Below are 72,089 nucleotides of genomic sequence, written 5' to 3'. Positions count from 1 at the left end.
TTATAGTGCTATTATCCCACTTTAACTGCCATGATTCCACCCTATAAAACATTGGGATCTGTAGTCTGTTGACCACTATAGCTCTCTGCCTGGGAATTTTAAATGTCCTTCCTGAAACTGCAAATCCCAGGACCAATCCACAGCACTTTAAACACAGAACTATAGCACTACAACTGCATTGTGTGAATGAGCCTTAAGTAACAAGCAGCAATTCCTCCTTCTCAGGGTGACCATGTGTCCTCACTGCAAAGGAGGGCAAGGAACTCCAGAATGTAGGACATTCAAGAAAAATGGAGGAACACCCCCCCACACACACACACAAAAACCCCTCAAAACACTCCCAGAAATGTCAAAGCATGCTTCTTAGTCCTGCTCCAAATAGAGGACATTTGGGAACTCCTCCTGGACTGAAGGCTTAAATGGAGGACAGATCCTGGAAAAAGAGGACGTCTGCTCAGCTTGATGCTTCTTAGTCCTGCTCAAAAGGGAGGACATTTTGGGATTCCTCCTGGACAGAAGGCTGAAATGGAGGACAAGTCCTGGAAAAGGAGCTCTTAGTCTTAGTCACTTTGGGACTCCTCTGAAACGAAGGCCAGGTCCTGGAGGGGGAAAAGAGGACCCCTGGCCACGCTGCTCCTTCTGCACACCAGTCAAGGCAAAGAGGAGCCCTCTCCAGTTCTCACTGGGGCAGCCCTAACTCTGCAATGGCTCCCAACCTTTGGCCTCCCAGATGTTTTGGACTACACCTCCCAGAATCCCCCGAAACTCCTGGCCCTTCTGGCTGGGGGTTTCTGGGAGTCGGAGTCCAAAACAGTTGGAGGCCCAAAGTTTGGGAGTCATTGGAGTAAAAGGAAGTGGGGATCAGAGGGCTTCACCACCATCACACACCCCACATCCCCCCCAAAATGGAGGCTGGCACTCTAGGGCCCGCTTGCCTTGGTCAGGCATTTCCTCAGTTTCTCCTCAGAGAACTCCATGGCGTCCCCAAGGGCGACGGCGCTTCTTCTTTCGGGGGCAGAGGCAGCAAGGCGGCCAGAGGAAGGGAAGGGAAGGGAAAGAAGGCAGCCAGGCCGGCCTTGCAACCTTTAGCCCCTTTCCCCTCCTCCTGCAGCCCGCCCTCGCCTAGGTAGGGCCAGCCCCCCAGGCCTCCTCTTCCACCTTCTCCTCCCTTCCTTTCTCAGAGAGCAGGAAGCTAGGCCGGGTTGCCTCAGCCATTAACCCTAAGGGAGCCTCCATCTTGCGGGCCTTGGAGGCAGAGGGCAGATCTGAATTAGAATTTGACTTATGCTCAGGAGTGGAACATTATAGTACTGAAACGTATTGGGAGCAAAGGTTGCTAATGGAGAGCTCCTGCATGGCAGAAGAGGGTTTGGACTGGGAGACCCAAGTTGTGGCCTCTTGTTCCAACTCTATGGTTCCAAGGCGATGTGTTCAAGTCATGTCAAATCCTCTGCTCTGTAACTAATTCCCTGAAATGGCTCATAAACTCAAGATACTAACCCAAATAAAGGGAAGTACTGCAGATACAGATTGGAGTTAATGAAAGAAAAATACAATAACATATAGATAACAGTTCGATTGAAGGGTACCCTGCAAAGGATGGAGACATATGTTAGGTGTAATTTATTACAACATCCAATTGTAGGGGTGTAACAGTTTATTATATAAGTAACCAATGAAATGTGATTTGTAGTTTTCTTTGCTCAAAGAACTATAAAGAGCTGTTTCTTTGGGGGAATCTGGGTCCCAGTAATTTAGTCATAACTCTATTCTATGATTCCTCTGGGTACAGCTGCAGCAAAATAAACTCTGTTTTCCAATGGGGCTCCCTAGTTCTGGTTTTAAATTAAATTCTACAAGAAATCTACTACACTGCCATGGGGTTTTCTGAGGCTGAGAGAATGTGGCTCGCCCAAAGTGGGTTTTCCATGCAGGGTGACCAGATGTAGGACGTAAAAAAGAAAAGAAAATGGAGGACATGACCCAATAAAAGCTAAACAAACAAAAAAATCAACCACTCATATCAAATGGCAATGCAGGCTTCTTAGTCATGCTCAGAATGGAGGGCATTTTGGCATTTCTCCTGGACAGAAGGTTGGAATGGAGGGCAGGTCCTGGAAAAAGGAGGACTTCTAAAACACACTGCACAAATGATCCAGTTTGGTACTACTTTAACTGCCCTTCATCTGAGGAAGTAGACTGAAGTTTTGGAATGCTCTCATGCTGCCAGCTTCTTTCTTTCAGTTAATCTCAAAGGTGCTACAAGATCTCTCTACTTATTAGTATAATTATTGCATCTAAATGCAGCTGAGGAAGTAGACTGAAGTCTAGGAAAGCTCATGTTGCCAACTTCTTTCTTTCAGTTAGTCTCAGAGGTGCTACTACATCTCTCTCCGTACTGATTTCACAGACTAGCACACCTATATCTTTGAATTCTGTTATTAGCAGTAATATGTTGTTGTATTGTTGTCATAATTACGTTGTTATATTGCTGTTACCTTATTATGTTGTTATTGAATTCAAAGATATACAATCTGCCCTTCCCTTATGCAGGGGATCCATTCCATATCCCCTCACATAAAGGAAAAAACGCGGCTGCTCAAGCCCCATTCAAATGAATGGGGCTCGTGCCCGTGCAGGGCGCACGCCACAGGAGCGTGCGCCATTGTTTCCTTCCAGTGCACGCCTCCCTCACTTCCGTCACGGCTTCCAGCGTATGCTGGAATGCGCGTAAAATGCGCCCGTATATAATGTGGCCGTACTGTAGCCTTGTTAATCTGGAAAATCAGTATGGAAAGGGATCTTGCAGCACCTTTGAGACTCACTGAAAGAAAGAAGTTGGAAGCATGACCATGACCTTTTGTTGATCTTGGTCTACTAGGCCTACTTCCTCAAATGCATGCATCTCAGTATACCTGAGGAAGTAGACTTGGGTCAAAACACACAGCAGCAATAATCCAATTTGAAATCGCTTTAACTGCCCTGGCTCAATACTAGGGAGTTCTGGGAGCTGTAGTTTTATGAGATATTTAGCCTTCTCTGTCAATAGGATTTAACTGCCCTGGCTCAATATTAGGGAATTCTGGGAGCTAGTTTTATGCAACATTTAGCCTTTCCCAGCAGAGAGGGTCCTGTCCTCCTGTAATCTGGGTTTAGCTCCTCCTATTTGCTCCTGTAGGCAGGGACAATAAACAAAGGACCGGCCCCTATATAGGGAGGAGCTAGCCCCCCTGAGCCTCAGTCTTGTTCCTGCCTAAGCTCCTAGCAGGATGTTCTCTTCGAGCCAGCGAAGTTTTTCCTTCCTCAAACACCTCTCCCTCAAGGTCACCTTCCTCACGGCCATTCCCTCCGCCAGATGGGTGTCAGAGCTGGGGCCCTGTCAGTACATAAAGACTTGTGTATTTTTAGGCCTGTCTCAGTGTGCCTTCGTCGTACCTTCGTGCCTAGGGTCAACTCAGCCTTTCAGGTGTCACAGGACATTCTCCTGCCTTCATTCTGCCCCGATCCTAAGAAGGACTTGGAAAAGACCTGGCACACATTAGATGTGTGCAGAGCCCTCAAAATCTACATCAAGAGGACTTCAACCTTAAGGTCATCTGAGATGTTCTTTTCCTTTCGCATGGACTCTTTGGGGTGCAAGGTACCAATCTCGACTCTGACTAGGTGAATCAGGTCTTGTATTCAAAAGAGCTACTGAACTCTTGATCTCACTCCACCCGAGGGGTTGATGGTTCACTCAACCAGGAGTGCATCTACCTCTACGGCCTTGACCACTAGCGCCTCCCTGTCAGATATTTGCAGGGTGGCCACACGGAAGTAGCCTTCGACCTTCATAAGACATTACAAACTGGACGTGTCTCAGTCCATAGAGGTGTCATTTGAAAAGAGGTTCCTCCAACAGATTGTGTTGGGGGCCACAGTCTCCTAGCAGCACCTCCCTCCCAGTTCGAGAGGGCTTTTGTAAATCCCAGATTACAGGAGGACAGGACCCTCTCTGCTGGGAAAAGGAACGTTGGGTACTTACCGTGACACGTTCATTTCCTGCAGAGAAGGGTCCTGGCATCCTACCCACCCGGGTGCTGCCTGCGGCCTCCGACCCTGGCTGCCTGTTGGTGGACCTGCCTTGTTCTTCTTCTTGTTGCTGGATTGGTTTTTCTGAGTTCTTGTTTGTTCTTGGACTAGTTTTTTCTAAGGTGTTCTAGTTAACCCTTAGCTGATGTTACTAAAGTTCAGTTCCTTGATTACCTTACTAGTCGCTTGGCTTGTTATTGACTGAGGCTCAGGGGGGCTAGCTCCTCCCTATATAGGGGCCGGTCCTTTGTTTATTGTCCCTGCCTACAGGAGTAAATAGGAGGAGCTAAACCCAGATTACAGGATGCCAGGACCCTTCTCTGCAGGAAATGAACGTGTCACGGTAAGTACCCAACGTTCCTTTCTCTGTCAAAAGGATACTGGTGCCACAATAAACTACAATTCCCAGGATTCCCTAGTACTGAGCCAGGGCTGTTAAAGCAGTCTCAAACTGGATTATTTCTGCAGTCTTTTGGACCCATTTCCACAGCCAACTAGGGATTCCAACCCTGGTCTCCAGAGTCCTAGGCCCATGCTCAAACCACTGCACCAGGCCGGCTCTCGCTTTTAAAACAAGAGCCCAAATACCACAGGGGTGGCATGGTACCCTTCACTGAGCCAAGTGTGGCTGCCGAGCTGTGCGGTTTGTTTAGTGTGTGCATGGTTCCCTTCCCCGCTTGGCCATGAAGCCCACTGTGTGACCTTGGGCGAGTCACAGGCTCCCTGCCTCAGGGGAAGGGAACAGCAAACCTCCTCTGAACCAGGAACGTAGCCAGGATTTTAGGAAGGGGGGGGGTCCAGACTAAGTGCCACCATTATAATGGGGCTTGGGAGCAGCAACGCAGCAGCACACACCATTCATTTTTCTAATGGAAGGGAGGGGTCCCTTGGCTATGTCCCTGTCTGAACCAAACTTGCCAAGAAAACCCCAAGAAAAGCTCAGGATTGCCATAAGTTGGAAAGCATTTGAAGGCACACAACAAAATGTGCCTTAATCTCACCAGGCATCTTATGACGACTCATGAAATTCATAGGGTTTTCTTAAGCAAGGGATACTCAGAGGTAGTTTTGCCAGTTCCTTCCTTTGGACATATAGCACACACAGCACCTGGTGTTCATTTGCAGTCTCCCATCCAGTCGCTGTTGCTGTTAATTGCCCTTGAGTTGGCCCTGACTCATGACAACTCTGTGGATGAGACATCTTCACGGCCCCTTGTCCTCCACTGCTCTGTTTCATAATAATAATAATTTGTTTTATTTATATACCGCTATTCCAAAGATCATAGCGGTGAACAGCAAGTAAGCTAATTAGCAAGTAAGCTAATTCATACATAAATTCATACTCGTGACCTCCCTAGTTGAGTCTATCCATCTGGAAAGCGATGTTCCTCTTTCTACTACCCTCTACCTTTCCTAGCATTAATGTCTTTTCTAATGAGTCATGCCTTCTTGTTTTGTGGCCTAAGTACAACAGTCTCAATTTAATCATCTTGGTTTCCAGGAAAAGTTCTGGCTTGATCTATTCTAGAACCCATTGGTTTGTCTTTTTGGCCGTCCACAGTGTCCTCAGCACTCTTCTCCATCACAACAGCTCAGAAGAGTTTATTTTCTTTTTATCCACTTTCTTCATTGTCCAGCTCTCATATCCATACATAGTGATGGGGAATATCATGCTTTGGATGATTCTAACTTTAGTCTGCAGTTGTGTATGTGTTTCCAAGTGCTTACTAGGGTCGACACTGAGAGAGAAAAGTGCTGGTGGTTGGGCAGTGCTGTCTATAAAGAAGTGTCTATAAAGGGATCTTTTGTATTTTTGAGGCAGACAAACAAAGATCAAGAGTTTCACATGCCCTCAGGTTTGATACCACGGGTGTGGGATCGAACAGTCTTGGTATAATGTGGTTTTGCCTAAAGCAGCTCTGGATAAGAGTCCTGGCATTTGACTTAATAATTTTTATGCATGGTAGACTTGCAGACTGTTTCAGTGGCCAATGAATGAACCTGGGATTCAAAACTACAACTCCCATCACCTTTGACCAACAAGTTATGCTTGCAGGGTCCCGTGAGTGCTTTTTAGTGAATGGGGAGCAGTCAATGGTATTAATAAATAACAAGTATTCAGCTATTCCTTCACTCCAGATGTCGTGTCTCAGGTGATTATAAAATATTTTTTCCAAATATGCTGTCAGGCCTTGTAGATCACGAGTCTGCTAAAACGTAGGGAGTCAAGGTACTCCTGTTTAGAAAGGATTGATAGGTGACTTGCTTCCTGTAAATTAGTTATATTATATTAGCTTTACCGTATATACTCGTCTATAAGTCGACCTCATGTATAAGTTGAGGGCATGTTTTGGGGCCAAAATTGTGGACTTTGCTATGACCCGTGGATAAATCGAGGGTAAAATTTAGGGGCATATAGCAATCTAAAGGATGAAGCAAAGCAAAACAATGTCAAAGAACTTATAAAATTCCAGCAGACATAACTCTTTGAGCTTACTCTTAAGGTTGGATGGATAAGAGAGTAGAAGGGGTCACATTATGCTCTTGCTTTTCATTGGGAGATGGTTCCTTCTTTTAAATAAGAGTTAAGATGCAGTACTTACATTGACCTGTGGATAAGTCGAGTCAGTTTTATGGGGTCAATTTTTTGACCAAAATTTCTAGACTTATACATGAGTATATACAGTAATAACCAATAGCATAGTAATAGCATATACATTTCTATACTGCTTATCAGTGAACTCAGCACTCTGTAAGCAGTTTATAACCTATAAACCAGTTGCCCCCAACAAACTGGGTACTCATTTTATCAACCTATGAAAGGATGGACGGCTGAGTCCACCTTGGAGCCCTGGGATCGAACTCAACCTTGTGGCTGCTATAAAGGTCATTTAAAAAACAAAACAAACAAACGGCTTCATTTATATACCGCTTCATACAGTGTCTAAGCGGTTTACAATTGTAAGCTAACCACTGCACCACCAGGGCTCCCTGTCAAGCACAACCTATCTTTAGAGTCTTCCTGGATGCTTACAATTTATTTATTCATGTGCACCTGAATATTTTTTTCCTGATGCCCCAGATGATATAATTGGAACTTTTGCTGTGTATATGTACAAATGGCACAGAGTTTTAAAATACTCAAGTAGTGTCTGCTTGAGGCTGCAACCACAGGGATTTATTTGAGAGAAACCCTGTACTCAGTTTAATGTGGTTTGCTTTTACATGGGAACTAGATAACACAATGGTGTGCCAACATGTGGAATATCGCTTACAGTTCTAGTAAAATGATACTGTCCATCTGGAAAAGGACAACCAAAATGATCAGCAGACTGGAGCAATTTCTCTATAAGAAAATATTGCAATTTTTTTAGCTTAGAAAAAACATACAAAAGTGAAACATTACAGAGGTGCACACAGTTATGGATGGTGTAGTGGCTGAAAAACTGAAATATTTTCATCTTTCTCAAAATGCAAGAACTGAAGTCAAATGGTGGGAGATAGAAGTAATACTTCACATAGCATATACACTACAATATTTGCTATCATGGGCTGTAGTAATGATCACCACTGTTGATAGCTTTAAAGGAGGGTTACACAAATTCAGAGAGGATAATGCTATCAATGACTGCTATTCACTTTTGTAACAATTTTGTCAATGTTCTCTTTTATAAACTATAAAATCTCAAAACCAAAATGTTACAAAGTGAACTCTTAGATTCCCATCTACTTTTGCAATTTTGAAATAATTTATACTTCTGCATCTATCAGAGAAACTATTTAGTGATGTCATTCTGTTTGGAGTGATTGTTACATAGAAAATGATGTCACAATGTAGTTCATTGCACAGTCCAGTCAACATAGATAGCCACATACAGCCAAAGTACTGATCTGCTTAATATCAGCTAAAAGGTGATTTTCCACATCAATCTTTTGGTGAAAAACTGGTCATATCATACTTCTTAAGTGAGACCCTTGTGAGAAACTGAATCATGATTGTTGTTACTTGGCTCCTCTACCTTCTTGCTATAGAACTGATGCACCGAATACCAAAAGCTAAGGTGAGTATTTTGTGAAATGTGAGTTTGTCATAAAATTTCACCCTAGTTTATAATTTGATGCAAAGTCAAAGATTTGACTCCCACAAATCTGGGATGGGTAAAGACCACTGTTTTGTGTGAAGTTTTGTACCAAGTCTAAGAATATATCAGACACACTTATCAATAAGGCAAATTATTACACCTTTAAAACAGACACTTCTGCCAAATTCTTTCTTCCCACAGGCCCACATCCAGTGAGAATTACTCCACAACTGAGAATTTGGGGATGCATACAATGAAATAAAAGTTAGGGCCATGAAAATGTATAGGATAGCATAAATAATTTCTCCAACTGGTGTATTGATATTTTAGACTACAATTCCCATAACATAATTATTATCTGACATGTTGTCTGGAGTTGATGAGGTCTGAGAGGCCACGTCAAAAAAGCTGTTGTAATACATGATTAACAACATTAAGTAAATCAGAGGCATACAATTATGCTAAATATGATTACTTAGAAGCAAGTTACACTTGTAAGGAGATAAAAGTGAGTATGAATCTGTATGCCTTAATTCATAATAATTGCACCATTTCTGAATGTAATTAATACATCATCCCATCATTTTTCAAATTTATTTTATTAGTGGAAGATACAAATGAACATGACACTTTATCAGTATGTTATACTCCATTTATATTCAGTGTATGAAATCTTCAAGAGGTTGCGGCAAATGAATAGAGTTCAAAAAGTCTTTGAATTAACATGCCTTTCTAGAAAAAACAAGGAAGGGACAGTGTGATGACCACAGTGTACCTTACAGTGTAATGAGGAAAATCAGCAAGAAACAACAGTTCCTTGAAAGGCCTAACAACTCAGTTACTATGAAAGAGTAAAAGTGGCTGCACCTGAAACAAACTGACTCTCTAAATTCCTTCAAGCCTGCAAACCCATAAAACAAATAAGGAAAATTTTGCTTGCTGTAAAATGGCTTTTCAACAATGTGACATTGGGGGGGGGCACCAGTCTGGAGTCTTAAACTTCATTCCACAATGCTTAGTGCTGCCTTGTTATAGAAAATGACATAGATTGGAACATTGTACGAAGGAACTTTGCCACTCCTGTTTCCTCAGACTTCTCCAGAGGACCAGGAAGGCTTCCCAAACAGTATGGAATGGGGCCTGGTAGGAAAAGGACATATTTGCTGAAACAAGTTAAGGGACCTTATATGAGCAGAGCAGCTTTTGAAGGGTTGCAAGAAAAGGGGTTGACTGGCACCTTGCATCTGATGAAGTGGACAGTGTCTGCAACCCAATTAATCTCAAATGTGCCATTTTGATAAAGCAGATGGTAAGGGAATTGTTATGGGAGCCATTGTGGCATGACAGCCAATGTGGCATAGTGGAGACCAAGGTTTGATTTCCAGCTCAGCCCTGAAAACTGCTGCATGACCTTGGGTAAGTCACATGCTCTTCGCCTCAGGGTAAAGCAATGGCAAACCTCCTTTGAACAAATCTTAAGAGTCACCATAACTTGGAAATGACTTGAAGGCACACAGCAACAACAACAAAGTTTTAAGGAACTACTGTATTCAGCTGTTAGGAACTTTTCAGAAGTTCTGTTCTGCATTTCTGAAATTATGTCATTCAATGGAATCATATAACAATGTCCTGCAAGGCCAATATTTACTGAAACTCCCATCTTTCTGCATTTTCAGAAATTTAGGACAAACGTAAGGCAGCCCTTCCCTTATTGTTAAGATATAGTAGCAACACCACTTTCCTTTGAAGTTCAACACTGTATTTTCCTCTAGCATACCCAAGCACTAATAGCTTCAGATAAAGTTCACAATTCTGTTTGTAGCCGTCACCATTATCATACTTGAACAATACATACAAAGGCCAGCATCCCTTACTGGAAGAGTACTTTAGCACGTTTGTCAATAACTGTGTGAATCTATAGAAGTTGTTTGGTGGCAGGAACTAGTAGAAGTGCCACACAATGCCAAGGTTGGATTGTTAATAACTGTTAAAATTTGTACATTTTGGAGTTTATCCAAACTTCTAGAACATTGTTGTTATTTGCCAGCAAACTGTGACTTATTGAGACTTTATCAACGAAACACCTCCAAGAGGACATGGAACAGCCGTACTCAGGTCTTCCAAGCTCAGGCCTGTTACATTCTTGGTTGAATAAATGCATCTGTAATGTGATCTTCTTTTCTTTCTGCTTTCCATTTTATGAAGCATTATCATCTTTTCCAGTGAGAGATGTCATTTCATGGTGTGTCCAAAATATAAGTCTGTTTAGTCATTTTGGCTTCTAGTGACAGTTCAGCATTGTTGTTGTTAATGTCATCAAGTCAACTTTGACTAAGGGTGACCCTATGAATGAGAAATATGAAAGTTACCTTATCAACAGCACTCCTCAGATCTTGCGGATTCAGGGACATGGCTTTCTTAATGGAATCTCTCCATCAGGAATAGGGTCTTCCTCTTTTCCTCCTGCCTGCTGTCTTACCAAGCATGATTGTCTTTTCTAGTGAATCATGTCTTATGATATGGCAAAATATGACAGCCTCAATTTAGCTACCTTTGTTTCCAGAGTTCAGGCTTGTTTTACTCTAGGAAACATTTGTCTTTTTAGCTGTCCATGGCATCTGCAGAACTCTTCTCCAGCACCACATTTCAAATGAGTTGATTTGCTTCTTGTCAGCTTTCTTCACTGTCTAGCTTTCACAACTGTACATAAAAATTGGAAATAAAATGGGATGGACCATCCTAACTTTAGTATTCAATTATATACCTTTACCCTTCAGGATCTTTTTAATTTCCTTCAATGCTGCCCTGCCAAGTCCTAGTCATCTTGTTATGTCTTGACCATAGTCTCCAGTCTGATTACTGACTGAGCCAAGGCATGAAAAATATTGAATTATTTCAATGTCTTGTTTGCTTTTTTCAGTAATCATTAAAAGTCTTTATTTTCTGCTAGTAATATGGTATCATCTGCATATCTTAAAATGTTGATATTTCATGCCTTCTCCCTCCGAGTTTAATCCTGCTTTACGTATATGTTCATGGTACGAGTATGAAAGTCTTTTGTCATAAAGTCTTAAGCACCACTTTGCCTATAGGGGAGATTGATGTAGTGATGCAATGGTTACTCAAGTCCTCTGAGTCCCATTACCCCAAGTATTGCAAAAGTTTTGTCTTTTACTTTTTAGCTTTCCCTGATATTTCTCACATTCCAATCTCTATTACAATGGGCCCACCAGATTAGTGGGCTACCAATCTGTAGCTTTGACCGCCTATGGTTTGTCACACCCCATATTCTTCAGTGCAGTGCTGACATAGATGCATACACAATGTGGCCCATTGAATAATATGGTGTGCAGCTATCCATGTTCCCCCCCCCCCACTTCATGGAGTGGGGAGGGCAGGAACCAATTCCCCTGGAAGGTAAGAGTCTACAGTATATGTGCTGTGCAGCTTCTGACCTTCCTTTCACATCTACGTGTATGAGCAGCTGAACATTTTCAGCTCGAGTAGTTTCATTATTAGACCCAGTGCTATTCATACTTGTTTAGTAAAGTGCCACTGCCATTGCCTGAAAGATCCTCTGCCAGTCTAACCACCCTCCAATATTACTGCTGCCCGGTAGTTTTCTCTCATCACACTAAGGTATCTGGTACATTTAGTCAGCACTCTAATAGTAATGCCATAGTTGCTTATTGCTTACTCATGCTCTTATGAATCAAGAAGTTAAAAAAGGATTCTAATTATTGTCAAAATTAGTAAAGAGACCAGGTCAAGGTAAAATGGGGTTAGCAACATTTGCTGTAACTCCAGCAGTGACATGCATCTGACTAAAAAAGACAGTGAGGAGAAAGTGCTTTTTAGAACAAAATAAAAATGAGTCTACCACCCTCCGAGACAGTCCACTCTGTCAGTTCTTACCATCAGGATGTTCTTAATGTTTAGTTGGAATGTCTTTAATCAAATGAGAAAAGAGAGGGAACCGGGGGGGGGGGTAATCAGCCTATAGCCACGTGTTTGTCACAAATCAGACACCGCCCAATGCCCTCCCACCCCCACTCCTGCATAGCAAATCATACTGGTCAGGATCTATTAACCTCCCAAATTGGATCTCACTGTCCAGTGACAAATACACTTGATTATTTTCAGAAAGAAATAATGTGGGCACGGACAGATCCCCTAAAATTTAAATGCAGTTCCATGAACTGTACCACAGAATGAACTGTGACACCCATCTGGATTTCCTCAAAGAGAAAATTATCTCCCTTATTCATAAGATGATCCCAAGGTGATGGTGAAAGCTGGATAGTAACTGGAAGTTTAGCATATATACGTGTGTGTGTGTGTGTATATATATATATATGCTCTTACAGTTGCAACATTATCCACAAAGTTATATTCAATGTTATATGTCTTCAAGTTCATTCCTTGCAATTGCGTTTACTTAGGTTTATTCGGAGGTGGTTTACCATTGCCTTCTTCTATGGCAGTCCACCAAGTGAGTTTCCATGGCTGAATGAGCACTTGAACCTTGATCTCTCAGTCCCAAACATTCAAAGCACTAGATCTTGTATGTTCAAGTATCTGGAAGAACTCCAGAAAAAGTTTTGAGTTAACAAGATCTGCATTTTATTGCCCTGCCAAAGTTTATGCTGCTCCCCATGATCGACAAGACCAAAATTAAATTATGTAATAATAAAAATAGCAGCCTACATAAAGAAAGCTATTTCTGCTTCTGCAAGATTAATTCTGCTTAGTTTATGTATAGATGTTTAATCTAATTTATTAAGGCTGTACCCTCTCCTGCCTGCGCTGGCTGTTGAAACAGCTTCCATTAGTCTCTCTTGCTGTACGCACACATATACACACTCAACCTATCCACAGGTCATGGCAAAATCCGTAATTTTGGCTCCAAAACCTGCCCTCGACTTATGAGGTTGACCTATAGTAGAGTATATATGGTATAACTGTTTTGACTCTTAAAATTGTTTTTTTTTTAATTTATATTTTTATATTTTAATATTGTTGTATTGTTTTTAAATTATATTGTTTTATACTTGTTGTTTGCGGCCTTGAGTCCATATACTAGGAGAAAGGCAGAATAAATTAAAAGCATAACAATAATCCTGTATGTTTGATTTACAGAGTGAACCAGCACGAAATGAAGGTGATAAGCATTAATTCACATTGTATGTTAGATGGACGCAGAAGCCCGGGGCAGAATTCGAAGAGCAACCAATATGTTCCTGTTCTGAAGTGCAGCTTAAACCACCAAGTAGATTTTAGAAGTGCCCAGGAGCTCATTAATGCAGTCCAGAAGGCAACAAAACATAGCTTAAAATGATGCAGGGCTCTCATAAATGATAAGAAACATGGGTCTTTAAAATTACCTTTAAGGCTTAGCTATGATTTGTGTCAGTTAATTTACCACCTTGCTTAAGCACAGATAGGCAATAAATTCTTGCATCTGGACAGATGTGAAATGAGTTGCCTTTCTTTTATGTACAAGACATGGAAAATATATACATACCTCCTCCAGCGCAGGACAAGCTCATGAAGATCCCAAGTGATCTGCTAGGGACAGCTAGCAAGCTTAGCCTACAGAGACTTAGAAAAGTTGTGAAGATTCCAGTTCTGCTAGAAAAGAGTCTGCAAAAACCTTTTTACAAGGTATTTTTGGGTAGCATTGAGAGGCCTAGCTACATGATACATGTACTTCTCCCACTGCAGGATCTCACCCTGTATTTGCAACATCTACCTGCAAAATGATTCATTTTCACTTGCTTACATCAATGTGTTTCTTCCAAACACTATGCATAGTTCGCAGTCATACACTGGGTTGCAGCTGTCTCTCACAGTGTAATATCATTTGCTACTATCTGTTAGAAGCACTCAGTTTTGCATATGATTGGGAAAAGGCACGTTTTCAAATACAGTAGTGGATATTCTAACTATGAATGACCAAGCTATTAAATATGCAGACCCTCTTTTCACTGCATGCAAAGAAGGAGTGACTAGCTACTGCAGTGACGGTGATCCTTTTAGAGACTGAGTGCCCGAACAGCAACCCCAAACCCACTTATTTACTGCAAAGTGCCATGTCCCTCTGGCTTTCTAGTGACAAACTCTAGTGAACTCTGTGTTGAGGCGACGGCACATGTACCCACAGAGAGGGCTCTGAGTGCCACCTCTGGCACGCGTGCCATAGGTTCGCCATCACTGCGCTACTGAATAAAAGCTATGGACTAGAAAATGGCAGGGAGCATGGCAAAGTATCTCAAGGCCCCGATTGGACCCAACCTCGCCCCCCACCTCATGAACATTTGAAAGCATGCCTCTGTTTTCTGATACTAAAACACAATGAAGTAATTAATGAATTTATTGCAGTTTGTTTTGTTGCTCCAATAGTATCTGAAGATTCATATGCTACATCTGCACTGCAGAATTAATGTAGTTGGACACCACTTTACCTATGGAATGCTATTCCAATGCTATGGAATCCTGGGATTTGTAGTTTGTTGTGACACCAGAGTTAATGTGAAGTAAAAACCTTTCACGGATGGTGTCCATAGTTTTCTGTGGGTTTTCTGGTCTATATGGCTGTGTTCGGGATGTATTTCTTCCTGATGTTTCACCTGCATCTGTGGCTGGCATCTTCAAACATACACACACCCCTGTGAAGATGCCAGCCAAAGATGCAGGTGAAATGTCAGCAATAAATTATTCCAGGACACAGCCACATAGTTCAGAAAACCCACAGAAAACTACAGAGAGGGTTACATCTCTCACAAAATTACAAACCCCAGAATTCTATAATATTGTGCCATGGCAGTTAAAGTAGTATCAAACTGCATTATTTCTAGAGTGTAGATGCAGCCATAATCATGAACACCTGCCCTAAAAACCTTCAAGCCGTGATTGCACTTCTCAGCTGTTTCTACATTCTAATAAAGCTACGATGAACTGTACTGAAATTTTTGCAACGGAATACTTTCAGTTTAAATTGCACATTAACAAATTTTGTTGCTGATGAGTACTCAAAAAAGATCCCTCAAATGTGCTGCTCTTATTCCTTCACAGATTTAGCTTGCATGCTGATTTATAACATGCAAGAACCAAAACCAAAAGCCAAGATACAAAGAACATCTCAGGGTTATATAGAGGCAATTTAGCAAGCCTGGCAAAAAATTTGCTGTTCAGACTAAATAGCTGATCTCATACTATTATCATGAACTTCTTTTGAAACTCCTCAGAGTTTCAAAAACAGCCCATGGATGTTATAGAAATTTATACACTATTGGTATACAGAACTTTAGTCCACTAAGTAAAGCTTTTTGCATTAGACCTAATTTAGGAATTTTCAATATTAATATCATCTATTTATAATAAAGTATACTAAAGCATGACTGCTTCTGCATAGCTAAATAACAGAATAAAAGCTCAAGTATTTTTCCTTAGGGAACAATATTCTGCAAGGATTCTCGTATGAAGAGGTACTATGGCATCTTAGCATTTCCTTCAAATTAAAGCAAACCAACGAAAAATTCAATAAGATATTTAATGTCTGAAATTTATTATATACTGTACATAACTTGCTTCAGCTTTCAATGTGCATATGCAAGAGCATACAAAAGCACCAGAAAAAAGGTTATGCTTAACAGTTTTTACCTGATTTGTCACATTGTGTTAAACACAATGAGGTTAATGAAAACATAACATGGACTCTAGTAACATCCTTTGTTATAGGCTAACACTTGTTATACTCTGACTCAACAAAATAAATAAAAATCCAACATAGTCATCAAAATTATTCACTATTCTCTTAATTTTCTTTCCAATGTGTTTTGGTCTTCTGCTGTATATGTAGAAATACAATTTAGTTACAGGGGTAATTAAGATTACAGAAAATAAAAGCTAAACAAAACTAATTATGCTAGCTCAGAAATGGAATCTTATATAAAAATATAGTTGTACAGACTTTGAAAGAGCTCTGTTATTAATATCAGAGTTCTTCACTGATAATAGACACATGCTGCCTTGGTCTCTGACAGACACTCATGTAAAAAAAGTGTAAATACAGCCTTAATAAAATATATAGAAGACAAACTGTAAAATGAAGCTTTTAATTAAATATTAAAGTGCCCTTCATCTTTGTTTAGTAATATCAATAAATATTAACTACAGCAATTATGCAAAGCAAGACCTGAAAGGGCTTTATAAAACACTACATATTTCACATTATCAAGATTCCAGACAGCACATTTGACAGCAGAATTACCCCTGTGTCTTTATTTCTACATTCATGAAAATATTTAAAATGTTGTAAAAGGCACATCATCTAATCACTGAACAGATCTGCAAGCCAACCTAGTTTTTGTAATACAACCTATGAAGTTAATGATGACTGGTACCCCAGCAAGAAATATATGTCAACTTCTCCTTTTGCTTTAATACTTCATGTACATCAGGAGAAACTTTAAATATTCTGTTTTAATAAAATCATTCAGTGGCCAAATTTTAATATATAAGATGGAGAAATGAAGATAAAGGAAAAATGTTTTTCTAAAGAAAGTAAATGTTAAAGAGCATATAATCTGAAAAGAGAATACAATTATGAGACTTTACCTTTGGAATGCAAGATTAGTCTGGTGTTCATGGTATCATATGAAATGTAAATTTTAATAAGTGATAGGTTAGTGATAGGTTATTAGTCGAGTAAAATGACAAACCTTAAGAATACAGAATATTTTCTAATCATTGACAAGATAAACAACACTGAAGTTTTTTAGAATACAGTCTTGAGTCAAATTTGCAAGAAACAGTTAAAACCTGCAAGTGGATTATAGAGAGGCTTTAGAATTCTGCCCTATACAGAATTTTATTATAAATTCTTTACAAATTCCAAGATTTGTTTAAAAACAATATCTGGAATGATACTCTACTCTTTCTCCTTAGAATTAGAAAATGAACAGCAACTTAGGCCATCATTTTGAATGAGTAAAATGATAAATGGTTGTATTTACAGGACACTTGTTTGAATATATGATTATTTCAAAACAGAGTGGACTGTGCATTTATAAAAAAAAGTCCACAGTTCTGGAAAAACAGCACTAGGGAAAACAGTAAACCCTTAAAGCATCCTGTTAAACAGCATGCTAATAGCAGCAACTGTCCAACTATTGCATTTCAGCATATACAGTTCTTTAATCTGATAAGGCTGAATGCTTTAAAAATTAACTGCTGGCTGTCCTTGTGCTGACATGGAATTAAAATACAGAATTCCAACTTCCCAAGTATTTTTCACAAGCAACACTACCTTTATAAGCAATTATTTAAACCTTAGCCACTCCATTCCAAAATACTAGGTTACTTAGCTATTGTGCCCAAGTCCCCCTTCATTTTTAATTTTCAGAACGATATAAAGTTCCTCATGAAAGAGTTACTTGATGAAATTTTGAAGAACTGAAATAGTATATTCTGCAGTGACTGTGTGTCACAGGTACTTTAAGAATAAAAACCATAAAACATGGGGTTGAAATTCCAGAGTAGAACTGAATGAACTTGTACTTTTTGCTACATAAAGACATTTACTTTGGACACATTTAATTTGCCACTGCAAATTAGTTCAAAATCAGTGTGTGAGAAAAGGTTCAGAAACAGATAAAAACAAACTCTTAAATCAGCTATAAAGAATTTATTTCTCTTCTGGCAATCTATTCATCAGCTTCATCAAGAAGTTATATAGATTATAAATGTCCCCATATGAATCGAGGAATGTCAATCCAATCAGTATTTGTGCTGGAAAAGCCTAGTACTAGTTGTAATATATAGTGTCAAGCTTTGGAGTTGTTTTATAATAAGAACTTAATCTGAACTAGAAACTAAAAATGAGGAATATACATCAAAATATATCCTTAAAATGTAGTGAAGCCAAAATCACAGAAATTATATATAAAACATAGAAAGTTTGCATTTCTCTGGGCAGGTTTTTTTTAAATCCCTATTTGTGGCAATGAAATTTCAGCCTAAGTGAAAAACTAATCATTTGGTCCCATTTCTTAATGAAATAATTTCTAAATGATTTACGGTAAACACCCCAGTTCAATTCTCTACATGGCAACAGAGGAAAGCATCAAAGACTGAGCTCTCAAAGGGAGATATCAACCCAATGCACATGGGAATAGACAGATTTTCCAAATACCCCAAGAGAACAGGTTCAGCTGGCCAGAAAAAAAAAAACTTGTCCTATATCTAGGGTCAACACATTGGCTTAGCATGGGGGCAAGAGAAGATTTATATTGGCAAATATGTTGCTGCCTCTTTCACAACAGCTACTTTCAGGAAAATAGAAACCACCTACTAATTTGTGCAATCAAAACGCTTGATTTTTCAGTGTACTTTTACTTTTTCAGATATTCTTCTCCAAACAGAAATCACAGTACAGGTTAATATTGCTTTCAAAATAACAGCAGCTACATGTTTTACATCTATGCTTTAATGAACAGGAAAAAATGACTTAAAAATCTTGACCTGGCAGAAAATGGCCTTTTAAAACAACAACAGAATATGGACCATCTTGAAATTTAAAATAAAATTAAGAATGCAGACTGGCATATTTTTGTGTGGGCCCTCTTGCTGCAAGTCAGTGCATAGTCCATCAGTAGTCTGCTGGCATTCTTGAACTACTTTAGACAGTAGTAACATTAATTTCCACTACTTCATCTAATATCCTCCATTAGTGCATTATTTATTTTGTAAAAAGTAGATGCTGGCAGGTATTAAAAAAGGTATTTGGAGGCTGGGTAAAGCCAAAGTCAGATCCTGACTTCCTCCTCACAAATGAAAAGGATTCTGCCATTCACTGAAAGAACTGAGATTCCATGGAGGCTTTTTTGATGGAGGAAGGGAGTAGAGGTGCCAATTTTTCCTAATGTCTCCTTCTCCCTGCAGTCCTCAGCACCACTTCTCTCCATCTCCCATTCCATTACTGGGTGAACAGGGGTGATGGGGAAGGGGAAGAGGACTAGAAACAACCACCAATCCAAGTCATTGGTCCTCCAGCCACTGCAGAACCCAGCTGAGTAATAGTATGAAGCCAACTCCAACTGTCTAGATGTCCATGTTCTACACAGTTTGCTTGTTTTTCATACACAAAATAAAACTGTAGCTGAAATTTGGAACAAGTAGAAGAATATGGGGGGAAAGAAGAATAACAAAAAGTCAGCTATGGCAAATTGATTAACGTGTTCTTAGCTTCTTTGCCTGCTTTTTCCGTTTCAGTTCTTCTTCTTCACGTCTCAGCTCTTCTAGATCTTCTTGCATTCCAAGTCTCAAGCTAAAGAATAAATATATTTATATATTTATTCACACTAAAATTAAAAGAATATTGTAACTCAAACAGAAGTGCATGCACTAGAAAATCAAACAGACTGAAATCCAAGTTAAAATAACTCTTCCCCCAGTAACCAGTGTCAGGCTGCTTGAAGGAGGCTTTGGCCATTTTATGAAGGGATGCATGTTAGCAACACCCAGCTATTTCAAGGAATGGAACAATACTAGAATAGGCTATATTTATGCTGTTTCTAATCTGTGATAAAGGTAAGGTTCACATAACACAAATGAAGGCTTGTAGCAAATCACCAAACATCAACTAAAAAAAAACCCAGCACAGTATAGAGAGCTGCTCAGACACATGTATGGAGTGTGTTCTAGACCAGAAGAAATTTTACATGACCTATCACAAAGAGATTTTTAAACCCTTGTTTCACAAAGCAAATTGCTATGTAGAATCTGGAGATAAAGAAAACTAATATACTTTATTTTAACTGACCAAATACAGGCTAAAGCTCATTGGCCGATGTTGTGGTGAAGGTGGCAGTGAAGAAACTATACTTCTCTGCCACTATTGTAACTGCATAGTTTTATCCTGCAGAGTTGTATGAAGCGGCCAGAGGCCCACAAGCAGAAAACAAAGATCACTCAACTGCTCACTGTGATGAATTTGCAAGATATTTTGGAGACAAAATCACTTTGATTCGCTCTGACTTGGGTGCTATAGATGAGACAGATCCAGTGGCTATAATCTTGGCACCTGTGTGTCCTCCCTGGATCCCACAATTCTAAATAATTATTGGCCAGTCTCTAACATTCCATTTTTGGGGAAGATTTTGGGCATTCCAGTTCCTGGGATTTCTGGATGAGACAGATTATATAGATCCCTTTCAGTCTGACTTCACACCTGGTTATAGGATGGAGACAACTTTGGTCATCTTGGTGGTTGACCTATGCATCCATCAAAGGGTTAATACATCTCTGATGGTTCTGCTAGACCTCTAAGCAGCTTTCAGTACCATCAACCATCCTTTGGGCTGACTCTCTGGGATGGAATCTGGGGGGAATGATATGTGGTGGTTCCACTGTTTATTGGAGGACTGAACTCAGAAGGTAGTGCTGGAGGACTCCTGTTTGATGCCCTGTCCATTAGCATGTGGAGTTCCTCAGGATTCTGTTTTATCCTCTGAGTTGTTGAATATCTACACGAAACCGCTGGGAAAAGTCACCAGGAGGTCTGAAGCGTGGTGTCACCAATATGCTGATGACATCCAAGTCTACCTCTCTTTCCACCTGATTCCAAGGAAGCTGTCTTAGTAATGAACCCATGTCTGTTGTCAGTAATGGACTGGAAGACAGCAAACAAACTGAAGGTTAACCTAGAGAAAACAGAGGTGCTCCTAGTCAGGCAGATCAGGGAACAGGGATTGTACCTGTGGTGGATGGGGTTATACTCTCCATGAAATCTCAGGTTCGCAGCTTGAGTCTCTTGGACTCAACTCTGAGTCTGGATGCCCAGGTTTCAGTGGTTAACATTTGCATGGTTAAAACTGGTGCACCAGCTGCATCCGTTCCTTGAGATGTCTGATCTGCCTACAGTGACACATGCCTTAATTACATCCTGTTTGCACTATTATAACACACTCTATGCAAGGCTGCCTTTGGAGAGTGTTCAGAAACTTTGGCAGAACCAAAATGCTGTGGCCAGAATGCTGACTGGGGTCAATTACAGGGAGCATATCCCTTGTTAGAACAGCTTCACTGTTTACTGGTTCATTTCCAGGCAAAATTCAAAGTGCTGGTGATAACCTATAAAGCCTTATATGGCTTAGATCTATGTAAGGACTATGTAAAAGATGTCATCTCTCCATATGAAGCTGCCAGTGTTCTAGGATCTACAGGGAAAGGCTTCCTCTCATTCCTGCCACTACCTCATCAGAGAATCTTCTCAGTGGCTGCTCCCACACCCTGGAACTTCCTTCTGTGGAAGGCCAAGTCCCCTCCTTGCTTTACTTTCATCAGCAGGCAAAGACCTTTTTGTTTCAGCAGGCTTTTAATTGGCAAGCAGGGGAGCTTCTGACTGGGATGTGAGTTTTATTTCTTTTTTAAAGTTTTGTATGTTTTCAAATGATTGTATACTGTTTATGTGAAGAATTTGAATTGTTTAATTTTTATTGTTAAATTTTAAAACTGATTTTCTTTGCGAGCCACCTTGGAACCTGCTCTGTGAGGAAGGTGGCATACACATTAAACAAACAAACAAAATTTGCACCATAATTCTTTTGACTGAGGCCAGGGAATCTTATTGCTGGGTATCAATTATTAAATGGAACTCTCAGTTCCATCTTAAACACCATATCAAGGCAGACCCACTGTTTGCCACAAAGCTTACATTCAATAAGTAGCTTAAGCTAACCCACAAACTTCCAAATGAATGAATCTCTGCATGTAATTGTAGCTATGTGTTCACAACTAATACACTTTTAGAAGTATACTTAACATATCACAAAATCTTATGAAAGCAGTTCCATACTTAGTCTGCAGAAAGAACAGCCAGACAACATTCTTAGGGGTTATTTTCCTATGCCATATTCCGTAGTTTTATGTCCTCATTCAGTGCTTTGTATTTGACTGTAAAAACTGAGTCCAATGAAAATCCCTGACTGTGATATTAAAGTTCTGCCCATGGGGTTTGATTTTCACTGGTTGTTCAACACCAACTAGCCATTAATTAAATATGCATGCATAAGTCTTCCCTTATTTGATGTAAGTCATCATGACCATTATGAGCAGAGACAAAATAGAATGTTAATTAAAGTTGTGTAGTTTGTGACAGAAGACTATATATCAAATTGCTACCCACTCAGAACAGAAAACTAGATTAGTGTCAAAGACTCAGCCTTGTATACGGATACATAGCACATCCACTCTGCAGTCGCAATTTAACACTAATTTAGATTTTGCAACAGATCATTCTGGTACAGACTAAGTGTATTAAATTTCTAGAATTTAGTTTTCCTTATTTTCCAATTTTCATTTGATCTTAACAAACTTAACACTTAATAATAATAATAATAATAATATGTTTTGTTTATATACCGCTATTCCAAAGATCATAGCGGTGAACAGCAAGTAAGCTAATTAGCAAGTAAGCTAATTTGCCCCCAACAGTCTGGGTACTCATTTTAGCGACCTTGGAAGGATGCAAGCCTGAGTCGAGCTTGGGCCCTTTTGCTGGTCTTGAACTCGCAACCTTGTGGTTTCGAGTGAATGGCTGCAGTACAGGCATTTAACCACTGCGCCACCATAATTAACAAACATAATTTTGTTGAAATGACTAGGCTTAGCTCATTAATCTGAAACTGGATTGGAAACTTGCTACTACAAAGTGCTTAAAAGGTCTGAACGCTGACATTATCGCAGAACCAGAGGTAGAAGTGTCCAGAGCCTCCGTGGACCATGTTATACTGGATCAGTTTGAGTTGGTGAGTACCGAGGATGTGGACAAGATCCTCGGAAGTGTTCGGAAAACAACCTGCTCTCTTGATCCCTGCCCCTCGTGGTTAGCGGCCCAGGGGGGACCGGTAGTAACCACTTTGTTACGCCGGATTATCAACACCTCTCTCAGGGATGGGCGATTTCCATCGGATCTTAAATTGGCCATTGTAAGACCGATCCTAAAAAAGCCCTCCCTTGACCCCCTGGTACATAATAATTATCGGCCTGTTTCCCTGCTACCATTTTTGGGGAAGGTGATCGAGAGGGCGGTTGCGCTCCAGCTTCAGTCGGTCTTGGATGAAACGGATTATCTGGATCCATTTCAAACTGGCTTCCGGGCGGGTCACGGGGTTGAGACGGCCATGGTCGCCTTGGTCGATGATCTCCGTCTGAGTGCTGACCGGGGAAGCGTGTCCCTGTTGGTGCTCTTGGACATCTCAGCGGCTTTCGATACCATAGACCATGGTATCCTTCTGGGACGCCTGGCTGAGGTGGGGATCGGGGGCACTGTGCTCCAGTGGTTCCGGTCCTACCTCTCTGGGAGGTCCCAGATGGTGCAGCTGGGGGACGTGTGCTCCGACGAGAGGCCCCTTAAAACCGGGGTCCCTCAAGGAGCCATTCTGTCTCCCATGCTATTTAACATTTACATGAAACCGCTGGGAGAGATCATCCGGAGACATGGGGCGCGGGGTTATCAGTACGCTGATGACACCCAGATTATTTTCTCTATGTCTCCGACTGATGCAGTGACCGGGGATGGCGTCTCTCCTCTCGAGGCCTGTCTGGGGTCAGTAATGGACTGGATGAGGAAAAACCGACTCAAGCTGAATCCAGAGAAAACGGAGGTACTAGTGATAGGTTCCCCCGGTCCAGGAATGGCTGTGGTTCCACCTGTCCTAAATGGGGTCACGCTCCCTGCGAAGGACTCTGTGCGCAGTCTGGGAGTGCTTCTTGATTCGTCGCTTCATCTGACTGCTCAGGTGAATGCGACGGTCAAGAGCACCTGTTACCAGCTTCGGCTGATTCGCCAGCTGCGCCCATATCTGGACCGGAGGGACCTAGAAACTGTGGTACATGCTCTGGTAACTTCGAGATTGGACTTCTGCAATGCACTCTACATGGGGCAACCCTTATACCAAACTCGGAAGCTTCAAATGGTACAGAATATGGCAGCCCGGCTGGTCACTGGTGCGTCCAGGACCAGCCATATAACACCTGTACTTAAAGATCTTCACTGGCTGCCCGTTCGCTTCCGAGCTCAATATAAGGTGTTGGTTATCACCTATAAAGCCCTAAATGGCTTGGGCCCAGGATTCCTAAAGGACCGCCTCTCCCCATACAATCCGCCTCGCACCCTCAGAACGTCTGGGCAGCAATTGCTGAAGGTGCCTGGGGCCAAGCATGCTTCTACGTCCAGAAGGGCTTTTTCTATAGCTGCCCCAGCCCTTTGGAACACGCTGCCCACTGAGCTCCGCTCATCTACCACCCTGGCCCAATTTAGGAAGGATCTTAAGACCTTCCTATTTAAGCAGGCATTCCCCGATTAAGATCCTGTGGGCCTCCCCTCCTCTTCCGTGGCCATGAGGACGGGCGACGGGGCTTTTATTCCTGCTTTTATTTTTATTGTATGTGCTTGTTGTTTACTGTTTTTAACTGTATTTGTGTGCATTCGTTGCACTTTTGTTAGCCGCCCTGATCTTTCTGGAAGGGCGGGATAAAAATAAAGATTTTATTATTATTATTATTATTATTAATAGAGTATGCTAACACAGGACTGACATTCATGCTTCATGTTGAAATGACTAAGCACCATGGAATCAGACTGTATGCTACACTACCAGGTATTTATTAAAGGAATATTATACCCCATTCCAAGTATGGCAAATACAGTGCGCCCATGTCATACACAGACGCACCATATGCAGCTTTCAGCATATGCTGAAAGCCGCCAGGGAGCCCGCAGGAGCGCATGGGGCAGCGCGTCCCATTAAGAGTAATGGGCCGTGTGCCCATGGCGCACACCCCACTGCGCCACCACGCACCATGCTATGCACGAGCCCCATTATTTTCAATGGAGCTCGAGCATACACTTTTTTTAATGTGGGGGGGGGGGTCCAGAACGGATCCCCCACATAAAAAAAGGGAGCACTGTACAATACACAAACCACAGCATTCTCTGTATCTGTGATACGACCTTATATGCAGAATATTTTGGCAATCTCCAACAGTGTCTAATTCTGGCTCTGCCTTTGGACCTTTTACTATTCCTTTCTACAATGGAGAAAAAGTATCTCAAATAGTTGCTGTTGACTAAGGACATGATTGTTAAGACACTACAGAAGTGTTACATAACGAATAAAATAAATTTACAAAATCACAAAGAGAAATGCTAGCAGATTGCAATCTGATCACTACTTAGAATTAATGGTGGGTTAGAAACCAGAGGACTGTCAAAAAGTGTAATCGGTTGAAAAGAAGAACCCTCTTTTTTAGCTTATAAATGCAAGACTGAACACTAGATGGTGCCAAGTCAACTGGAAAAAAACCACAGCATCCCAGACAGCAAAAACGCCAAGCATGCTGACTTGATTGGGGTGAGGAGAAACAGCAGCAATGACTGAAAGAGTAGATCAGGGGTGGAAAGTGTGGTACATGACTATAATTTAGTTTTGTTGAAACAGAGGAACTTTCAAAAGTGAGCTGTTGAAAACAGGTGAATGGAATCATAAAGGTGGAAAAGTCACAAGGGCCATCCAGTCCAAACCCCTGCCATGCAGACAGACACAACCAAATCACTACCAACAGATGGCCATATAGCCTCTGTTTAAAAACCTCACAAGGAGGAGATCCCATCAGACTCTGAGGCAGCATATTCCACAATAGCTCTTACTGTCAGAAAGTTCTTCCTAATGATAAGCAGAATCTTTTTTCCCGTTGGGAAAAGTGCATGAATGAATGGGATAAATATAATTCTAATACTTACCTCTTGGCTTCTTCTTTTTGCTGCTCTTTCCAGCTGCTTTCCATGTAACGTAAGGCATAATCACTTTCATCTTTATACCTGGAAGTGGTACAGAGTATACTCAGTGTTACAAGAATATAAACGCACACATTTCAAATCCTAAACTGCATATACTTAAAATAGATTCTCCCCAGTAATTTACCAATTTAATTCACTAGGACCAGGGATTTTAACTTCATTAATCTCATGGTCTCACATATTTTATCAAATATACATGCTTTGTATGTATGCAAGCATGCACACACATTTATTTACTAAAACCTGTGAAAGCGTGTGTGTGTGTCTGTGTACACACACACACACACACACACACACACCCCAACTCCCCCAGTCCTGCAAAATGCAGAGCAACCTTGGAACGTTCACAGAACCAAGAGCCTGATCTGTATTTTGTGAGACATATACTCATTCTGTGTATTTTACTGTTATTGAGATGGACAGAAGCCATAAACAGCTTCTTCTCAAATTCTGTTTTCCTGAGCAACTCCTCCAAAGGTGATCATTTATGAAAAGCATTACCGGGTTTAAAAAAATCGTGCACTATTTTGTCTTGATTTTAAATAGGAATTTCCATTCAAATGTATTACCTTTTTATGCTACTTTACATAAATATTATACATTTTATCATATGTACATAGTTACATGTACACAATGGTAAACACAAAAAGGCTTCTTTGCTCACTTATTCCGATCATAGCCAAATATCTCTCTAATATGCTTAGAAATTTCTTCTTGGGGTTCTCCTTCGTCATCAATGAAGTCTTCCATTTCAGAATCATCTTCATCTTCATCATCATATTGCCTTTTATAAGTAATAGGTGGAAGAGAAGGCCTTGGAAAGCCTAGAAAGATTCAGAAGTATAAAATAGAACTAGTCAGATTTTCTGTGGCATTGATATATATTTTTTTTCTTGGCCATAACCTTTATTTTTATGAGGGTTTACATGGGTTAAGCTGCAGTTTCAGATATAGGTCATGTAAAAGAACTAATTTGTTGATCAATGTAAAAGTCTCAGGAACATCTAGGAGGGACCACATTACTCCGGTTTTGAGGTCCCTCCACTGGCTGCCTATCAGCTTCCGGGCCCAGTACAAGGTGTTGGTTATCACCTTTAAAGCCCTAAATGGCTTGGGTCCAAGCTATCTTAGGGACTGCCTCCTCACGTATAATCCTCCCCGCGCTCTCCGGTCCTCTGGGAGGAACTTACTACAGCCTCTAAAATCTAGGCTTGCGGCGACCTCCCAGAGGGCGTTCTCTGCTGTCGCCCCCAAACTCTGGAACGACCTGCCGGATGAGATCCGTCAGATAACATCATTAGACAGCTTTAAAAAAGCGGTCAAGACGGATCTCTTCCGGCAGGCCTTTCCAGATTAACCATCCCGGCCCAGGTTCCTGATTCCCTCATTCCTCCCGTGGCCCCATCTTAGTGATGGTCGAGGATCAACAGAGGGATATCAGGGTTTTTAGTTTTTAATTGTTGTTTTTATGCATTGACATTGTGTTTTTAATATGTTATACTGTTTAATATTGTCTTAAGGGGGGGAGGGATAAAGTGTTTTTAATTGTCATATTTTATATTTTACTGTTGTTAACCGCCCGGATTGGTTTGCCAGAGGGCGGTATACAAATAATTATTATTATTATTATTATTATTATTATTATTATTATTATTATTATTATTATTATTATTATCATCATCTTAAAAGAAATGTTTCAATCAAAGGCAGGACAAAAAATGGGAGTGTTTCAACAATATAATTACAGTTGGCCCTCCTTATCCACAGATTTTTTATCCACAAATTCAAGCATCCATGGCTGGAAAATATATATATTTTTAAATATAAATTCCAAATAGCAAACCTTGATTTTCCATTTTATATAAGGGACATCATTTTGTTATGTCATTGTATTGATTGGGACTTGGGTATCCACGGATTTTGTTATCCACCAGGGTGTGTGTGTATGTGTGTGTCCTAGAACCAAACCCTAGCAGATAAGAAGGACCCACTGTAGGTACAAAGACAATGTAATCTTCTTCTCTTCTTCTACCTGACATATATCTGAGGAAGTAGACTGAAGTCTAGGAAAGCTCATACTGCCAACTTCTTTCAGTTAGTTTCAAAGGTGCTACAAGATCTCTCTATATATACTGATTCCACAGACTAACACAGCTATATCTTTGAATTCTTGACATATATCAGATCCCAATAAGCAGCACAGTGTTAAAGCAATGCTCAAGATGAAAATGGTATTTGCGTAGTTTTGTGTTCCCCAATCTTTTTCCTCTCCAGAATAGCTGATCAGCCCTCCTTCTTGTCGAAAGAGGACAGCATGGAAATGCACTGAGCAAGAAAGAATTACAGTGGGTTAACAATGATTTGATCATGTCCCTGCTGTCTGCTACAAAGATTATGTGGCCTGCAATAAAGGCAATTTCCTCCCTAATTGGAACAATTCGTGTGTTTTATATCAAGGGAATTTTCCTTGCCTCCAGAAATTTTCTCCCACATAAAGAATAATAAATTATATAAACCACTTTATTTGGGCCCTTCATACACACATGCATTTACATGAACTTACTCAAACCAAAAATCAACTAAGTATACTTGCAATTTTATAAATAGACAATCATATGATATAAGTCGAGAAAATGATATAAGCCCAAAATGGACTCCAAAATCATGAGTTGACTTATATACAGGGCAATAAGTTAATACTGCTTATAAACTTTCTAAACTTTCTAAAACAAATGCCCACCCTTCGTAGCCAGGGATCTTTAAATAGCTCCCTGTTTGAATCCCTGCATGCTCTCCTCCCTCTCTTGAGAGGTTTCTACCATGTTTTGCAAGCCATGAGTCTTGGAAATCCTGGGAGTGAAGGGAAGAGAGAGAGAGAGAGAGAGAGAGATTTCTACCCTGTTTTGCAAGCCATGAACCTTTGAAATGCTAGTGATAAGAGAGAGAGGGGGAGGAGGTTTGTTTCCCCAGTTTCCATGCTGAGACTGTAATCCTTGGGCATGGTCCAGAGAGGGAGAAGTAGGAAGGGAAGTGGTGCTTTGTTTCCCCCTTTAGATCTTTTGTAAAATGTGCCAGTGTTTGACCCTCAACTTATTCTCGGATCATATCAAAATCCATGTTTTTGATCCTAAAAGCTGCCCTCGACTTATACATGAGGTCGACTTATACACAAATATATACGGTAATGTGAATGGTTTCCTACAATTATACCTTATGCATACTTTGAAAATTAATCAAATCTTCAATACGAAGTCGTTTTTGCAGAATTCTTATTTTCTTTTGCCTCTTTCCTTTAACAGAACTCATTGCAAAGTAAAATGCACTGCAGGTTTTCTTTGAGCAAACTCTACTGAACTGAGCAGGACTCAGGGCCCATTCATACAAATTAAAGCACTACAGTTCCATTTTAACTGCTGTAACAACATCCTAAGGAATCCCAGAAATTGCAGTTTAGGATTTTAAGGAGGAATACTCAGAATTCTCTGCTAAAGAGCTCTAGTACCTCCTCTTCCTTACTTCTTACCTGCCTCTGCCTATGGATCGAGGCAAGAAACAAAAACAAATTAAAATACAATACATAACATAATAACTAATTAAAAAGAACGTTTAAGATCAGTAGGTATTAAAACAATCAGCCAATCATTTAAAATTTGGAATTTCATAACCATCTGAAAAGCCTGCCAGAAGAGACTGTTTCACAATCTAGGGACAGCTGAAGAAAATCTCCTTTGGGTCACAGTTGTCATCCAAGTCCTGGCTGACTGCAGTAAATGCTCCCCAGAGGATCTGAGTGTATGGGGTGGATAATACAGGAGGAGGTGATCACATAAGTAATCTGTACCCAAGTCATGTAGGGCTTTAAAGGTAACAACCAACCTTTTATAGCTTGCCCATAAACTAACAAGCATCCAGTGGAGTGATTTTAATATTGGCATAATGTCATCACTCCTACATGTAACAGTAACCAATCTGGTTGCCATGTTTTGAACTAGCTGACATTTCTCAATTTGGTAGAGGTAGCCCAAAGTACAGCACATTGCAGAAGTCTACCCTTGAGGTTACCACCCCACGCACTAGTATCTTTAGGTCCTCTAGCTCTAGAAGGGGGCACAGCTGGCATAACAGCCAAAGCTGATAATAAGCACTCCTGGCAGTTGTATCTATCTGAGCTGTCATTTGGAACAATGGATCCAGAAGCACACCCAAGCAACAAACAGTACAAAAGTTGGGGACTGACTAAATATTCACTGGATTAAGCTGCTCACTACTTTTTTGAGGAACAAAATAAATTTATGTTTGAAATTATTATGATTACTTTTAGGTGCATTTGAGACTGTTTCACTGAATGAAACAATATGCATGAAGGAAACAGGAAATACCTATCAGCCAACTTAAAATAATCAAACTTTTGAAATACCTTGTGGGGGGATCCCATGTCTTTGCTGGGGAAATGATCTCATTCCATTTGTCTGGGCACTATTGTGCCTTGGGACCAGATTTTTAGAAGAGATTGTTTCTGATACAACAGTGCACTTTGGTTTTAGAGTTCCAACAGAAGTGCTGCTTGGCCGGCCTGGCCCTGATCCTAAGGTGCTACTTCTTCCCAGTCCAGTGTTTAGACTTCTACCTGGTCGACCAGGTCCTACATTTTGACTACTGGCAGAACGCACTGGTCCTGAACAGCTGCCTGGCCGGCCAGACCCCATGCTTAATGTGCTGCCCGGCCGGTCAGATCCCATATTTGAGCTGCTGGTTCGCTGCCCTAATCCTGGGCTGTTTCCTGTTTGTCCAGGACCCATGCTTTGAGACCCACGTCCTGTAACCATACTACTATTTGGCCGCCCTGTACTTGAGTTTCCCTTGGCTCTTGACAGAGGGCCTCCTGTGGCCGAACTGCTGCTTAGTTTGGTGATTGAATTTTTAACACTTTCATGCTGGGCAGCAGACACAGTAGCTGGTTTCATATGGCTAGCCATTTTTTTCAGACTGGGTTCTTTAGTAGAAGGTTGTTTGAGAGTTCCATTTGCAGTTCTTTTCAAGACTTGAGTATGGGAATTGGGTCCCAATTTACCCCCCTCACTTGATACATGTTTATTGTGACTGTTGCTTGTTGGGGTTTTTAAAGGTCCCTTTGGTGCTGCAGATTTTGCTTTTTCAATGTGGTTAGGTTTGGAGGTGGATGACAACTTTGACTGCTTTTCAATTAATGCTGGTCCTTTGGGTTTCTTATCAACACCACTGTGTGAGGAAAGACTTCCTTTAGAGAGGTTGTGCTTGTCTGCTGAATGTTTGCTGTGTTTAACATTTATTAATTCCTTTTGTAAAATTTCTTTTTTGGAAGAACTTGATGCAATTACATGTTTTATTTCTTTTTCTACTTTCTTCTCTTTCACTACAACCCCTTTTCGACTCTTCCGTTCTAAGTATTCCCGCTCTCTGAGTTCTTCTGCCGTCATGGGCCTTTCTTCTATTTTTTTCACTACTTTTATTTCAACTGGTTCATATTGTTTTTTTTCAGCTAATTTCAGAAGATCATTAAAATTCATTACTGGAGGTGCACTTTTGAGAGGTGCCTTTGGTTTTACTGGTGCTTTGGCTGGTTTTTCTTCCTGTTCTTCGAATTCATGCTCAGATTCTGTCTGACTATATTCGTACAGCTCCATTTCATCATCCATAATGTGTTCAGTTCCTTCTGTATTTCTGTCAGAGCTGCTTTCACGACCTTGCCTTTTTTTAGGCTTCTCGTCAACAGGAATACCATTATAGCCACGGAAATTGTCCTTTGTACGTGAAGCCATAGCTCTTGCCTTTCGGTCATGTTTCAGTTCAACACGCTTAGCCAGAAGTTCTTCTTTTCTTCTTTTTTCCTCAAGAGCTGGAATGAAGGAAAGTTTCTGAATAAAAATGATTGTTTTTATGCTTAAGAATTTTTGCATACTTTCAGTACGTAAGTTTTACAGTGACTAGTGAATACCATTAAGAAAAAGCTCAGTATTTACATTCTGTCTATACATTACCTCAATAATCAAAATGCAGATTAAATGTAAGCATTACACTTGGGAACAACACAGCAGAATTTTAATTAACAGCCTCTCTTTAAACACTCGGCTAGGATCCAAGTAACTGCACAATTAATTCAGCATACCCAAGAGGGTTGGGCTTCAACAGCAGTCCTTCATTCCACATGGCAAACTGCTCTAAAGCTGAGGAGACTTTCAAAGAGCCATGCTGTGATATGGCCACATAGAGATCTGCTAGTCTTTCTATGCATAGAAATAAGTTTGGGTTTTTCTTTTAAAAAACAGCTTTTCCTGCTTTTAAAAGATATAAATGTTGGAGGAACTCACCAATGTGTGTACGAATTTAAATAAACAAATAGAAACAATCTATTTCTGCTTTAAAAGGAGAATTGGAACTATCAACTTTTGGTATATTTGTCACTACTTGCAAGATTCTGGAAGCCACTGATCATCCAAAACAAAAGAGATCATGATAATAATATAAAAATGCATAAAATGTTATCCCAAATGGAATGTACACCAAAAAATGAATAAATGACAGTGGTCTTTGAGGTAAGAGTAATTTTAAACAATACCTTTTTTCTTCTGTTCCAGCTCTTGCCGCTTGAGGAAAGCTTGCACAGCTGCTGAGTGAACACCCTTAACTTTGGGATCCTTTTTTGGAGGGCCTACCGCCAAGCTGTATCTTTTCTACAAAAAATAATAATAATAACAATGTAAATTCATAGCAAATCTTAAGTTTTTTAAACACTTGCTTCCAATGTTATTCAGGGTGATTTAACACTAAGGGAAGTTTCCCTCATGTCTCATGTTAAGATCTACAACATAAAAACTACAGTACAACCTGGTAGACTCTTACTTCATATACATGTAGACTGATGGTGGTGTAAATCATATCCAACTATCCATTTCTCACACTTCTCTGCACGAAGATTGAGAGATTTTAGTAAAAACATCCCACCAATGGGTAAACCAACCAACCCACTTTCCATAGTGGTGGGACTACATGTCTTGTGAGGTAAGAAGCTAAGCTGATGGCAGCAGTGCTGTTGGTTGGTTCTCCCATATGAGACAGGTTTCTGCTGAGGAGCCAGACTAAATGTTCCAAACAGCTACTGGGTAGCAGTAGTAGTGGAGGGTGATACTGGCAGAGGATCTCTTAGAGACAACAGCAGTGGCACCATAGCTAATACTTGTTAGTACTGTGCAAAGGAAGGCACCAGCAAACCTCCTTTTGAAGATCTTTTATCAAGAACCCCTTATGATCAAAGAATCCAAAATGAAACAAGTGATAATGCCAAATGATGAAACACCCAGGTTGGATGGCACTCAGCAAGCTATTGGGATACAGCAAGAGGACAACGACAAGTAGTGCTGTTGCTAATGATACAACTGGACTCAAGCCAAAAGGAAATTCAGCTGTTGATGTGCTCAGAGGCAAAATGAAAGTCTGAAACTGTACAACAGCTATTTTAGCAACATGGAATATAAGGAGCATGAATCAGAGGAACCTAGACCATGTAAAGTAAGAAAAGGGACATATAAACCTTGCAATACTTGGGGTGAGTGAGCTAAAGTGGATAGGAAAAGAACATTTTGTGTCAGACCATTACATAGTGTTTTACTCAGAAAATGAAATTCTAAGAAGAAATGGGGTGGCATTTATAGTGAGGAGAGATGTAGCAATAGCAGTCAAAAGATATAATGCAAAGTCTGACCAAATCAAGTCAATAAGATGTTAGAGAAAGCCCATCAATACAGTGGACGCTTGTTATACACTGGGGTTTGGTTCCAAAATCCCCCATGTATAACAAAATCTGTGCATTGACAAGTCCCACTAGATATAATGACATAGCAAAATGGTATCCCTTATAAAAAATGGTAAATCAAGGTTTGATATTTGAAATTTATACTTTTAAAAAATATTTTCAAACCGTGGGTGCTTGAATCTATGTATAAAAAATCAGTGTATAAGAAGGGCCGACTGTATAACCTTAATCCAAGTTTATGCTCCAACTACAAAGGTACACAAAGAAGAAATGGAAAGATTCTACAATGGAGTCCAGGAGGAAATTGACCATACAGCAAAACAGGACTTTTTATAAATCATAGCCAATTAGAATGCAAAAACAGGAAACAGAGAAGAATCAAAGATTATGAAAATTTGGCATACAACAAAGAAATGAAACATAAGTGCAACTGACTGAATTCGAGTGTATGACATCACCTGATAGCCTATACAGAAATCAAATAGACTATATAATTAGTATCAGAAGAAGAAGTTCCATTCTCTGCAAAAACAAGACCAGGAATAGAATGTGACAGAGACCATGAATTACTAATATCAAAAATTAGAGTAAAGCTAAAGAACACTAAATCAATCACTGTGCCGAAAAAAGAATGTGAAGAACATCCCTGTAGAATTTAAAAATAATATGAACAATAGATTTGCGTTATTAAGACAAATTGACTAGGAGCCAGAACAATTGTGGACTGAAATTAGAGCTATTGTCAAGGCAGAATGCAAAAAGACATTATCTGTAGCCAAAAGGAGGATATGCTTCAATGGATGACAGATGAAATTCTTCAAACAGTTAAGAACACACAAGAACTAAAAGGAGACAGAAGCAGAGTCAGAACCTGAAGACAACTGCTCGGTAACTTGTTCCCACGGACAAGGAGAACTACTATAGTAATCAATGCAGAAAAATATTATTTTGTGAGCTGCCTTGGATTCTTTTTTTGGGAAGAAAGGTGGCATAAAAATGAAATAAATAAATAAATAAACAAAAGGTGATCACAAAAAAAGAAAGAGACTTCTTCCATAAAATCTGGGAATTCAGATGGAAATTTAAACTAAGAGTGAGGATGCTATACAACCAGCAGGGAAACACATTACAGTGGGTCCTCTGTATCTGTGTGGGATCTGTTCCAGATCCCCCCCCCACGGGTACAAAAAACAGTGAATGCTCAAGTCCCATAGTATTCAATGGTACCCCCCCCCCCGAAGCCAGCCTTGTTGCTCTCACTGCGGCAGGCAGCAGGGGGCATCTCTTCTTCCTCCTCTTCCCCCTTCCATTGCTGTTGCCGTGGCTCTTGTTTCTTTTCTCCTTTTATTTATTATTTATTTTTATCCTGCCTTTCTCCCAAAGTGGTATTCAAGGCGGCTAACAACATAAATAAAACACATTAAAATAACAATTAAAATTGTACAATTAAAATAGGAAAAATATTAAAAATTACAAATATAAAATTTAAAACATACAAAGTTAAAAATAATAATCTAAAACCAACCCCCTCATATCTCAATAAAACCAAGCCTGCACGATCTTAAAAGGCCTGTTTCAATACAAATGTCTTCGCCTGCCAGTGGTGAGGGGGCCAGCCTTCCTCCTCCTCCCCTCCTTTCTCCTCCTTCTCTTAGCCCTCCCATCGCTGCTGCTGCCACTCTTCCTCCTCCTTGTTCTTCCTCCTCCCCATACTCCCTCTCACTGTCACTTGTCCTCCTTGTCATCACTCTTCCTCCTTTCTCCTCTTCCTCCTTTTCCTTCTCCTTCTCCCTCCTCCTTCTCCTCCCACCTCTGCCATCACTGCTGCTCCCACAGGCTTCCCAGGCAGTTCCTCAAATCCAAGCATGGCAAGTCCACGGATAAGGAGGGCGGACTATATATGGCCAAGTGCAGTCCATCAACAGTGGACTGAACAGAGACAATCATTTCCTGGCACACGACATACATTACAACATTAGCTATCCGCCCAGCTTCATGACGGCTCTTTTGGACAGTTCATCATATCTTCTTTCTAGTTTCCACATTACATACCAATACATTCATATGGTTATCTACTTACCTTGGCTTTAGGCAACATCCTTCCTCCTGCCTTGTCCCCCAACAGCCATAACCATACTTAAAACTGATCTTGTCATCTCATCTCCACACCCACACAGTTTTGCATCTCTGAGCACACTTTCTCACACAGCCTGTTTTTATATATATATACAGTATCTGACTCTGGACTTTGCACTCCACTCCATGCAGCTGAGGAAGTAGATTCAAGTCTAAGAAAGTTCATGCTACCAACTTCCCCCTTTCAGTTAGTCTCAAAGATACTACAAAATCTTTTGCATACTGACTTTCTAGATTAATATGGCTATGTCTTTGATGGTAAAGTAGAATACAATGCTATATTCTACCTGACAGATGGGTGTGAACTCAATATGGATAATATATTCCTCAACAGCACCCATAACAGTGCTTATGCAAGTGGAAATTTCACACTAAACATGTAATTTATTGGAGGAAGATGTAATTTACACAAAGTGAACTAAAATTACATTTCTAACAGTATGAGAAATACGTATTTCATGTTATGAATCACTGTTTGAGTTTACTAATTTTAAATACATAGCCTTACTCCATGAAATTACATTTATCCTTAATAAAACACAGCTTGTATGAGGCATGAAACCCTTTTACAGTTACCTTGTTAAATAGCGTGCCTTGATCACTAAGGGCCAAAACAGACAGCCCTTTAAAGCCCACTTCCAGGGGTCTTGGGAGCACAGTGTTTCTATGCCACATGGTCCAAAGACATCTGGAAGTTGCCCAGCTGCCCAGATATGGGCAGCTTCAAGATGCTCCAGCAGTGCAGTGTTTACGCACTGCACACCGCTTGAGTGTCTTGAAGCTGCGATGGGGCCAGGAAAGGTGGCTCTTTCCCAGCCCAAATAGGAGAGGAATAGGCCAGGTTCAAGGCAGATAGGGGCCACGGTGTGTGTGTGTGCCACAGCCCCAATCCATTTTTGGTGGGAGTGGCTTCAAGCTGCAACTTCGAGGTCATCTGTTCCAATCCTAAGTGAATAAAACAGATCAGTACTGATATTCCATTATGTTTCATAAAACATCAGCATTACACAGATTTATCCCAAAGGTTGGCCGCCTCAGAGGGAAAAAGCACAGGTCAGGTTCTCCTGGCACGGCATTTTTAAAAAGTACACAATAATTATCTCAGCATGGCCAGACAGCAACTGTAATGGTTTAATGCTGCAGTAATGTGAACACTCCACGTTGCTGTTTTTGTAAAACACAGCACCTTAAAGTGACAAGTGTGAACTGAAAATTTCTTTATAACTAATCTGGAAAAAGGATTACACATGTCTCATAACACTAGTAAAAATTACTCCTGCTAGCAATGTTAGTTTCAACCCTATTTATTCCCTCTTACAAATAGAGCAGATTTACCCCTCCCCCCCCCAAAAAAAAACCAACAGTGAAAAAAGCACCTGCTTTTCACTTTGAAAACAGTTATTCAACTGTCGAATATACAATGAAAAACATCTCTTCACCTGCGTCATGCTCAAAATGACCAATAGCACAAAGCAACAATGATGCTGAAAAATTATTAAGTTTCAATTCTTGCATTTTATGTACTGCTGGTTTCAATTCTCATGTTGTACAAAGCCATATGTTACTATTAGAAATGAACAAGATAATACAGCCAACAGAGGAATTTTTTCACAGACCAGATCTTGCATCTCTGGGAACTGAACTATTCATGAACTACCACTGCACACATTACTAGTTACATCATTTTCAAAACAGCTACCAGTAATTATTTCTTAGTGTGGTATTCCCAAAGGAGATGAACTGATAGGTCTATAATTTCAGTGAGACATGATGCAATACTATTATTGTATTGCAATAAAGTGGATAAAAATTATCAGGCATGCTTGTCTTCATCAAATATCGAAAGATGGCTTCAATTCTAAAATTGCTCTTAATGATAAGTAAAAATCTGCTTATTTCTAAGTAACTGCTCCAACTGAATATTACCTTTAGGTAATATAATACATGCATTTTACTGCATTCTTGTATTCATGTTTACTCACTGGTAAATGTCATGAAATAAGAACTTATTTCAGAGTTAATGGGATGGATCCAGTGGCACTCTTGCAACAGGAGGAGTCCAAAGTGAAGCATTTCTTCCACTGGAAGATGACTACCCGTATATACGCGAGTATTAGTCGACCTCATGTACAAGTCGAGGGCAGGTTTTGGGGCCAAAGTTATGGATTTTGCTATGACCCATGGATAAGTCAAGGGTAAAACATAGGGGCATGTAACAAAGGATATAAAGGATGGAGCAAAGCAAAACAATGTCCAAACTTCCAAAATTCCATCCGACATAACTGGATGGATGAGAGAGTACAGGGGGTCAGTGCTTCACATATTATACTCTTGCTTTTCACCAGGAGATGGTTCCTTCTTTTAAACAGGAGTTAAGATACAGTGCTTACAGTGACCCATGGATAAGTCGACTCAGTTTTCTTGGGGTTAATGTTTTGACCTAAATTTCTAGACTTATACATGAGTATATACAGTATTCTCATCAGAAGATGTAAACCACTGGCCTTATGTTGCTAAGGACTGCAATCTTTTTACCATGAGCACTCTAAAATAAAGTTTTAGAGAATCATGTTTCTATACTGTTTCTCTCTTTAAACTGTGCCTTCTGAAGAGATCATGCTGAACAATGAATATCTGTTTTATAAAACACATACTGAGAGCTGCTGCAAAAGACAGGGAAGCTTTCCTACCCACATAGCAGCATACATTCTCTCTTACACACAAACACTTAATTCTTGCACCTGTCCTTTATGCAACATATGCTGAAATCTATCTTATGCCCAGGAGTACTCAAAGGCAGGAGGATTCATAGGGCTCAGCTTAATATATTCTGAACTTGCAGGATGGCCCAAACTCTCAATACTACCAATAAACAGAAGCTTAGGATACAAAGCTGCAAATTAACTATTCAAACAAATAGCCAGAGCTTGAAAATTTAACTTTTGCATTTCAATGTCAATTTTTATTTAATTTAATAGAAGTATTATTATTTTTTATTTAGTGGAATATAAACAATTACATAAAGAAAAATGAATGAGTGTTATACATACAACATACAGTGTGTGTGTGTGTGTGTGTATATATATATATATATCACACATATATAACATAAATAAAGAGAAAAGAAACAGAAAAATATAATAGAAAGAATAAGGGGAATTAAAAAAAACCCAATCCAGATCCCACCACTTAAATGAATTATAAGATTTCCTGTTCATCTGTAATGCAGTTCTTACATACTTATCATATTATTACTACTGTACTCTTAATAATATATTATCCTATCTATTCTAGCTCTTTTTCCTTCTAAAAAAACAATTTTTCAAATAATGTTTATAAGCTGAATCCTAATATTGCTATGTCTCCTCTTAAGTCTTTCACATACCCCATAAAGGGTTTCCTAATTCTGAAAAAGTTATTTATACCATTGCCATTAATAAAGTTAGCCAATTCTACCAGCACAGCAAAGTCCACAATCTTTTCCAGCCAATCTGAGATATTCAAAGTCTCTTTTTCTCAATTTTTAGCATAGGTTAATCTTGTCGCTGTAACCATATAATATAATATAATATAATAATAAAGTTTTATCCTTATTTTAAAAATCAATCACATTTAATAAAAACAGTTTAGGTGTAAGGGCGATATCTTTACTTAAGATCTTTTCTATACTGTTTCTCTCTTTAAATCTTGCCCTCTGGAGAGATCATGCTGAACATACAATGGGAATATCTGCTCTATAAAACACATACTGATAGCTTCTGCAAAAGACAGGGAAGGTTTCCAAAACTCATAGTAGCACACATTCTCTTTTACACACAGACACCTAATTCTTAGAGATGTCCTTTACACAACATATGCTGAAATCTATCTTATGCCCAGGAAGACTCATAGGGCTCAGTTTAGTATATTCTGAACTTGCAGGATGGCCCAAACTCTCAGTACTATCAATAAACAGAAGCTTACGATACAAAGCTGCAAATTAACTATTCAAACAAATAGCAAGAGCTTGAAAATTAAACTTTTTTGCATTTCAGTTTCAAGAATTACCCCATCTACAATGGCCAATAGAAGATTTAAATCAAAAGACTTTAGTAAATATCTATGGGAACAATCCCCAAGTGTATAAAAGCTTATGGGTTAAAAAAATTGTCACTTTGTACAACCTACTATGGAAACTGATGATCCCATGGATCAAACTGAATGAATTTTGCTGTAGTGGCACTGCAGCAGTTAAAGGAAATCTTTCAAAACATGCAGCAGCCCTGTCTACTGAACTAATTTTTGAGGCAGCTGTGCAAAGATTGTCCAGGATATATACACTCATACACACATTCAGCTATCTTTGAACATAGCATATACATGGGACTACAAACCATTACATGAGGGTAAATTCTTCTAAATTAAGTGGCATTAACTTATGAATAAATCCCATTTCACAGAATCATAGTTGGAAGAGATCACAAGGGCCATCCAGTCCAACTCCCTGCCATGCATTAACACAGAATCAAAGCACCCCTGACAGATGGCCGTCCAAATACATTTGGGATTTGCCTTCAAGTATATGACTGAGGAGTCATTTTACTTTTTATATCCCTGCCTGGCTGCTTGGGTTATCTATAGATTAAAATAGTTTTGAAGTTGTGCTAAAAATGAAATACTGTCAGCGAATGCCTTATATCCACATGAGGAAAATGCTATAAACTTTACGAAGTCGATATTGGAAGCATTTTGCACTACCAGAATGCTTCCAATATTCACTTTGTAGAATTTACATAATTTTCTTCCTGCGGCGATAAAGCAATAATTCATTTTTGGCACAACTTGAAAACTATTTTTAATTCAAATAAGCCTACCCAGAAATATGATTTTAGCTATGTAATTGCACTACTGCCCTGAATTTACATATCACTGTTTTATCGTGTTTTAAGAAATGTTTTATTTTGTAGACTCCTTCTAAATGACGGGTGCATTTATACATTTATTAAATTAAGAAACAGTGCTAGCATATCACTTTTACTATGTTGGTTTTTACATAATGAATGTCAGAAATCACAGAGCCCTGCTGCCAAAATTAGCAACGGTTTGAAAATTTAAGATGATGTTTCAGCTGAATGCCAATACATTTCTTCTCCAGACAGAAAACTTTGTTATTTTCTGTAGAATTGCATCATTATATAAGGTGTTTTAAAAGTATTTTGATTATACTGCATTCTACTTATAGAGGGGGGGAAATCACTTCAGGCTTTAATCTATTCCACTGATAAAGACCTATCATGCTCTCAGAAAACCCTGGGGTTAGAGAAATGGAGACAGAAGCAAGACTGACAGAGAGACAAAGAAAAAAGTACTGGGAGAATGAAGAAAGAGATGATCCATCTATTTTTGGTCCTGGCTCTGCCCATCCCTGGCTTTTGCTCCTGACATATTATCCTTGAGGGAATGCAGCCCTCAACATAAGAAAGACTGCCCAACTACTGTCTGAGGAGAATATTTCCATGGGTAGTGAATAAAGCACAGGATACTGTATATACTCATGTATACGTCTAGAAATTTTAGTCAAAAAATTGACTCCAAAAACCTGTGTCGACTTATCCATGGGTCAATGTACGTACTGTACTTTAATGTTTATAAAAAAGAAACCATTCCCTGGTGAAAGGCAAGAGTGCCATCTGTTCTGGAAGCACTCAAACCCCCTTATATATCAATGAAGCCTTTAGTATGAGCACAAATAGTTATGCCTGCAGGGATTTTGTAAGTTTTCAGGCACTGTTTTCCTTTGCACAACAATAAAATAGTGGCTACTAAATATTGCAATACCACAAAAAGCACAAAAGAGATTCTAAATGCTAATAAATAAGAGAGGAAGACCACACACCAGATGGCTAGACTCAATTAGGGAAGTCATGGGCATGGATCTTCAATACTTAAGCAGATCAGTAGAGAATACGGGGGTTTGCAGATGTCTCATCCACAAGGTTGCCATTATTTGGGATTGGTTTGAGGGCAGTTAATAACAGCAACAATGAATTGCTGGGTGCTGTAGGCTACATTTCAGAGGAAGGCAAACTACCTCTGAGTATTCCTTGCCTTAAAAAATGGCATGCATGTGGTTACCCTATATCAACAGGAAAGCTAAAGTCACATACACCCACATTTTAAAGATTGGGATCTAACACTGTGCTAGCAGGCTTTCCTTGGCACAACACAACATTCCCTGTGACTTCCTCTTGGTTCCAAGGGGTCTCCCAACCATCTGGAGAAGATTTTGAGAGTTTCTTGGGGTGTGGGAGGAGACAGATAAAGGGGAATTGCTCCCCTTTTACTATTGCTGACAGAACTGTTTTCTTCATTGGAACACCACCAAAGAAAGTAAAGGGCCAAAGAGAGGAGGAAACAGACTTGGGTCCCATACAGACAGGCCAAAATAAAGCTGCTTCGGGTCACTTTAGAGGTATGCTGTTTAAAATGATGCATGTGTCATAAGAGTCTGGAAGCCGCATCAAAGCCACAATACAGCCCTAAGGACTGAAGCACAGCTTTGGCACAGCTTTTGGACTCTTAGGACGCATGCATCATTTAAACAGCATACCTCCAAAGTGACCCGAAGCAGCTTTATTTTGGCAGTCTGTATGGGGCCTTGCTCTAATGGACTGTGTATTAATTTTCTAAGAAATACAGTACAAGGTTTCTAGAGCAGATTCTCCTTGTCCTTCACTTGACCCTTGAAACAATATAGTGCTTCAATACAATTTAAAACACTTAGATGCAAGAATTAAAAACTGATGTGAAAACATTTTTCAAAATGCAATTTTGAAAAATCAATTGTAACTTTAAAATCCTAACTTTTTTTTCCTGAGCTGTCCTCAGTATTCCTTGCATCCATGTGCTAATAACTCACCATTTAGCCAATAATATTTATATAACACCATCAATAATGATGATTCTTTACAGAAGAATATAGCACAAGAGGACCATGTCCCAATGAGTTCATAATCTAAATTTGGACAATATGATGAAGAGTTACAAAGAAAGAGATATGCAAGGTGAGGGTGGCAAATGAAGAGTATGAACAGATGCATTTAGTCTTCTCATTAAAGCAGTTGAGGGAAAGGAACACAAAACTCTTTTCAGTAGAATTTGGGAATTGCAGTCTTGATACAGCCACTACGAAATGCAACAAATTTCCACCTCTGCTCTTGTTCTGTTTCTTTAAAATACACTAAGACATCTGTACATTAAATCTGACTAAGTCAGGTGATTATAAAACTCACAACTTAATTACTATATATTGGCCTGTTACAGACTGCCAAAATAAAGCTGCTTCGGGTCTCTTTGGAGGTATGCTGTTTAAATGATGCATGCATCCGAAGTATCCGGCAGCTGCGCCAAAGCTGCACTCCAGTGCTTAGGAATGGAGTGTGGCTTTGGCGTGACCTCCAGACTCTTAGGACCCACGCATCATTTAAACAGCATACCTCCAAAGAGACCTGAAGCAGCTTTATTTTGGCAGTCTGTAACAGGCCATTGTAACACATGTCTGACTCAAAAATGTTAGCACTATTGTATGCTTGAAGAACAAGTAGAGATATTTATATACTGTAGTTTAATTAACTTTTAGATGGACAGACAAGCAGCTGCAAGAACGCACACCCATATATAAAAAATATACATGAACATACCACACATTTGACAAAAACAACTCACATGAAGGAAACTAGAACAGAATAATCTTCAATGAATACTCACAGCAAAGTGGAATGAAGACTTCCTTTCTCTTATGATTAATCCTTTAATTGCCTTTTTGCCCTACCTTTCTCCACCTCTTTCAAACATACTTCTGAAGAAAGAGGAAGATTAATAAATCTCCTGCTTAGCTAGCAAAAATGGACAATAAGAAGAAATTCTACAATCCAACACTTTTGCTACACATCTGCACAAGGTTGAAGTAGCTCCTTCTAAAATAGCACAATACAGACTAGAGATTCGTACCCTGGGGTCCATGGAGTGAGTCTATTAATTAGGTGCAAAAATTGTCCCTCCTCCTTCAGTTGTCGGAAGGGGGTCTGTATCATTAATCAGATTTCCAAAGGGGTCTGTGACCCAAAAAACATTAAGAACTGCTGATATAAAGTAATCCTTTCAAACTCCAAGTGAATAGAGATGATATGCATGCACTTCCTCCTATCCCTTGCTATCTTAACTTCACTGTCTCCTACAATACAATCTCAATGTGAGTTTCATCATAGTGCCTAGTACTTAAGTCATTTACATGACAAAATTTTTTAGTTCAATTAGGTCCAAAACACTGCAGAAATAATCCAGTTTGAGACCACTTTAACTGCCCTGGCTCAGTGCTAAGGAATCCTGGGAATTTTAGTTTGTTGTGGCATCAGAGCTCTCTGACAGAGAAGGCTAAATGTCTCACAAAACTACAGCTCCTAGAATGTCTTAGCACTGAGCCAGGGCAGTTAAAGTGGTCCCAAACTGGCTTATTTCTGCAGTGCGTTTTGGACCTAAGAGAATCATATTCATAACATCCACAATATATCAATAACCAACACTTTTGGTTAGATTGGCCCATCTTTTTTTTTCTTTTCAAAAAAGGGATTTAAAAAATACAATTACACAGGAAAAGTAAAAATTAGAGGAGGGAGAGAGAGAGACTCTCCTTCTGTGAAGACCCTTATCTGTAAAAAGGAGGGTGGAATGGAACAGAATGGAGGAAACTTGGAGATAAGCTTGAGCATCTGCTGGAGAATGAAGATTAGCTTCAACTTGTGAACTCCTCCACAAAGAAAGCCTTTTCAGCTTGAAGCCATCATAGCACTCAGACCCAAAGGGGAGAAAATATTTCCAATGCTTCTTCATTGTCCTGAACATTTTACACTTCCTCCTCCTCCTGGCTGGCTTTCAGCATCCTGGGTGGACTCCACAGCAGAATAACCTCACTTAGCCAAAACTGGAACAAGTGGGTTCTGGAAGTGCAGCTGCACCACACCACAGAAATAATCTGGGATGACACTGCTTTAACTGCCATGGCTCCATGCTATGGAATTCTGGGAACTGCAAAGCTCTGGTGCCACTACAAAACTATCATTCCCAGAATTCAACAATGGTGGTTAAAGCCATGGCAAACCAGATTATTTATAGAGTGTGGATGCAACCCCAGTGCCAGAGCAAACTGTGCAGCAGAGGGTTTGGGGCTGGGGAGGGGAGTCCTACACTAAGTGAAGCTTCTCACTTTCCCTTGGCACAAATCTACATTGAGGGAGAGACAGACAGTAGGTCCATCTGAGGAGGACAAAATTAACAAAATAGCAAAAATGCCTAATTGTTAGGATGCCTAAAAGTAAAATAAATAAAGATGAACTAAAGAAAAGGATTGTTGTGTGGTAGACAACAGAACAGGTCAAAGAGGCCTCTTTATGGCATTCAAGGCCTGTCTATTGCCCTTAAGTGGTGCCAAAATGTCTGCATTTACCCAAAATAAGGAATGCCAGGCTGAGAGTGAGTGAAAACAGTCCTAATAAGAGATATTGATGATGGTACCACAAGGGTCTGAAAACTGTGTATGTTTCGTATCCAATGACTGAAAAGAGGTGTCTGTACTAATCCTATGTGTATCCAATCAATGCATGGCTTGGAAGTTGTTTGAATTCCTATAAAAAGGTATACTTTGGGAAAACATTTCTCTGAAGCCAGTCAGCTAATAAACTGCTGAACTTTCATTCACTTCTGGTCTTTCTGGATTGTCTTTCCTGAAATATCTGCAATACATCTACACTAACACTGCAGTTTGACACCACCTTAAGAAGGAGACAGCATGGTTGGACTAGGTCTCTGGAGATTATGGTTCAATTCCCCACTCAGCCTTAAAACCCCCTGGGTGCCATTGGGCAAGTCACACTCGCTCAGCCTCAGGGGAAGGCAAGGGCAACCCCAAAGGCACACAACAACAACAACTAACCCTATCCTATGGAACCCTGGGATCTGTAGTTTTACAAGGTCTTTAAACCTTCTCTGGTTTGAGCGCTAGACCTTCTGGAGACCAACCAGGTTTCAATTCCCAGCTGGGCCATGGACTCTACTGGGCGACCTTAACTCGTTGCTAATTGTGCTTGAAGAATAGATTTGTCAAGCTTCTGCGTTAATCCCAGAAAGGGAAAAATACCGAATGGACTGACTTTGCCCAGGTTGTCCTTGCTCTAGAAAACATATTTTGGGGGCAGACGGGAAGCACTCGTTCTAACCAACTTCATCCCGTGTAGGGCTAGGGCCACACCAACACCCGCTTGCAGGGAAAGTAGCCCTGTTCCAGCTGCTAAAAGTGGGGCAGGTCTGCCTTTTGGGAGGCCTCGGCCAAGCCACACTCTCTCCCTCAGCCCCAGAGGGAGGGAGGCCATGGCAAGACCCACCTTGGCAGCGTTGTAAAAGCCAGAATCTTATTCTCTAGAGAGCAGGGAGACTGGGAATGAAACATGGTTATTTCCGCTGCAGCCGGACTTTCCCACCCTCCTCCTCCTCCTCTCCTCGCTCACCGGGACGGCGCTGAGCCCCTGCTGCTCCGAGGCCACCATGAGGATGTCGCGGAACTCCATGCTGAGCAGCCACGAAGACACCCTCCGATCCTCCTCCTCCTCCTCCGCGCCCAACTGGCGGAAGCAGGATCCTCGCGCAGGCCCCTCCTCCTCTCCCTCACAGCGGACCCACTTCCGGTCCCAACGCAGTGTATATACATACACACACTATCTCCTCCCTACTTCTCAACCCGATATGTGTGTAGGGTTTTTAAAAATGCAACGTCACTTCCGTTGTGACGTTTGGTTTCACAAAACCCTACACACATATCAGGTTGGGGAACAGGGAGGAGATACTGTAGTGTCTTCGGAACCGGAAGTGGGTCCGCTGTGAGGGAGAGGAGGAGGGGCCTGCGCGAGGAACTTGCTTCCGCACACCTTTCTTCCAGGAAGAGACGTGTCAAGTCACGTGGCCTGGCACCTTCGAAAAGCCAGCGGCGCTTGCTCCCTCTCTCTTTCGCACGCGCAGGGGGCGGGGCTTAAGAGCGGCTCTCTCTCTCTCTCTTTGGCTGCCTCAGGGACGCTTTTAAGTGCCGTGGCTCAGCGCTGGGGAATTGTGGGAGTTGTAGTTTGTAGCTTCGCGCTGGTGCCTCAACAAACACAACAACAACAAAATTGACAAAAAACACTATAATAATAATAATAATAATAATAATAATAATAATAATAATAATAATAATAATAAATTTTATTTATATACCGCCTTTCCTAAAGATCAAGACGGTTTACAAAATTACATATACAAATACATAAACGAGTGACATAAGCAAATAAATAAAATACCTATGCGATACACAACGTACACACACTAAAATTCCCTCCCTCATCCCTTAATTAAAACACAACCATCATTAAACAAAATTACATAAACAAATACACAAAATACATAAACGATTGGCATAAGGAAACAAATAAAATACCCAAACAAAAGGTCACGGGTATACAAACTACAATTCCACCCCTGATTCCTTAACTAAAATACAACCATCATTAGACATTAAAAACAGAATGAAAATATTTATTATTATTATCATTATTATTAATAACAATATAGTCTCCCCAGTATTCATTCTTTCCAAAGGACTGAAGCAACACACAGGCATCTGACTAACGGTCCAAAAAACACTGCAGTGCAGAAACAACCCAGTCTGAGACCTCTTTAACTGCCCTGGCTCAATGCTAGGGATGTTCTGGGAATTGTAGTTTTGTGAGACGTTGAGCCTTCTCTGTCAGAGAGCTCTGGCACCACAATTGAGGTAGAAGATTTTTAAAGTTTCATATTTAGTATGCATATAAATATAGTTTGTAGAAATAAAGGTACATGACATGCATTGAAAGGAATTTGAGAGGCCCAGGAATGCAAGCAAAGGAGTAAAACTTAAGGCCTGAGAGGTCAAAGTGGCCAAGGGCTCTAACCCAAGGATCTGGAGTTTGTTGTTGTTGGAGTTAACAGAGGGCCATAAATCCTGGAGAAGAAGATATCTCTGCAAGGACTAGAAGGGGGGCAAAGACAGATGAGGCTAAATATAAGGCTAATGGGCTAGTGGAATCTGACAAGAATGTACTTTAACGTATTCATGTATCTGTACTCTGATTGTACGAAAATCCTATATGTTTAACTTTTGCCATGTCCAATGGGATATGCCAACTAGAGTTCTTTGTTTCACAACCCTATATAAAGGAGCCATTTTTCCTGTTCGTGGCTCTGAGATCTTTTGTTGGAATGCTAATTCCTCCCAGAGTGACAGCTGTCTAAAATAAACAATCTGTGTTTGGCAAATTCATCTTTGGTCCCCTCCTTTCTGGTTCTGTCAGACCGAGGTTCGCTGTGAGTCTAGTGGGAGAACTTGCAGTGTTTTATCAGTTTTCCACTACACAATAAACTACAGTTCCCAGGATTCCCTAGCACTGAGCCAGGGCAGTTAAAGTGGTCTCTAACTGGATTGTTTCTGCAGTGTGTTTTGGCCCGTTAACATCTCCAATTGTTATTCCTTCTTCTCCTGTTTGGTTTGTAACATCTTGCCTGATGAAGCAGCCCATGGAGCTTCAAAAGCTTGCAACAAATATATATTGTCATTTCGGTTGGCCAGTAAAGGTAAATGGCTAAGACTGCTACCCCTGAATGTTAACAATAATAATGATTATGTTTATTTATAACACTCTTTCCGCCAAAGGGTGGTACATCAAAACATACAAAATAAAAAGCGAACAATAAAACACCACACTATAAAATACTACAATAATAATTTTATTTATTATTTATTTTTACCAGCAAACTACTAATCCCAGATCTCCATAGCACTGAGCCGTGGCAGTTTAAAGTGGTGTCAAACTGGATTGTTTCAGCAGTGTGGATGCAGCCTTGCTCAAGTGGTCTTTAGTTCACAGGGCTGTGAGCAAGATCGGTCCTTACTGTCAGGATAAGTTACTTCTTGGTGTCTTTTTAGGGTACATCTATACTATAGAAATAATAATGCATGTTGACACTGCTTTATTCATTCTACAGAATCTGGGGATTTGTAGTTTCATGAGGCACCTCCCTTCTTTGGCAGAGAAGGCAAAAGACCTTATAAAACTACAAATTCTAGTGTTCCATAGGCGCTGCATCTGCACTGCTGAAAGAATCCATTTTGACATCAGTTTAGCTGCCATGGCTCAGTGCTATGAAGTTCTGGGAATTGTAGCTTCTTGTGGCACCAGAGCTCTCTGGCAGAGAAGGCTAAATGTCTCACAAAACTACAGCTCCCAGAATTCCACTGCATTGAGGCATGCCAGTTAAAGTGGTGTCAAACTGGATTATTTCTGCAATGCGAATGCAGCCAGTATGGAGCTGCAGCACTTAAAAGTGGTGTCAAACTGGCTGTAGTTGCACTGTAGAAATAATCCTGGTTGATGCCACTTTAACTGCCATGACTTAATGCTCTGGAATTCTGAGACATTCATTTTGGGAAACATTTTAGTCTATGTCAGAGAGCTCTAGTGCCACAACAAACTGCAGTTCCCAGAATTCCATAGCATTGAGACATGGCACTTAAAGTAGTGTCAACCCGGATTAAATCTGCAGTATTAATACAGCCTGCATTATTTCTACAATGTAGATTCACCCAAAGACTTCTCTCTCTCTTCAAACCAGTCTAACAGGGTATTTTTCTCCCCAAGAAGCAGCTGCATTAGTTTATTTTAGTACAATAGGAAAGGAAGGGGAGAGAAAGAAAAAGGTGGCATTGAAGAGACTGTTCATTACGTATAAATTATTTATTTTAGCATGAATTATTGTTGACTACAACCCACTTTCCTGAGATGCCTTGACAGTAGTATTCAAACCTCAGAGATAACAGGCTGTTTTCATGTGTATGTAAAGACACCTATGGTTTTCCTTTGATAACTTGCTTGAAAACTCTGATTCCTTGCTTCTCTTAGCAGCATTGTTCCCCAAACCTGCCAAATTTGAAAGAGGTAATGATAAACATAAGGGATGAAAAAGGGGGGACCAATCTTCTGATCCTCTGTCTCTGCGAACATGGAGAACAAACCCATTTTTCTTGGGGGTGAGTGGGAATTGAAATGTGTAGAAAAATTTGCAAAAGGCAATATTACACACAACTTTGCAGAAAGGAAGTCCTTTATGTACTTTAGGAACATAACATTCATAATATTTAACTTTGTTTAACACAGAATTATCATGTTTGATATTGCTGTGTGCCTTCAAGTCATTTCCTACTTATGGGGACTCTCAGATGGTTTCATGAGTTTTTCTTGGGAAGGTTTGTTCAGAGGGGGGGTTGCCTTTCCCTTTGGAGAGAATTAAATTTGAATCCAACACATAAAATATAGTTAAAATACATAAAAAGAGTTAAGAACACATAGGTAGGGTAAAGTAACATGTAAACATATATACTTATATACAACAATTAGATGACATATGTAGTTAGTAAAACAAACACATGCATACATATAATCAATATATATACAGTATCTAAAACTCAGGCTAAACTCTGTGTGACCTAAAGAGTTTTTCTCTCTCTGAACTTTAGGGATAAAAGAAAGGCATAATTTAAAAGTAAAGACAGAATTAATGTTGTTATTCTTAGAGATGCCATCCCTTTGACTTCACATAAATAAGGGACAGTCCTTGATTTTTAAATAAACAACTAAATGGCCTGAAAAAGACAGCCATAAAAGTTAAATGGAGCTTAGTTTGTAATTGAAGGGTCAGACTTAGGGTCAAACTGTAGTCATTAAGCCTGAAAGGAATTCTGTAAGAGAAAACATGTTAGAAAGAAATAGAATGGTTTTTAGATGTAGGTAAGCTTCTTGAATAAAAATATATATCATGCACACATTCTGGAAGAGAGTGTTTGGATTCTGTGTTTCCCTGGATAAAACAGGCAGTTGCCTTTGCTTGAGACTTTGCCAGATTTGCTAATCACAAATAAGTGTGTTAGGCTGGATGATACTTTTTTAGTTTAGAGAAGGTTATTAAGCAAGACAATATTCATTTCAACGAATTGTGGCTGCGTTGTGTCTATTGCTGCTTATTTGAAGCATAAGCGTAGAGGGCTGAATATTTTTTTAAAACAAGAAAATGAAAGCACGCTCTGAAATCCCTAGATATAGTGTTGTTAAAAGGTGTAGTTAACAAAATAGAGCAAGAAATTATATTTAGAGTTTCATATATGATATATAATAGATATATATATATATATATATATATATATATATACTCCCTTTAAAGAATATTGGAAGGGGCCTATAAATGAAATAGTGGTTAATTTTTAATTTTTCCCAACTTCACAAACCACTAATTAGATGACTACATGTGCCAAGAAAATAAATATTAAAATGGTCAGTTGCTTTGTTTAAAATAGATATTGAACAAATCTTGTATTAAAATGCAAGATTGTTCTCTATCTTTGTAGACTAACAGCATCAAAGGAGTAGTTTCCTGGCAGCTGGGAAACCAAGGTCACAAGATAAGAGAGAAAGGCAGGAAAGAAAAAATAATGAAGGGGGTGAAATCATAGTTCAACCCCTATTAATTGCATAGTACAGTAAACACTTTTTCAAAAGGTAAAATAAAGTTCAACAGATATACATATCTGAGCATGCTCAATTAGGTATATACATATTTGTCATACACCCCTGAATACAGTAGGGCTGATTTACATGGACATGGGATGTATGAAGGAGCATGTGGGTGGGAACATACATACATGAAGAAGGTGGGTCTAATAATGTACATATTTCATAATCTAGCCAATGAAAATTGTGATAGTAAAAAAATGCTGTTGTGAAAAGTATATATGATGTGAGAATCCTTTAACACGTGTGCCTACTTGCCTAGGACTCCCCTTCTTGCAAGGCTGTAATTAATAAACTGAATAATGCTGCTTCACTTGTTTTGTCCTGATTGGTACTTAGAAAACTATACCTTACACCTTTCCCTGAAGCTGAGAGAGTGTAACCCAGGAGTTTTTCATGACTGAGCAAGCATTTAAACCCTGGTTTCCAAGTCATGGTCCAACACTGAAATCACAAGGCAGGCTCCCTGTGTTTGATATACAGTGGACCCTCCTTATACGTGGATTTGCCATATGCGCGGATTTGAGCATCCGCGGATGGCAAACCCATATTGTCCTCAAAGACGGCGCGTGGCCATGCGTGCCACCATTGCGGGCAAAAGTCCCTCCCCTCCTCTCCTCCCTCCACTTTCCCTCCATTCTTCCTTTCTTAATTCCCTCCCTGCCTCCCTCCCTCCCTCATTCCTTCCCTCCCTACTTACCTCCTCCTCGCCACCACCACCGCGAGAAAGGCTGGGTGGTGGTGTTGGAGGCCAAGAGGCCTCCAGGCCACCACCTGACACTTCTGCAGCGGTGGTGGTGGCGGCAGAGAGGAAGTGGAATAGCAGTGCCAGAGCCCTCCTCACCGCCTTGGCCTCCACGCCACCGCCACTGCCACAAAAGGGCCGAGTGGCAGACCGGAGGCCTCTTGACCTCCAGCAGCAGCACCTGGCCTTTGTCGTGGAGGTGGCAGTGAGGAGGCCAGGTCACAGTGCTGGAGGCCTTGAAGGCCTCTGGCGCTGCTGCTCTGTCTCCATGTTGCCACTGCGCTGCCGCAGTAAGGCCAGGTGCTGCTTCTGGAGGCCAGGAAGCCTCCAGGAGGCCACCCGGCCCTTCCATGGTGGCGGCAGTAGTGTCGAGGAGGCTGACGCTCAACACCACCACCTGGCCTCCTTGCCGCTGGCATGGAATGGCTGGCTGGCAGTGTTGGGGGCCTCTTGCCTCCAACACTACCACCCAGCCTTTCCTGTGGCGGTGGCGGTGGCGGCAAGGAGGCAGAGGCCAAGGCGGCGAGGAAGCTGCGTGGAGGTGCTGGAGGCCTTGAAGGCCTCTGGCGCAGCTGCTTTGCCTCTTTGCCGCCGCGGAAGGGCCAGGTGGCAGTGCTGGAGGCCTCTTGGCCTCCAACACCACCGGCTGGCCCTTCTGTAGTAGTGGTGAGGAGGCGGAGCATCAGCGTCAGCCCTGAGGCCTTCCACGCCTCCAGCACCACTTCCTGGCCTCCTCGCTGCCGCAGCTGTGGGAAACGCCAGGTAGTGGTATTGGAGGTCAAGAGGCCTCCAGGCTGCCCCCCAGCCCTTCCGCGCGGTGGCAGTGGCGAGGAGGCCTCTGGGTCTCCAACACCACCACCCCGCCTTTCCCGTGGTGGTGGCGGCGAGGAGGGGATAAGTAGGAAGGGAAGGAATGAGGGAGGGAGGGAGGCAGGGAGGGATTTAAGGAAGGAAGAAAGGAGGGGGAGGAGAGGAGAGGGACTTTTGTCCCCAATGGTGGTGCGCGTCATTGGGGACAATGGGACTTGAGCGTATGTGGATATTGGTATGCGTGGGGGAATCCCAAACAGATCCCCCACAGGCCTATTGTACTGAAACTATTTGGTTTATTCATGATATAATTGCAAATAGAACTTTTGCAGTAAAATGATTTTTCCTATAAAGGTCCTCATGGTCTTGAGCTGTAAAAAACATCTGAACTACAAGGAATCTTTTTGAGAAGCAGACAAAATCCCAATAGAAACTGAGGAAAACATCTGCATAAGTAAAAATTATTTTGTCTCCACTAGCTCTCCATAGTGTCAAGTATTCATAACACCCTCATTTCCATAAAACAAACAGAAAAGGAAGCCAGGACTCTGAACTGTAATGGATCCCCCCTCCCCCGACCTTCACATCTCCAATCACAGTATCTCAGAACTCTTGCTTTTTAATTGGGAGTTTTGTGGAGAATGTATTTGGCTACAATCTCTTCCTGTTCCTTGCTTATCAGGCTAATGCCTTGCTTTTATCTCTAGTAAATATTCTAAGAGCAGCAGGGTTTCCTAGGTTCCTCTGAAATTTTTCTTCCCCATCCTCTGGCAGCAATAAACCCACTAATTCCTCCTTCCTGTTTGCACTGACAGAAGAGTCACAGCTCTCAATCTTATTTTTAGTCTTGACCAGAATAGATGCATTTAGGGGCTGTGCAGACAGTCAGGAAAAGGTAGCATAAGCTGCCTTTCCAAAAAGCTTAGCAACCAGACTGCCAGTCCCGAGGGCGTGGTGAAGGTGCACGGAACAACTGCACTGTTGGGGAGTGAATGCAGTTTATATGGAGCTGTATTCAAACCCCATAAACCACACTGCTGGCTCTGAGAATGCTGTAAAGGTAGACGGAGCAATCGCACAGGGCAGCAGCAAACTCAGCTTCGAGCTGCATAGCTGCTTTAATTTTTTTGTGTATTCTGGCAGGCACAGGCACATGTGTACAGGAACAAAGGAGTAATCACTGCCAAGTGAACAGCTGTGTTGATGTGCTGTGCACCCACACACTGTAAGAGGTACCAACATCATGAATGCCACGTTGCCCATGTGGCCTGCAGTGGCAGCCAGCCTGCAATGCACAGCCAGAGGAGCTGCCATAGTAATGGTCCCATTGACCACTCCAGAAGTCACATACATGGACAACAGTAGTGATGATCCAGACGACACAGCAGAGACAACTGCTAGAGTAGGTGCCTCAGTGATTCTACAGTGTACTGCCATCCTGATAACACCCTAGGATGTCCCCTAGAAGCACTGACTGGTGGGACAGGTTTGTCACATGCATCTGGTCTGATGAGCCATGGAAGTTATTCTTCTGAATGGTCCGTGCTATCTTTCACAGGCTAGTAGAAATACTGCACCCAGAACTGGAGAGGTCAGACACTACCATGAGGAATGTCATCCTGGTGGAGAAGAGGATGGCCATTGCCATCTGGACACTGACACACAAAAGCACCTACAAGCAGACTTTGGAGCAGTTTGGGGTTGGCCCTACCACTGTGGGGGAAGTGTTGGTAGAGTTTGCCCTGGCCATAGAGAAACTACTGCCATCATGGACCGTGTATATGGGGGATGCACGTCAGATAAGGAAAGTTGCACAACCTTCTCCTTTATCCTCGGCATGGCTGCACACCTGCGCAGAACACGTAATCATTTACTAGACATTCTCTTGTTTGTACAGTGGGGAATGACCTGGACTGATCTCTTAGCATACCTGCGCAGGTACAGCAGAGTTGTCATTAATCCCCCCACTTCCCCCCCTTCTTATCACCCACAGATCATAGAAGGTGTTGCTGAGCTTGGCTTCCCCCCAAGTAGTGGGCATCTTAGATAGGTGCCACTGTAAGATTGTTGCTGGAGGTGCATTACTGTCCCACTTCTTGTGGCAGAAGAAAAAGTCGTGCCCATCATCACCTCATGTATCATCCTACACAAGTGAGATGAAGGGGAGGGTACTGGATAAGGGACTGTGCTACAGGTGCTGTTTTGTGCTGCTCACCCTGGGAGTACCCATAGAGGACAATGACACTGTGAAGCAGAGAGAAGGGGAGGCTGTAAGGGAAGCCCTGGCAGATTACTTTCTCCCCAGGAGAATATGAAATATGCCCCCTCCTCATCTGTGATGCTTGTGTAGTAGTGTAGTGTGACAGAATAAGCGGCTGAATAAATATATCCTATCCTCCACAGTCTGTGTATGGCTATCAGTTATGCTGTTATGTAGGCAGTCTTACCCATGTGCCTCAGGGACACACACACACACACACACACACACACACTAGGGCTTTGTATTTGTTTGATTTACAAACCTTCCTGTGTACTTTTCCCTTCTTTGACTTCAGCCTTCCTTGGCTCCCTCCACACCCCTCATGCCCAGCACTTGGGATATGAACTAATATGAAGAGTACATGAAGTAATTATTTTCTCTGGGACCATTGTGAGAATCCAGCATGAAAAGAAAAAACCTACTGAGCTTTTGGGTTTTTGTTTGAAGAACTTGTCTCATGGATAAAGGTGAGAGAAGCATGGAGTTATTTCAGCATAGAAAGAGCAGACAAAGGGAAGACTGGTGTAATGAGTGCAAAATAAACATTTTTCTAAACTGGTTTTGATTGTGCCATTCAGGCATTTCTTGTTCCAGTAGCATTGAAGCTACAGAAAAATGGTCTAAATGTGTACAGTACTAAAATTCAAAGTATATCCCCTCCATGTTGAAACTGCAAATACTGAAAAAGGTTTTTAAAAATGCTGACAGTGAAATTGCTACATACATACATCTTTTATTGAATAAGTCTCCAGACCATTTCAAAGAATACAAGATAAAAGGGGGAAAACATACAGTACATAGTTAAAACTTATATAAAAAGAAATCTATTTATTTATTTTTTTAAAAAACATACAAAGTTAATAATTTCCTTTCTTTCAGAGACAATGATTGTGAGGAGGCTGGTAGCTTGCTGCTATTATAATTGGTTCCTGTGAGGTAACTGCATGGGAAAATTTTGGGTAGGAAGAAATAATCACTAGATATTGGTGACTCCCAAGAAGTAATTTTCAAGCTCACAGTATTACCGCAAAAGTGAGTTACTTTCCTTACATGGGCATAATGCTGAAACAGAGAATGATTGTGATTGTAAAGAAATTGTAGTCTCTGAATAACTGAATGATCACAAAATATTAAGGCTCAGATTTTCAAAATGCTCATGGACAATTTTATGACAATACTGTCAAAATACCTGGTAAATGTGAAGGGCCTCAAATCCTGTTGAACACAGCAGATAGAAAGATAAGCTACATACCATGTGTAGACCTTCTGTGAGCATGGTTGATGTGAATATACTTAAAAGTTAGCAGATGGGCATGGTCTTTTAATTTTTGTCCAGTCAGTGTGCAACTTCTGTACATCACCTACTGGGGGAAATGTACATAGGGCTAATGTTTAATGAGAGTAAGAAAACTGTCACATTTAAGAGATAGAATGAGGTATTTGAGGTATTAGACAGTTATTTGCATTTTGTATGTACTATTTGAGAGCCAGCATGGTGTAGTGGCTTGAGTGCTGGGATAGAACTCTGGAACCAGAGTTCAAATCCCTGCTTAGCGATGGAAACCCACTGAGTGCCCTCAGGCAAGTCACACACTCTCAGCCTCAGTGGAAGCAAGTGCAAACCACCTCTAAACAAATCTTGCCAAGAAAACGCAATGATAGGGTTGCCTTACAGTTGCTGTAAGCTGGATATAACATGAAGGCTCGCTACAACAATGTACTATATATCTAGGTCTATCACAATATTTCCTATTCCCTGGTACAATTGTGTATATTTTGATTCTTGTGTGTTCAATAAAATTATTGTTTAATATAATTCTGTGTGAGTTATTGATTTCAGTTTTCCTGAGGCACACTTCTGCCAAGGTCACAAGATCTCTTATAGGTGTGTATACTGTTAGAACATGTATGGATTCATGTGTATGCTCTTAAATGATACTTGGGAAAGAGACTGCCTATAACAACTAATCCTTAGGACAAACAGGCTCAGAGCTGGCTCATCCATATAGGTGAACTAGGCAGCTGCCTAGGGCAGCAAAATTTAGGGGCAGTGCGGCAGCTTTTTTTGTATATTTTTTGGCATAATCAAAAAAATATTAAAGTGAACACTCATTACAGCAAGCGATGTAAAAGCAAGCTACTGTATGACAGTTTTTTGTACAATGGACAAAACATAAATGTGTGCTCCCCTGTGTCTGTAGTACGTTTTTTAATTGGCTTTTTGACTAATTCTCAATACTATGATGAGAGATTGGAAACTAAGTTTTATGTCATGTTTAGCTTTAACAAACGAAAAAGCGGAAATCAAGGGGTGAAAATAATTATGAGGGGCGACAGGCCAAAATATTTCTTGCCTAGAGTGGCCAAATACCTAGAACCAGTCCTGAACAGGCTGAAATGGAAATGGCTTTCCCATACTCTGTGAGCTACTCAGTAAAGAAGAATTTATGTTATTGGGAATTTTCTCTCAGGAAACCAGCTCCTCAATAGCAACAGGAAACCAGAGAATACCATCCAGTATCAGCCTCTGCCACATTCTCCCTTATTTCCCTTTACCTGAGATTCACCATCCACATTAGGGATGGCTACCATTTTCTCTGTTAATGCTGCACCCTAAGTCAGTGCTGAACTGAGGACCTTGATTTCTCATGGTTGCTTATGTGGATGTAAAACATCTTGTTCCAAATACAGAAGCCTTTGGCTCTTGTATTCACACATCTTCCATCTGGCAACACTCCACACTCAACCATCTTTATTTATTTTATTGGGTTGTCTTTCCTTGGAATGGTGTGACAACAGTTTTGGTACACACGTGTGTGTGCGTGTGCGCGTGTGCGGGCTTCTCATTCTTAACCCTCTTAGCACCTGGAGTTGTAAATATCCCTGATAAATTCTTTCAGCCCTTTACAAATAAACCTTGGTTTATCTGATATTAATATATAAAAGTTATTCTCTATGTATATTTAAAATGGCATAATTCTTCTACAACACTATAAAGTGCAGAAATGAAGCAGCAAAAGTTGGCAATAAACATGGTGAAATTAAGCAAGGGTGTATTGAAATCAGTATTTTGAAAGGTTGATTTGGGTTGGCCTGACCTTATTGACTGCCTGGTTCTCTCAAGTGCTTTGGTCACCACTTCTAGGCCAACATCTAAAGTACACACTATTCTGGGAAGCACCTTTGAGATCCCACATTATATTGTGAGAATAAAACTACTTCTGTTCATTCTTGTCCTGTACCAGGTGGTTGTCTGTTGTTTCAGATGTACCTTTATGTTATAGTCAGTAACAATCTTATACTACTTTATTTATTTTATTTATTTCTATTTATATACCACTTAGTTCCATAAACAGCTTACATCCTAGATTAAATTTAAACAGCAAAAAACATTCTGAAATACAAAAATTTAAAAAGCATTAAATTCAAACCACTTAAAAACATTAGTTTAAAACAATTAAAAGCACATTAAAACTTACCTGTTGCACTATCCCAATCAGTTAAAAACTGGAGGTCTGTTGAAATGGAAAGGTCTTGGCTTGCCAATGAAATGAGAGGAGGGAAGGGGCCAACTGAGCCTCTCTTCGCAGAGAGTTCTATAGCCTGGGAGTCACCACTGAGAAGGCTTTCTCCCAGCTCCTCCCCAGACATATCTGTGAAGGTGGTGGAATGAAGAAAAAGCCCTCTGCTGAAGATCTTAAAACTTGGGTAGACTTGGATAGGGAGATGTACAGTCTTTCAGATAGCCTGGACCTAAGCCACCTAGGTCTTTATAGATCATAACAAGCACTTTGAATTCTGCCTAGAAACTCCCATTTATGTGTTGATATATAAAAATATTGCATCAAAAATAGCAATCTAGGAGATCATTTTGCAGTTATTGGAATAAAGTGTTGTTGTTTTGACCATACTATTTCAGATTCTAGATGGAGGAAGGGTGGCATGTTTAAAACTACATACACACACCATGAGCATGCTAAGGAAAAGTGTTCAGCTCATATAGTACTCTTAATATGAGGGTTGACTACAAATATTATCACACAAGGCTGTCCTTCTGCTCAAAAACACTATGCAAGCAGGATTGCTCTCTCCCCTATTGCACTTTATGGAACCTTTCTGGCTTTGTTCGCCTTAATAGCTTATCACATGAAGCATTAGCACATACTACCTCCTCCAAGACATTCTCTCAGCCCAGTGGCGTTCCTGCCATGGATGTCACCCGGTGCAAGGAGGTGGGGGTTATGGTAGCAGGGTGAAAAGTGCAGTCCTCCCACCGTACTACCACTGCCTTTCCTCTGCCCGGAAGGCAGCCGCTCACCCCACTGGCCTTCTGAGTTCCATGTGGCCATGGCCGTGTGTGACCCGGAATGCAGCCATCCACCCCGGCCTTCCGAGTCCCATGTGGCCATGGCCATGTGGAACCTGGAACACAGCCGCCTGCTCCCATCGGGTGATACCCCCCCGGAGTGTCACCCAGTGCAGTCCACACACCTATAGTGACACACACCCCTTGCTGGCAGATGAAAGGCAGTAACTAAAGTAGCAATTAATATGCCAGTGATTAATCTAGGCTTAGCATCAAGGACAGTAGAACAGGGGTAACTAAGGAGCTTATCGCATGAACTTTAAAACCGTCTCAAGCCTCTTGGGCTGCAGCCGGGACGTAGGATGGAGGTGGGGATGATCACATGCTAAATTGCTGCCTAATCACCACTCGCCATCAGCCCAGGTCCAAGCCAGGTCCCAGCCATGCTCCACCAGCACTTTTTTAAAGTTGGAAGCTTTCCGGCTTCTAAAAAGTGTTGGCGGAGCATGGCTGGGACCCTGGCTGATGGCGGGTGATGATTAGGTGGTGATTTAGCATGAGATAATTCCCGCTTCTATCCCGCGTCCTGGGATAGGTTCCTAAATAAATGATAAATGGTAGGAAAGGAGGTAATTAACAGAATTTCTGTTAATGAAAAGTAATGCTTTCCAAATGCTGTCCTACCAGAAGAATTGAAGAAGAGGGCTGACATCATGTGATAAGCTCCAGCCAAAGACATGATTACCCTGCTCCAGTTATAATTTACTGTCTCATGTGATAAAGTCCTGCAACTCAAATGCAGTAGAACATGATCAAGAATAAGGTCTATGATGAAGGAAGCCTTAAAATCATGTTGCACGATTTACTGGATATTCAAAACTCTTTTATTAATTAGTAAATAGGTTTGCCTTAGGGTCACTATAAGTCAGAAAGTAGGCATACAACAATAACAACCAGAGTCTGTGAGTAATGAAGTACAAGTAATGCAATTAATTTTAATGAGAATGTGGGTATGGTAATGTAGAAATAGCCAAGGTACTTTTCAAAAACAACAGAACAAGTGTTATCTAACGAACACTTCTTGTGTAACATTTTATAGTTTTTAAAGAGTTTTGAAAGCAAAAGATAAACCTAATAACTGGTGAATCAGTAGGAGGCACCCTTTTCTCTGTCTAAGGGCTAAATGCATCAAAGACGACAGCATGTGAATGACACATACATTAAAAAAGATCAGTCACCACTTAATCACAGGATGGTTTGGCTTGATGTCCTGGCAAATTTTAGGTTGAGTAATGCTAAGTATAGTAATTGCCATACCAAATGGACACAGTGACTCCTTCGATTCAGCATCAGATCTCATCCCCAAAGGGCAAGAATGGAATGGCTACTGCTAAAGATTCTGAAATCTGGTATTCTGCCAGAGTTAAAAGAAACATCCTTATATACAAACAGAAACGTGAAGGAGATAAGAAAGTGCACTGTATGAGCGTATGTGCTACTTTCCTCCATGCAGCGAGTTTTTTGCTTGGGCTGGGCCAGGGTAGAGCACTGAAAAATATGAGAATGCCTCTCAGCACCATTTGCAATACACATATGGACATTCAGAGCTTTATATCAGCTCATTTTTGTATAACATGTAATACAGCCCTTGGTGTAAGGACAGAGAGTGAGGGTGGGGGGAAAATTCAGGGGAAAGAATACCAAAGCCTTGTTTTTCCAAAAAAAATGGGGGGGGGGGGGGTTAGATTATTTTAGAATGATGAATAAAATGCTTAGAAGGTGTTCATACAGTAGGTCATTGTTATTTGCTGGGGTTTGGTTCCAGGATCCTCCGTGGATAACAAAATCCATGCATGCTCACGTCCTAGTAAGTATAATGGTTTAGCAAAAATGATGTCCCTTATCTTATACAAAATGACAAAATCAAGGTTTGCTTTTTGGAATATGTATATTTTAAAAAATATTTTCAAACCGTGGATCCTTTTATCCATGGATAAAAAATAAGTGGATAAAGATGGTCAACTGTATATTTATTTCCTTCACTTTATTTCTAAAAAGATAGACTTTTATGTAAGAGTGTATACAGTAGTGCTATTCAAAGGGGTGGCCCATGGAGAATTTTCAGGAAAGAAAGAAATAGCTGTGGTCAACAGGCACAAATGTGGTACTGGTCCCTGTCACATCGGGGTGGGGGTGGGGAATGCCAGCTCCTCCACATCAGCCTGCAAGCATTGATACATACTTTCAGGTCATTGTTATTCCTGGTCCTGGTTTCCTTTTCTCAATTCTTCTTATGAGAATGAGTGTTTTATGCTTGTTTGACATAACGGAGCATTATTTCACTAGTGTTGGTTTCATCTGTTCTTAATGGTTTTTGCTTGATTTTCATAAACAAAAAATATGCAGGTTATTCATAGCTCAGGTGTCATAATGCTAAAACGCACTACAGAAGTAATCCAGTTGACACCACTTTAACTGCCCTGGCTCAATGCTAGGGAATTTTGGGAACTGTAGTTTTGTGAGACATTTAGCCTTCTCTGTCAGAGAGCTCTGATGCCACAACAAACTAAAATTCCCGGGATTCCTTAGCACTGAGCCAGGGCAGTTAAAGTGGTCTCAAACTGGATTATTTCTTCAGTGTTTTGGACCTAATTGAACTAAAACTTTTTGTCATGTAAATGACTAAGTACTAGGCACTATGTTGAAACTCACATTGAGATTGTATTGTAGGAGACAGTGAAGTTAATATAGCAAGGGATAGGAGGAAATGCCTGCATATCATCTCTATTCACTTGGAGTTTGGAAGGATTAATTTATAATAAAAATAATAATAATATGCTTTATTTATATGCCGCCCAATCACTAGGAATCCAGGTGGCTTACAACAGAGGAATAATACAAAATAAGCAATAACAATAAACATGAAATAAAAGAGATATACACATTGAAAATTGAAAACAAGTTTGCCTGAGACAAGAGGAAGATTCAAAAACAAAACAACAACAACAGAGAGGGTTCTCAAGTTTTGTGATCTATGGCCCAATGAATGAGAACCTGAAGGAAAAAACAGAGACTGAGAAATAAAATGCTATGAGTTTTAACTGTAAAAAAAGACCCCTTTTGTCAACCTATTGGAAGAGATTAAAGTTTATACAGTCCTCTGAACCATAAATTCTAAAATGCTCCTGGATGCCCATGCCTTTGAAACAGAAAACCAGACATTTGTGATGAAATTTGAAAAAGCCTATGATAAACCCCAGGAACATGGGCAGAAGAAAGATTAAAAGCCTGGAGTGTTTAAAAATGAAAAATGGGTGTGAGAGTAATTTAAAAACACCCAAATGGACTGTGTGTATCATGTAAAAAGAAAAATCACACTAATGAAATACCAGTTTGTGTGAAAAACACTCCTGTTAAAGAAAAATATAATCCCAATCTGTGTGAGTTTAAAGGAATACAATGAACAAACAACAAACTTCCACAGATTGAGTTAGAAAACAAATGAGTTTTGCCATCCTAAAGTAACAAAGCAGAGAATGAGGAAACAGGTGGGACAGGATTGCTGGCAGCTTTTGGGGAAGCTTTCATTGAGCAATTTGGAAAGGAAAAGTTTCCTTCTAGAGAGTGAAGCCTTTTTTCCTGACCCCCTGCCCCTCTTTTTTCTTGCCAGTGGAAGATGAGAAACACTTTCAGCTCCTCAGGCCAGAGATAGACACGTGCAGTGCATTACAGAGGGAACAAAGAAAATTTGTTTTAAGAAGGCGTGAGAAAGAGAGAGAGTTCTTGCAATACCCTGAAAGTGAACACTGGAGGCACTGGAGAGTCAACAAGAAGAGTTCCAGAGCATAACAAGAGTGCCAACTTAATAAAAGAGGAGATGAAGTTACTATTGCAGGATAAGAGATCAACTTCATTTTAGCTGCGCTTGATATAGCAGCAGCAACTACGGAGAGACATCTTGCTAAGTTGAAAGAGTCTGAGAAGGATTTCTAACAGAGAAAAGCATTTCCAGACTTTAAAGAGTTTTTCAGTTCTTGATGCAACTTTTTGCTTTTTAACTTTTGATGTTTATGAAAGCCTGATACTCAACCACTTTTGAGAGTGTTTGGGACTGTTTGGATTTTGAATTTTGATTTTTGGAAACTGAATGCCCAGTACCCCTACTGGGGAGAGACTTACTCTCTAAAATGAGGGCCCAAATTTCTTTTATGAACTCTTTCAACTTAAAGACCCAATTAGGAAAGATCTGCCAAGAAACCAAGTTAAAATGGACTCAAGCCCTACCTTTGGCTTTGTTTAGGCTCAGGTGCCCTCCAAACAGTGCGACAGGACTGTCTCCCTTTGAATTAATGTATGGCAGACCTCCACAAATCCTAGATGGGATAAGGGGGGACATTGGAGAATTAGGGAGATCAGCTCTGTTTCAAGAGGTCCAGGAACTGGGAAAGACTCTGCACAAGTTAAACCAATATGTGCTAGAGCAAAGACCACCTCTACTCCAAACTAGATTACACTTGTTCAGTCCAGGAGATGAAGTATAGCTAAAAGAATACAAACCCAGTTCTTTGAGTCCCAAGTGGAGAAGTCCTTTAACTGTTTTGCTCTCCACCCCCACTGCTGTAAAGTTAGCTGGAATAAAGCCGTGGGTACACTGGACCAGAGTTAAAAGAGCTGCACCTCAATGGAAATCAGATTTGGACCCTGATAATCCATTAAAATTAGTTTTCAGAAGAGTCCCAGAAGAAACCTCTGCGCCCCCCCCTCAGCCGGAAGGAGGGTGGGGCCACAGGTGAAGATAGATCGTCAGCGCCTAGCATATAGCCTGACCGGAAAAGGGCTATCGAAGCTCGGCCGAAGATTAAGAGGAATGAAGTTTAAGCCCCACTTACAACCAGAAGCTGAGTGGGCTCTACTTCGTCATCAACCAAGAAGAGCTACGCTGCACCCACCAGGACTTCAGGTGCTCTACGCCAGCTCCACCGAAAGAAAGAAGATTTCATAAAGACTGTAGTCAAAATGCTTTCTATTACCCTTTTTACTCTTAGATGCCTTTCTGTATGTTTTTTGATGATACTTGGGTTTGCTATAAGTGGTAGGCCAGAATGGAGTACAAATGAGTTTCACCAGCTAGTTAACAACATATCTGAAATAGCTAACATAACCAGTTGGGCCTGTACACGTATGCCCCCCACTCAAATGAAAGGATGGCCAGTGAAAGTGGTTTTCACCATGAGTTTAACAGGCTGGAATAATGCTGAAATCCACACCACTACAAAGGAAGCAAAACAAACTATAGAAGATTCAAGCCAATTCATGTTATCACACCAAGCACAAAACCCAAGATCCCCTTTGTGTGTTAGAAATTGGCAAGGGATAAAGAATCTAGCAACTGTTTCCAAAGCACACCCTAGAACACGCATAAATGTGGGAGACTATAACAATTGCACACGCATAGTAGTGTTGAGACCAGGATGTCTTTACATATCAGACCATATAGAGACAATTCTTACCTTTGAATGCCTAGACCCTGTAGTGGGTTGGATGGCACTCTATGGGAATGTTAAAAATACTGCTCCAATAAACAGAGTTCAGAAGCAAGAGAGAACACCGCAAGATCTGTTCCTATATGGTCTCCCGCAAGGCTTCTATTGGGTGTGTGGGGATTGGGCAGGGAAAATATTGCCACCGGGGTGGAATGGCACATGCACAATAGGTGGCCTGGCTCCGACAGGCATTTCCTATCATCCCCTAGAACAGTCCAAAGGAACATGGCAGAAACAGTTTGCTTGGCAAAAACAATTTGCACCGAGTCGCAGAGATTATGACCCAACTGGGTTATGATCCTGGCAACACCTATTTTGACAGACGTTCTTTGCTGTTGGAATCCCAGGAATTGGTGTGCAATGGAATATAGAACAAATAAGAAAGCTGTCAGCACACTTAGTGGCAAACTCCACAGCAAAAGGTTTAACTGCTGTCCAAATTGAAATAAACTCCCTAGCTGTTGAACTAGCTCAACACAAACTTGCTTTAGATTACTTGCTGTCACGCCAAGGTGGCCTTTGTGTCTGGCTTAATGCAACATGTTGTCATTTTATAAATCAGTCTGGATTAGTGGAAGAAAGTGTGGAAAAGATCCATGAAGTGGCCAGAGATATAAGAGCTGGCTATGAAAAACCTGGAGAATTCTGGTCTTGGTTAGATGATATACTACCAAATAGCCAATGGATTCGAAGTCTGCTCATGTCCCTGACCATGACGATTTTTTTGGAATATTGGGATGTTTGTGTTTACCATGCCTTTTGAAATGTGTAAGACAAAAATTAGAGACTGTAATTGAGACCAAGGCAGCTACTCAAGTTTGTGCTATATTCAATTTGCAAACCCAAAATAGAATGTTGGAACAACAATACTATAACTGAATGATGATGTTATGCAATAAGATATTGATAAATATCATAAAAGGGGGAATGAGGTAGAAGATTTTTAAAGTTTCATATTTAGTATGCATATAAATGTAGTTTGTAGAAATAAGGGTACATAACATACATTGAAAGGAAATTTGAGAGGCTCAGGAATGCAGGCAAAGAGTAAGGTTTATGGCCTGAGAGATCAAAGCGGCCATCTGGAGTTTGTGGTGTTGTAAATTGAAGTTAGCAGAGGGCCCTAAATCCTGAAGCTCTGCAAGGACAGATGAGGCTAAAGATAAGGCTAATGGGCTAGTGGGACGTGACCAAAATGTACCTTTAATATATTCATGTAACTGCACTCTGATTGTACAACAATCCTATATGTTAACTTTTGCCATGTCCAATGGGATATGCCAACTGGAGTCCTTTGTTTCAATGCTATATCAAGAAGCCATTTTTCCTTGTTCTTGGCCCTGGGAACTTTTGTTGGAATGCTAATTCCTCCCAGAGTGACAGCTGTCTTAAGTAAATCTGTGTTTGGCAAATTCATCTTTGGTCCCCTCCTATCTGATTCTGTCAGACCGAGGCTTGTTGTGAGGAAGGTGTGAGAACCTGCAGCGTGTTAGCAGTTTCTTCTATAACATAACATAGCAGCATATTAAGATCACAATCAACAATAGCAGTAGATTACAAAAAATAAAATATAGCAAACCAGTAGCAGCATATTAAATAACAAAATACGTAGCAGTTAATAAAGCAAAACAAGTAAAAGGGAAAACTAACAATAAACATTCCTTGCAATAAATAATTAAAACAAACTAAGGGAGGGTGAGTTCCTTCAGCGTCCTCCAGCTGGCCCCCGTTGGAGTTTGGGCAGGAGATGGAAGGAGAGCGCTGGGTCCCCCCTTCCCTCTCTTGGCTGGAGGAGAGGTCTTCCTGAGGCAACCCCGAGACTTATAATGAAAGACTGTTCATTTTCAAGAAATTTGGATTAAGGCTCTGCCAATAGAGCTGAGGAAAATTTGAAAGCAAGATATATCTGATGAATATGGCAGTTGAGAACCTGAATTAATTACCATGGTAACAGATCTGCCTGCCAAAAATGCCATCTGTATTTTATCTCTTGGTTTTAGGATGGATTTTTTTTATTCCCATTAAAACAGTTTTTGGCTACTTCATCTGACATCCCTGGGAAATAGAATCAATGACCACTATGATACTAAGCCTGGACTCAAAAGTCAGTGTGTATGGGGCAGGGGGTGGGACTGCAATTCATTATTTCCAAGAAACTCTAGTTATGACTACAAGAGCCTAGACAAAATTTATCCAATATACTGTTGAATTCTGAGTGGCTGTCAGGGTCATCTTAAAATATCATGACTTTTACAGCATTAGATTATTGGGACAGTGCAGATTGGGAAAAACAGCAAACAGCATGTATTTTCCCACATGGGATTCAACAGAAGCTGTGGTTTGTTAGTTTATTAGTTTGTTAGTTTCTGATGAGCAAATGGTTGTTTCCATTTTGTTTTTCAAATGGCACACTAGCAGAAGAAGGCTTTTAAAAATCTCTTTTCTGATGTGAAAACCTTTTATTTGCATCCATATGTGTTATTTTATTTAATGTTTTCTATATGTTTCTCCTGAAATGGTGAGTGCTGTTCCTGCAATACAAAACAATGACATGTCAATCAGAAAGATACTAGCTATTTGTGGGTGTCATGTCCTATTGGTCAGCATCATGGATAGTTTAGAGGACATACCAATCTGAAATCTAGACAAGAACTTTATACTCTATTTTGAGAGGGAAAAGAACAAAAGAGATATCCCTCAGTGTCACCTCTTGACTATATGATATAATGACACTGTTCACATGAGTGGCCATTATTTTATATAGAGGAACAACTAATCACGCAACATACATACATATACCTGATCTCTTAAATGGCACAATCCAGATATGGCTGTACTTCAGCTAAGGATGTTATCAGACAAGGGAAATTGGAAGGATAATCCAATGGCAATCCGAACGCAATCATGCGGTTTAATGTTATTGCATGAGAGGTGGTCACACGCAAATTCGGGCAATGGCAAGCTATTTTCGGGCAATGGGAAGTCAGTTTGAACGCAATTAGAATTTATGTAAATTCGCTGAACTAGTGAATTCATGTGAATGCGTTCTGGCCCCACTTTCTTTTCATTCAAAATTAAGAGAAATTCCTCCTGTGTGATAAACTCATTTGCCTGAGCTTATTCCATCTATCCCTACGTAAAACTGTTCAAGTTCTATAAAAGAAGAGATGGTGAGTGAATCTTGATTGAGATTGAGAGGTAGCAGCATTGAAGGCAATGAGCAGCCAAGTTGATCCAATTGAAGAAATCAGTAAGGTGCATAGGCTCTTTTAGATATAATGGTTGAAATGTGGTGTTAGAAATAAGATCAAAAAGGCCCAAAGGCTCTAATGATGAAAGAGTAAAAGTACTGTGCTCACAAAGCAGGGCAGCATGATGATGCTTCTCTGGGGAAGTTACAGGAAGATTGTCTTTGCCTGGTTTCCATGGAAGAAGACTACACATGGAGCTCTAAATCTTGTGAGTTTTAAAAACTATGTTCTATTTGTTTTCTTTTGTAAACTACATTGAATCCCAGTTTTTTGGGGGGGAGGGGGGCAGGATATAAATGAAACCAGTGTGGTGTAGTGGTTTGGCTGTTGGACAGTCTGGAAACCAGGATTTAACCCTGTGCGGCCATGGAAACCCACTTAGTGGCCTTGAGCAAGTCACACTCTCTCAGCCTCAGAAGAAGGCAAAGGCAACCCCTCCCCGAACAAATGTTGCCCAAAAAATCCTATGATATAGAGCTTTAAGGTCACCATAAGTCAGAAACAACTTGAAGACACACAACAATAAATAAAGATAATGATGATAATGAGACTAAAGGAGTTTGAGAGCTTGGAATGCAGAATGCAATCTGGATCTTTTACATTTCCGTCCTTGTTATTTTACCAGAGTGAAGTCCTCCTAGTTGGCATGTGCTCTCAATAGGCTAAAAATAGATTCCTAACCAAACGGGGGCAGAAGGTCAGTCTGTTTTAAGATTCTCAGATAAAGTGTTCCATGGAATAGCTATATTTTGTACAGTTCTTTCGTAGCTGTGTGCCTCCAAGTAATTTCTGACTTATGGCGGCCCTAGGATAACCGTATCACAGGTTCTGAGAGCTGGAGCTGAGAGTGTGTGACTGGCCCAAGATCACCCCATGGGTTTCCATGGCTGAATGGGGAATCAAACTATGAACTGCAGGGCTATATAGTCCAACATGCAAACCACTACATCACATTGTCTGTCACATCTTCCCATTACAAAATGTGAGCTGTAAACGTCCTTCTGATTAACAAGGAATGATATTGTAGTAGTCTGGCTAGCCTATAGGTTAAAATTGTGCCTATACAACACAGGGCTGTCAAAATAGGATAGGACTGGATGGGTGCTGTGAAAGTCTACTTCTGTGTGGTTTCTGTCATAGGTGTGTGAGAGTTTCAAGAGATGGATCTACATAGGACTTTCCTCTGTTGATGAATGTACCATAATGACAGAGGTAACAATCTGTTTGGAGAAGTGAAAGATTTCAGTTGGGTAGGACATTGTATGAGCAGATAGTTGCTGTGAAAATGAGTTAATTTAACTGACAACCAGCTTCCGGCAAAACCCATTACTTGTATAGACAAAAGAAGTTGAGATGTCTAGTTTTTATGAGAAATGGCAATTATATTACTGCTGCAGCAGGGAATGCTCTGAAAAGTTATAGGTGTAGTGTCTGCTTCCAAATATTACTAGAGATATCCAGAATGCCCTTTTCATCTCTCCCTGGGATGAGTCCTTCCTGAATCTTCGTTAGCGAAGCAAAGCCAGAGAGAGAGAGAGAGAGAGAGAGAGAGTCATATGCTGCTGAACTGGCTAGCGGACACTGCAGCTTTTGAATGCATCAGCAAGGTTGTTTCTTTGTCTCTGGCTGTTTCTAGTGAAAGGGTGCCTGTGAAATGAGGGACTGGAAAGGAAAAGGAAAAAGCTTGTTTTCTTCAGAGGAAGTAGAAGAAGGTCTCACACAGTGCTGTGGTGTTGGAGTCATGGAGTTACGGTTGGAGTTGGTAGAAATGTACCAGCTCTGATTCTGATTTCAAAATAAAAACTTATAATAGTATAACAATATATGGTAAATGTATCATTATATACTTATAGTTTATACTTAATTGAATAAATATAGTTTATGTTCTAGCAAAGGCCTAAATACCCTAAAAGCATCAGATCCCATTTGATCTTGAAAACTAAGCAGGTCCAGCTCTGGTTAGTACTTGGAAGGGAGATTGCTAAGGAATACCAGCTGTTGTAGGCTGTATTTTGGAGGAAGCAGCTGACAAAATCAGCTCTGAGTATTCTTTTCCTAAGAAAACCCTATGAGATTCATGTGGTTTCCATAAGATGAGAAATAACGTGAAGGGGATTGATAGAATGCGTGCACCCGCACACATGCACACGTTCTATCAATCTAAGGGGTCATTCCCACTATCAAAAGCTCCAAACCCTGAATCGATTTATATGCTCCTAGTTCCCACTGGAAATCAATTCTGATCCTCATTTGATCGATTCCAGTGGGGAAAAACGGGCAAATGGCAAAAGCCTGTGGTATTTTAGTAGCTGTTTTTTTTTAGCGGTTCTTCTGCTAAGAATTGATCCTGACCTGCATCCAGTAAGTGGGAACACCAGATCGGTATCTATTCTTTCAGAGGGGAGGAGCAAATGGCAGAGGGATGTGTGTCATCCAGAGATGTCACACACACCCTCAGTGCCGCCATTTTGGGTCCTTTTTTTAAACAAAAATAAAACTAATCGGAAAAGTGATAGGTTGGCAAAACAGATACTTGCAAAGGCGAGTAGCTGCTAGGCCATTCTACCAATTTTACGATTAGTTTTGCTTAAAAATAAGAATCCTCCATCTTCCTTCTCCCGGCTCCCTTCCTGCATTCCTTCCCTCTTTCCTTTCTGCGCCACCACCACTTCCCCCATGCTGCCTGGCATGGCAGGTGCACCAGAAGCCCCACCAGCTCTGGGAGAACTGGCGGATGCCTGGCAACAGCACCAGAAGCCCCGCCAGCCCTGAGAGAAGTGGTGGACGCCCGGCAGGAAAGAGGGTAAAGGGACACAGGAAGGTAGGAAGTAAGGAAAAGGAGGGGGAGAGGGGAGGGAAGGAAGAAAGAAAGGGAAGAGAAAAGAGTCTGTTCAGGACCTTCCAAAAAGGTCCAGGGGGCGGGGGGGGGGGTCTGGCTGAAGGGCAGCTCTGTCTTCCCAGCTCCAATGAGAATGACAAGCATGCCAACAAAATAAATTGATTCCAAACAGGCCCTCTTTTCATAGTGAGAACGAGTGGCCTTTTGGAATCAATTTCTTTAGTGGGGCAGAGCCAAAGCCGAAAGTGGTTATTCCCCCAGTAGGAATGAGCCCTAAGTAGCCTGATAATTCACATAGTGGAGATGAAATGCTTTGTGCTATCATTTTATTACAGGAAATTGGTTATACAGTTGGCCCTCCTTATCCATGGATTTTTTTATCTATGGATTCAAGCATCCATGGCTTGAAAATATTCCAAAAAAGTATAAATTATATAAAACTTAATAATTGTGTGACATCCTGGGACTCAGCCCCAACCAGCTCCTGAGCATCTGTGAATGTAACAATTACATTGGAGGTTTTTACACATGGGCAGATTTGCTCCCCCATCTTTATCCCATCCTTAACTCGTCCATGACTGCAATGGTGCGAAAGGCTTTCAAATCGTAGTGCCAATCCCACTATTAGCCTGTCATTAAAGCATTTTGTATTAACACAAACTTCTATTAAAGCAAAATGCCAGCCAATGTTGCTTTAATGACAGGTTAATGGTGGGATAATGATGGGATCTGCGT

The 72,089-nt window shown here is 40.7% G+C and overlaps 2 protein-coding genes across 4 annotated transcripts in view; both read right to left on the bottom strand.

Annotated features, from left to right (window-relative positions):
* Positions 1-1,100, bottom strand: part of UEVLD (UEV and lactate/malate dehyrogenase domains) — a 20,295-nt gene extending 19,195 nt beyond the window's left edge. For both annotated transcript variants that reach the window (XM_042446661.1, XM_042446662.1), the window contains exon 1: positions 936-1,100. In XM_042446661.1, coding sequence (XP_042302595.1) covers positions 936-977 — 42 coding nt within the window. In that variant the 5' untranslated portion in view covers positions 978-1,100. The remainder of the gene's footprint in view (positions 1-935) is intronic.
* Positions 1,101-16,807: 15,707 nt separating this feature from the next.
* Positions 16,808-46,758, bottom strand: SPTY2D1 (SPT2 chromatin protein domain containing 1). Of its 2 annotated transcripts, none has more exons than XM_042476970.1 (6): positions 46,480-46,757; positions 32,612-32,726; positions 30,434-31,891; positions 26,681-26,840; positions 25,960-26,037; positions 16,808-19,482 (listed from the first exon to the last, which is right to left on the bottom strand). In XM_042476970.1, the coding sequence occupies exons 1-6, from the start codon at positions 46,537-46,539 to the stop codon at positions 19,386-19,388; spliced, it is 1,968 nt and encodes a 655-aa protein (XP_042332904.1). In that variant the 5' UTR covers positions 46,540-46,757; the 3' UTR covers positions 16,808-19,385. The 2 variants fall into 2 exon arrangements, 1 of the variants encoding a protein (XP_042332904.1); XR_006104794.1 differs by having other exon boundaries at positions 19,432-19,482; positions 26,586-26,840; positions 46,480-46,758.
* Positions 46,759-72,089: the final 25,331 nt, after the last annotated feature.

The sequence above is a fragment of the Sceloporus undulatus genome, chromosome 1 (assembly GCF_019175285.1).
Source record: "Sceloporus undulatus isolate JIND9_A2432 ecotype Alabama chromosome 1, SceUnd_v1.1, whole genome shotgun sequence".
NCBI lineage: Eukaryota > Metazoa > Chordata > Lepidosauria > Squamata > Phrynosomatidae > Sceloporus > Sceloporus undulatus.
Note: the sequence above shows the minus strand (reverse complement) of the source record. Positions and strands in the feature narration are given on the sequence as shown.

Coding starts and splice junctions, on each gene's coding strand:
- SPTY2D1 (XM_042476970.1), bottom strand. CDS start 46,539: ATGGAGTTCCGCGACATCCTCATGGTGGCCTCGGAGCAGCAGGGGCTC. Junction 26,038..26,680: donor TTTGGCTATGATCGGAATAA/GTGAGCAAAGAA, acceptor TACCACTTCCAG/GTATAAAGATGAAAGTGATT. Junction 19,483..25,959: donor CAAAAAGAAGAAGCCAAGAG/GTAAGTATTAGA, acceptor TTTATTCTTTAG/CTTGAGACTTGGAATGCAAG.